This window comes from Vulpes lagopus, chromosome 7 (genome assembly GCF_018345385.1).
Source record: "Vulpes lagopus strain Blue_001 chromosome 7, ASM1834538v1, whole genome shotgun sequence".
NCBI lineage: Eukaryota > Metazoa > Chordata > Mammalia > Carnivora > Canidae > Vulpes > Vulpes lagopus.
Window position 1 is genome coordinate 111968650 of NC_054830.1, and position 71108 is coordinate 112039757.

Here is a 71108-nt window from a genome sequence, read left to right on the forward strand (position 1 = left end):
CACAGGTCACTGAGCCAGACCCATAAGTGTAAGCTGTAGGCAACTTCTCCAAAATCCATTTCTTCCCTCTGGATGATATTTCCTTGGTACTCCCCATTGGTTGGACCCAATTAGAAGTCACAGAAGCAGGAGAATCTATTGATGTAATCCACACAGGTTAGCCGCCAAGGGCACAGAGCAGGTGCAAAGTGGGGAGAGAAAGATGGATCCAAAGGGACAAGGAGAAATTGTCCAAGTCTGCCAAGTGTTATTTATACTTGGTACAGGGAAAGGGCTCCATATGTTAACTGCCCAATCCCAGAAGCAACTGAGAGCATCAGAGAAACCCAGATAAGGACTGCCTGTTCCTGTTCTCCTAGCCCCTCTCTTCCAGGGTCTCACTTTAACAGGAGCCAGAATATTCTAGATATGTCCAGAATCCTGTCAATTGCCTCCCCCAGCCCCTTCCCTAACTTCACTGCGCTACTAGCCTTTATTTGTTCTTTAGGCCTGCTGGCTCTTATGCCCTGAGCCTCCTGTAAAGCTGTAAGTTAGCTTAACTGGCTCTGAAGAGCCCTGATCACCCGAGGCTGAGTAAGGGGTTTGGGATCCTGCGAACATCCTCCCTGCTTTCTCCACCACTAGGGGTCGCTGCATTGGTCATTGTCTATGAAAATATCTCTATCTGCCCCAGTTGCTCACGCCTATGTAGCTGTAAACAAAGGATCTGGCTAAACCTTCCCAGGTTGGAGAGATATGGCATTGGGTCAGGCCCTGCGGGGCTTTTTCCAACGAGACTGGGACTGCTCCTTTAACTGGGTGTCCCATTGTGGGCGCCAGGCACCCTCTGCTGGCCAACCTCATTTTTGCAGCTGCAGCTCTCTGGGCACGACCAAAATTCCCCCCCAAAAGGATTCTGAGGCCCTGATGCATCTTTGCCTGTGGACACAGATAACTGCTAGTGTCCTGGGATGGAGCACAGAGAAAAATCCCAGATCTTGCATAGGGCAGGCAACAGCCTGGCCTGGAGCTGTTGGGATGGGAGAGCACTCTTTGCCCCTAGGACTGCAGAAAAGCGAGAGTGTCTAATAGCACAGCCATTGTGGGAAAGCCATCTCTCCACCTTCACCACCTAGATTACCTACTCCTCAGCCAGGGAGACTCCTTGTCCAAGCCATTCCTGCTCTTCTTTGGGCTCTGTTTCCTGCAAATGATAGAGGTGGAAATCTTCCTGATTCCAAGCCTTTTCAGGCTGGTTTGTGATCAGGGATAATGTTAGATTCTGGTTCAAAGTCAACATCAGATTCTGAGTCAGAGTCAAGGTTAGGGGCAGAGCCAGAGTACAGAACAGAGGAGTTCTTCCTCCTTGTTTGAGAGGCCAAGTTCCATAAGCTTGTGCATGCATGCATGTTCCTCTGTACATGTGTATCTAGTGGGTAAGGACACTCCCACCAAAAGCTGTGGCCAAGTTGTTGTGTCTTTCAGGTACCAGAGGTATAGGGATCATCAGGCTTCTCAGGTTCACACAAATGTTGGAGACAGGAAAAAAAAAAAAAGGAGAACTATCTAAAGAAAGTATAAATACTCAATGCTAGCAAATGTAACATTATGTCATGGAAACTGGTCAAAGGTGCCTCAGCCAGGTGTTTGCTGGATAAGTATAAAACACAATTTTGTGGGATGTGGGTGCATTAAAATATGTTTGATGTGGTGTCAGGTAGTTAGGACCTCTAAAGGAATGTGTGCTCTGGCCTTTCAGTAGTAAGTAGGTTGGAGTCCCAGGCAGTGTTCCATACGGGCAGCAGACAGGGTTCATCAGCAAGCTTAGATGATAGTGTCTACTCAAGGGACAGGGGGAGAGTTGGAGCCACAACCAGACCTGATGCAGGTAGGCAAGTTGAGGGCAGGAGAGAGCCCACAGGCGAGGGTGGGATATTTTTTTTTTTTTAAGATTCTATTTATTTATTCATGAGAGACATACACAGAGAAGCAGAGATGTAGAGGGAGAAGCAGAGGGAGAAGCGGCTCCCTGCGGGAAGCCCTATGTGGGACTCAATCCCAGGACGCCAGGATCCACCTGAGTGAAAGGCGGAGGCTCAACCACCGAGTGACCCAGGTGCCCTGAGGGTGAGGTCTTTGAGACAGGTGTAAGCAGACCTCAGTCACATGGGTGACACAGGCTCCTGTGGAGTTAGATCTACAAAAGCTTATGGTGATTTTGTACAAATTAGCAGAGGATACCCGCTTCTCAACTCATTTTATTTTATTTTATTTTATTTTATATTTTATTTATTTATTCATGAGAAACACAAAGAGAGAGAGAGAGAGAGAGAGAGAGAGGCAGAGGGAGAAGCAGGCTCCATGCAGAGAGCCTGATGTGGGACTCGATCCTGGTTCTCCAGGATCAGGCCCTGGGCCAAAGGCGGCGCTAAACCGTTGAGCCACCGGGCTGCCCTCAACTCATTTTATTTTTTATCTACTGGAAGGTTGTTGTAACAAATATGTAAATCTGTAATGTCTGTGATGTGAATGGAGCTCCCTGGTTTACACAGTACAGAATTTGCACAATTAGACTCACAGGGTGACTCACAGATGCATTGACTGACACCCATCTCACTGCAAAAAGGATATGAGGTGCCTTGCAAACATGTATCACTATAGCAAGATGGGATACATTCACTGAAACATAAGAGGGCATATGAAGCACAGGGAGAGGAAGGGTAGCATTAGTGAGTGAGTGTCAAAACCATCATTAAATGGATGGTTACCTTATGGTGAGAGGTGTCTGGTGATTAAGGAAACCAGACATTGTGATTAAGATTCTGAAGGTTTCAAGTCTGAAACCTTGAAGGGTGCCGATGTGTTCTCTGTGGGTAGCCAACTCGCTCCCCACTCTTGTGTTGTCTGGGGGTTGCCACTGATTCCCTGCAGCAGGTCCTGCTCTAAGAGCAGAGTAGAGGAAGCCAAGGGTGAAAAGTCCTCATTCTGGACAGGAGGTAGGTCCTTATCCCCAAAACAGAGCTCAAAATAGGGAGCAGAACATTTAATAACTGTTTGTTGAATAAAAAAAATGAGTGAATAAAAGCCCTCCCTATTTAGCACTTTATAATTCTCAAGTCTACCCATTTCTCCTCCCTGTATGCCTTGCCATTTCTCAGTTCAGGCCACCATCAGCTGCCATCTAGACTCTGTGCCACCTCCCTCCCTATCACCTCTGGGCTCTGCTCCTCCCCTCTCCTCAGTGGTAGACATCCAGGGTGCTTTCCCTAAACCCAAATGCTCCTTCCTCTCAGATGATCTTCCTCTGGGACTTCTGCAGCCTTACCACTCATTTCTCCCTTTCCTTCTCTGCTGGCTTTCTGACATTTTGACAGGCCTGAGAATATACTAAAACCACTGTACTTTCAGCCTTTTAGAAAGTAGCTAAGTCAGATGTCTAATAGCTATCCCAACATTCATCCCATCCTCACTCACCAATCCCCACCCAGTCTCAATTTGGGTTCAAGGTTCAGGGCAGGGAGAGGGGAGGAATGAGGGGCTTCTGTGTTACAATCATAATAACTTTTAAAAGTGTGATTTGGGCAGCCCAGGTGGCTCAGAGGTGTAGCGCCGTCTTCAGCCCAGGACATGATCCTGGAGACATGGGGTGGAGTCCCACATCGGGCTCCCTGCATGGAGCCTGCTTCTCCCTCTGCCTGTGCTTCTTTCTCTCTCTGTGTCTCTCATGAATAAATAAATAAAATATTCAAAACAAATAAACAAAAGTGTGATTTATCTGTATATATCAAAAGATCAGGATTGGTAAGCACCATACCTAGTTGACTCCTGGCCCTCTGGGCATTTGCACTAGCTGAAGTTTCTTGCCAAAGATGGAAGGGAGGAGGGCACCGTGAGGGAGGAAGCCAAAGTCTAAGCCTGCTATCTTTATCACTAGGGCCTGCCCTGGAACTGCTGGGTAATTACAGCTCCGAAGGCCCTGGGACTCCTCTCTCCACCCCGTAATGACAGCCTAGCTTGTGCTGGCTCTGCTGTTTTGGGCCAGGTCCACAGGGGAGGCAGCTTGGGAGGGACATTCTATGGGGCCTGTCTTATTTTTTGTATGCACCACAATGGACTTAAGGATTTTCAGGGCACTTTCTGGGGACCTACTTGGCTTTGTTAAAGGATGGCCCCTCAGAGTCCTGGGGGATTTTGCCAGATTCTCTTTCCCTTCTCCAGGGTCATGCACCAAGCTGGTCCTGGACCAGACTATCTGGGAGGCCCTATTTCTGAAGCAGTAGGGCCACCACTAGGTGGCCCCACTCAAACTTCGCCTTCTACTCTGTTGCTGGCCTCCAAGCAAGTACTGGTCAATTGGGACATCTAATCTTTCCTTAATCCCTAAAGGGAAGAAACTGGAATGGGAAAGGTGGTGGCCCCAGGGCCCAGTGGACAGCTGTATGCTGAATGTGTTGCAGTGTACAGATGTGTGTCAACATATACAAGGCCTTCTGTGCAGCATTGGTTGACCCGGGGAGGGGGTGGGGTGGGCGCTGCTCTGGGGAATTTCATGGTGGGACCAGGTGCTTATAAATCCAGACCATGCCACCGCAGCTGCTGTGTGGTTTCCAGGGTCTGCAAGAGTCATTAGCAGCCAGGCAGATCTCGGTGCCAAATTATGTATCCTGCCCCACACCCGCTTTCCCCAGAGATCACAGGTAAGCCGGGGGAAATCAGGGTCAGTCTGAGGAAGCCTCTGTTTAGAAGGAAGCACTGTACCCACACAGTCTCATCCAGTTACCTATCCACCAAGTAGGTGGTATCCAAGTGTTTTTGCCATCCCTTCTGGAGACACACCAGGTCCTTCCCTTGGGATGGTGGTGGTGGGCAGACAAGTCTAGTCTACCAAGTAACATCTATGATGGGGAAATGTGTTGGGGAAGAAAATAGAAATGACTGGGAGATGTTAATTTCATTTGCCAAGACACAGAAAATGCTAGAGCAGAAACAGTTCTGGGGTGTGGGTAAGGAGGGGGATGATAATTCACTCATCAAGTGGCTGCAAATAAAAGGCTATGTGGGTCTAAGTGGGCCTGGGCTAGAGATTCAGACCTGAGAGTCATGGATGTACCCAGGCCCAGTAGTTCCTGGAAGGTATGACGGAATGTCACGGGTAGTGGGTTGAATGGTGGCCCCTAAAAGGATATGACCATGTCCTAATACCTGGCCCCTATGCATGTGAATTTATTTGGAAGGAGAGACTTTACAGATGTAATTAAGTTAAGGATCATGAGATGAGATTGTCTCAATTACTGAGGTGGCCCTAAATTCAATGGCAAGTATCCTATAAGAGACAGGAGAGAAGATTCAGGCACTAAGGAATGAGTGGGGTCCAGGACTCTGAGGGCCTGTGGAGGATTTGGCCAGGTCTTTGGGTACTGCAGTGCAGTGGAGCATTAAAGAGACATCTATCCTTTCACATAGTCGGCCAGTGTTTATTGAGCTCAGTTCTGTGATTGGAGCCAAGGATACTATCATGGGTGAAAATACACAGGTAATGTACTCCTGGAGGTCCTGGGCCAGTGGAGGAGGCACACATTAATCCAACAATCATTCAACTATATTAACTGTGGCAAGTGTTACAAAGCACACAGGGCACGAGAGGCTGTTAATAAAGGAGGCTTTGACCTGGCCAGGGACATGAGAAAAATCCTTCTAAAGGGATGTTAAGGATTTAAATGGGGAGAAGGATGAATTTTCTAGACAAAAAGAAAAGCACGTGCAATGGCCTGGCAGTACAGTGGGAGAGAGGATGGTCAGTTAGAGGGATGAGAAGAAGGTCAGCGTGACTAGAGAAGTGAACAGGGCCCAAACCATGTGGGGCCTTACGGGCTACCTTCAGGATTTTTCCTAAGAGTCATGCAATTTACTAAGCTGTTTGTGGTGAGTTCAGACCTGAACTTTGAGGAGACTACCAGAGCTGCAGTGTGTACAGATTGGTGAGAGATTTAGGCGGTAAAAGTGAATGGACATGGTGGGATCTTTGCCCCCAGAGCAAAAACAGGCTCTGGGGGCAAGGCAGAGAGGGAGATGCTGGTGTGGTTGCCAGGCTTCTGGTTAGGTGCCTGATGGGGATGGGAGGTGGCTCCTTTACTGAAGCAGGGAGTTGAAATGTGTGGAGAGGAGAAGGAGAGAGCCCATGAATTCACTGTTGAGCATGTTGTGGATGGAGTACCTGTGGACACTGAATTGGAGACGTAGACCCAGCAGGTAGTTATGAGTCTGGAGCTTAGGAGTCAGGGTAAATGTCGAGAAATACGTGAATCATTGATGTAAAGGAAGAAATCAGAGAAGAGGAAAGAAAGTAGGATGCTCAGGCCTGAGCTTTGAGGAATCCCCAAACCTTACTGACTAATGAGGAGAGGGGGAGGCGAGAATGTCCTAGGAGGGAAGAGGCTGGGGGAAGTGGTGGCCAGAGTGATGGGTGGAAACCAGGAAAATGAGCATTCCAGGGAGGTGGTGGTCAGATACTGCTGGAGAGTCAAATTCTGGCCCGGGTTTCAGCAGATGAGAACTAAAGAGAGGCTATTGAATTTTGACACTTGGAAGTTACAGAAAGTTTATTGAGACCTGGTTTGGTGTTGTGAGGACACCAGAAAGTCCATCGTAGGAGCCTGAGGGGTGGGAGAAATGAGGACAAGGATTGGCAGACTATTCTTTCCGGGGATTTGCTGGGATTGAGGAGAGAGACACTGCAGTCGTTGGTGGAGTTGAATGAGGGTTTCATTTCCACACTAGAGTCTTAAATGTATTTATAGGTCAAGGGAAGAATCCAGTTCAGGGGAGGGGGCAGTTGAATATTCAAGAGAGAGAAGGGATGATCCACAGGGCAAGCTCCTGAGAAGGGGGTAGGGTTCAGAAATCTGGGCAGGCAGAGGGAGGCTCCTCCGCATAACAGGATGTAGCAGACACAGTTAGCTTTCTGTTTGGTTTTAGTTGAGCTCTGGCTGGTGGCTGACGCAGGCCGGAACAGTGGCTGGTTCCCTATTTTATGTGCTGTGTGTAGTTCCATGCCTATGCTCGTGCCTTCGCCCAGGTCTGGGCCGCCAGCCTGGACAGAGTGCCATAGGGAATCTCCCCACACAGCCTGGGCGGAGGCCGGGCACCTCCCACTCTGGGCTAGCTCGCTGATGAGATTCTCAGACCGTGTTTCCCCTCATTCATGATCAGGAAGGTTCACAGAGCAGGCGTGGGAACCTGCTTGGCCGCCAGGGCCTCCCTCCAACTCAGGCTGAGATTTGCGGCATCCCAGCCTCCATTCCCTCACACACCGGGCTAGGTAAATGAGGTGTCCACTCTCCTTGGCCCCTGTTGAATGAAGGGGTTTGGGCAAACCAAGAGTTGGCCCCAATATGCTACCCCCCACCTCAGCCTTCGGTTGGTCCTTCTCATCAACCCATCACCCATAAGTACGTCACCAGGAGGAGTGCCTGACACGGGAGCTGGGGGCGGACAGAACCCCTTGGGGGAGCTTGGTCCTGTGGGGAGGACCCCAGGGCCCCGTATTTTTCGAGGTCTTCTCCACTGGTCTGTCCATTCCACGGATGCCCGGGCCCGGCCCCCGGGGGGCCCCACCCCACCCCGCCCCGTAACTCGGGAGTGGTGACGGTGGGGAGGGGCTGCAGGAGCCAGGGCCCGGCGGGACCCCCGAGAAGATGCGCAGGAGCCCCGGCCGGGGAGTCCCCACCGCACCGGCGCGGGGGCGGGTCGCGCGCGGGCGCTTCTGCAGCAGCGGGGAGGCGGGAGGCGGGAGGCGGGGGGCGGGGGGCGCCGAGGCCCGCAGGTGGAGCGGGGCGCGGGGAGGCGGGCGCCGAGTACGTGCGGCGAGCTGCCGGCGGCATGACGGGCGGGGAGCGGCTCCCGCCGGCCGCAGCCCGCTCCCGGCCCCGACCCCGGCCCCGGCCCCGACGCGCGCGGCTGTTCCCCCCCGGCGGCTGGCGGGGACGACCCCCGGCCGGGGCTGCCTGGGCGCGGAGCCGGGGCAGGGGCCGCCCGGCGCGCTGGGGGGGGGGGGGGCGGGGGCGGGAGGTGGGGACGTGGCGACGGCTCAAGCGGGCGGGGCCGGGCCGCGGCGGGAGGCGGAGCCGCCGGGGAGGAGGCGCCGAGCGGGCCGGGCGCCGCCGCGGGAGGTTCTGGAGCCGCTGGAGCCGCTGGAGCCGCGCGTGTCCAGGTGAGCGCCCCCCGCGCGGCCGCCGGGCCCGGCGGGGCTGGAGCGCTGGCGGGGCGGCGGGGAGCCGGGGGCCGGGGGCGGGGGCCGGGGCCGGGGCCGGGGGGCGTGCAGTCCGGCCGCAGCCCGGGGCCCGCCGCCCTGTTTCTCCTCCCGCCTGGGTTCCTGCCCCGCCGCCTGCGTGCCCTCCGCGAGCTCGGGGCGGTGAGGTCAGCGGCGCCCTTCCTGCCGGTCCCTCCTGCCGGTCCCTCCTGCCGGGCGTGCGGGGCGGGGCGGGCGGGGCACTCGGCCGCCCGGCCTCGGCAGGCTCCCCGGGAACGGGGACGGGGACGGGCGGCCGGGCCCCGGGGGCGGCCAGAGGTTGGGGGCGGAGGCGGAGGCGGGGCCGTCGGCCGGGCCCCCGGGGACCCTTAGCGAGCGCGGGCCGCCTCGCTCCCTCCCGAGGGCTGCAGTCCCTGGCCCCGCGGGGTCGGCTTGGTGCTCAGGAAACGGGCTGTCGGTTGAGAAACTTTTTTTCCTCCCCTCTAGACGTCTCTCTCCAACGTGCGTTGTTTTTCCTTAGCAGCTGCGCAGACCCGTGGTAACAAGTTAACGAATTCAGATAAGGACGCCTTGTGTGTGTCGCGCAGCGAGGAGTTGGTAGCCCACGGGCGGACGGATTGAAGACTGCGAAAGTCCAGATCCAGAACAGTGTGGTGAGTGCTGTGCTGGGAGGGAGTACCAGGCTGGGGCTCTTTGGTAGAGGACAGGATGCTTCGGGCCAGAGGGCTTCCTGGAGGAGGTGGAATGGTCAGAGGAAGGCTAAAGAAAGGGTAACCTGGACAGAGCAACAGTGTGTGTGAGTGGGAGCAGACCGGGGCACTCCAGCAGAGGTAAGGCGTTGAGGAAGGGACATTTAAGGGGGTAGCTGCCAGGTGGACCCTATGCACCACAGTTTCAAGTGAGAGGGCAGTGCCTAGTACTGTGCTGTGCATGTGAGTGCTGCTCAGCAGGAGCACAGATCAGGGCACTTCCTACTTCGGGATAGTTGGGCCCCTGGCCTTGTATTCTAATGTGACATCTTTAAGATGGTGTAGCACATTAGTGTGCCTCCCAAGACTGAGACTGGTGTTTCTGCTGGAGAGTGCCCATTAAAGCTTGTACTGCCACCGCGGCCTCCTCCTCCTCCTCCTCTTCTTCAAGATTTTATTTATTTATTCATGAGAAACACACAGAGAGAGGCAGAGACATAGAGGGAGAAGGAGGCTCCCCCACAGGGAGCTGATGTGGGACTCCATCCCAGGACTCCAGGATCATGACCTGAGCCAAAGGCAGATACTCAACCACTGAGCCACCCAGGTGCCCCAAACTTGTGCTTCTTACTATAAACCCTTTGAAGCCTGAGAGCCTTAGCCTTCTTGCAGGAGATGCTGGTTCTGAGAGCAAGGGTTGGGGGGAAATCATTTTGTAGCTGAGAGCATTCTCACCTGTCCCAGATTTTGCCAAAATCCGCTGTCCACCTAAGAATTTGTAGAATGTTTTTGCAAGCTGCTGCTGCAAAAACACATATGGAACAACAGGTTCCATGATTTACTCCTCTGTTCAATGAACCACGATTTCCTTTGGCTGATGTTTAAACTGCCCCTGAAGTGTCCAGGGTACAGCCTCTCATTGTGATTCTGGAACTCAGAGCCCAGCTTCTTCTGTTCATTTCAACATACTCACAGGAGCATGCTTTGAATCCTTTTTTCTTCTAGGTTTTTTTTTCTTATTCTCAGATGGCCAAGTTATGTCCACTGTGCATCCCCAGCCAAGGAGGCCACGTAGCAAGGATGGAGTGAGTTGGCTGGCGGCCTCATCCCAGAGATGATGTCTTATTGGGCCAGCTTCATTCTCCAAGAGCTCAGTAGACAGACATGATGACAACTAGGCATTGCCTGTGACTTGTGAAAGACCCTTTTACCCAGTAGGAGGTTCAGAAATGGGCTGCCTGGGAGAATGCTTACTTAGCCACTGCTATAACCCATACACAGCTGATCTCTCTTCATTCCTTGAGTACCTACCCTGTGCCTGGCTTCTACTTGGAGCGTGCCTAGGGGTGGAATTAGGAGGGAGAGGAGAAGGAGGTGGTATTGACGCTATCCTTGCTGGTGGGTAGCTCATAATCTGCCTGAGATTGCTGCTTCAAGTTGGCAGCTGGCCATGTGGCAGAGGAAGAGCTCAGAGCGTGAATATTCATCAGAAGGAGAGACTGTGTGGGTGCAGCCCTGAGGAATGACTAGGATGAGGGAATCTGGGATCTACTCATTTCCTGACAGAGCCTCATTTACTCTGCCCTCCCACATCCATGGGAGGTTCTGAGGCTGGATGCAGACCTTGGCTGATTTGTGGCCACGCTGGCTGATAGTACATTGGGTTGGTGGGTGTGTCCCTGGCTCTTGGGATCTGTCAAGAGTTTAATTTTATGCAGATGGTGATTGTCAGGAAATGCTGTGATGCAGGCACGTGCAAGCCTAGACAGAATGCTAGAGCGAGAGTTAAACTTCGATTGCTTGAATCTGGCAGTTTGGACTTTCGAAGTGTCCCAGAGTGGGACATCAGCCTGTCTTAGAGGGAGAGGGCTAGTGGCGCCTGTGGTCTCTGGGGTTTTTGCTGGGGATATGGAATGAAGGATATAGTTTTTATTCTCAGAAGGGGTGAAGGGAAATGAAAAATCTGGGCTGGACTTCTTGAAGCCTTAGAAGAGAGTTTTTGTTCAAATGGTGTCATTGCCAGCCAGAGGATTAAGTATTTGGGTAGTGAATTCTCCAGCTCAGATTGGATCTGTCTGAGCTTGTTCACAGTCCAGTACCTGCTTTAGCCCTTTTAGGAAGTGCTTGCTGGAGTATAGTTTGCTTTGTACCTGGCACTTCTGAGGACCAGGGTGTGGCTGAGATCCTGAGCTGAGGCTTGGTACTTGTAGGAACTTGGAACCAATACGTCAGAGGCATAGAAATACAAGAGATCCTAGAGTATTAGTCCAATCCCTTGCCTTTTACTGGAGAACTTTCTTTCCTTGATGAGCTATAGAGCCAGTGATTGACCTGTTCCAGAGTTATTTTCCTGATGATCAATGTGCTGCATTATACCTGACTCTGCTCTCTCCTAAAGTAATAGTTCATTTCTTTTGGTCCTTGTGGGATGTGGAGATTGCCCAATATCTGCCTTGTTTTCATCTTCACTGTCCCCTAGACTGGACTGTATTCATTTCCAGGGATTAGCCAGGCAGCTGGCCACTTAAGGTCTACTGGTGTTCCTCTAGTACCCTTGGTGCTGATATGTGGTATAAGCTTGATGGTAGGCTGCACACTGATAATTGTCATCTCATTCAGTCCTCACTGTGAGGTATAGGTCCTAATGTTATCACCATTATATAGATGGGAAACAGGCTCAGAGAGATCTGGAACTTGTGTAAAGTCACAAAGCTAGGAAGTGATGGTAGAGCTGAGATTGAAGTTGGGATTGTCTGACACCTGACTAGACAGGACTATCTTGCCCTGAGCTGGGCTGATTGGTCATTTCTGAGTGCTGTGATGTCTGAGGCTGGAGTGACTGCTCTCACCCGAACTCGAGGCTCCATGTTGCTGTTGACTTTTTGGTGGGGATCCAGCCTGGTATGTTATGGAGCTGATTTGTGAACCATGATAAAGTCCTTGACCTGGGCAGGCCTGCTCGTCGTTTTGGGAGACCCTTCTGCTGTAAGACAGTAGATGTTACTGAGTAGGATTGAATGTTTGCGATACCTAGTGGAAAGTGTGTTTTGGGTTTGAGTCTCAGCTCTGACACTGATTTGTGGTAGCATGTCAGGTATGCAGGAAACTCTTGCTCAGCCTTATTTATCTAGTTTTTATATCTGAAATGGAGATGATTATCTAGTTTACAAGGTTTTGGTGAGGATTAGATGATAGAATTGAAAGATTTTTGGAAATATAAATAGTGGTTAGCTTAGTGGCCAAAAAAGCAGAACCTGGGGCAGTGCTTAATGCTTTATTGGAGGGTGGAGTACAGCAAGGGTAAGGAAAAAGAAACCTGAAAGAAGGATGGAAAGCACAAGGTAGTGCTTTAGCAAGCTGGTCAGTTTGCACAGAGATGTAGTAGTTGTTTAGCCATGTGGGTTATCTCTGGATGAGCTCTGCAGAAATTCCATGCCACAGAACAGTTCAGCAGTGGAGGCCTGGTGAAGGAATTTATCTGCCGGCCTCCTCCTGTCTTCTGTCTTCATTGGTCAAAGTTGCCTCCTCGGAGCTAGCTCCCTCTTGCTCCTTGGTTGCACTAGCAGGGTCCTCCAGTAGCCACAGGGAAGGCCAGTGTGATACTTCTGTAGAGTCTGAAAGTAGCAGGAGGAGCCAGAGATATGGGGCTTGCCCACATGCTTCCACTGAATCTGAAGCCCAGCAAGAAACCCAGGGCCCAGAAGACCGGCCTCTTGGTGAGGCCAAGAGACTGTGAAGTGGTACATGGGAGGCATTCTGTAGATGGCTTTGTGGATTTTGTCCTCATGTGTAGTCCCTTCTAATGAGTTACTCTCACTTAGATTGCCAAACCTCTGCCAAGACCCTGAGTGAAAGTTCAGTTTGGTCTTTACATGTTGATTTTGCCTGGCCACTGAAGCAGGAGACTTTGTGGTTTTGATGGTACCCAAGTGGGAAGTACAAATCAATGTGTTCCTGTACCTGATAGAGAAGTATAAGGATGGATGCAGATGAACATCTAGGTTTCTGTGAAGAAAGTCCTCAGTTAAGAATATTTTCCAGGGAAGGTAAGCATTTGAAGCTAGGAAATGCAGACTCATGAGATAGAGCTAGAGAGGGCTGGAGGGCCATGTCTTACAGAGTCAAGAAGGCCTTTGGGGGCTAAGGAGTTTAAACTTTATTGCAGGGACAGTGGAGAGAGAGACCAAACGAGGAGCTGCAGTAAGCCATGCTGGCAGCTTTGTAGAGCAGAGCTGGCGGGGGGGCGGGGAGGGCTGCTGAATGAGAGGAGAGAGCAATGCAGGCAGGGGCCAGGATGGCTGTTGGGGGGGAATTGGTGGTGGCTCACACCAGGGTGATGACTGAGGCCTGACATCAGGTGAGGAGGGGTAGCTCCCATCCTCTCCAGAGGGTCAGCTTCTAAGACTGAATGGACATCCACGTGCCTAAGTTCTGGGGCCTCCAGAGCCTCTCCACAACACACAGGTCCTCTGGGCTATCATTCCAGAGTTGGCTACACCACTTGGAGGCAGGGCCACAGGGGGGCGCCCTTTTTAGAGAGCTTTTGCTCCTTCACAGAAGGCAGGCAACTTCTTGATGAGGGCCAGGCAAGACCTGCTTGTACTTAGCAAACCCATGTTCTGTTTCTAGGCTGTTAAATACATTGTTAAAAGTCAAGCTGTTGCGTTTGGGTTGCAGCTGGGAGCTTGGCAGGGATCCGTGCCTGATGAGGTAAGGGGAGAAGCTAAGGACGCTGCTGTTTTGCAGCTGGAAACTTTTTATGGCCATTTGGCCAGATTGTAAATGTCCTTTCCAAAGAGCAGGCTTGTTGGGCTCTGATTGTATGTCTTGGAATTTGCCTGTGCTTAGAAACAGTGCTGGTCACCTGGTGAGTGAATCACTGTCATTGGGGTGTTTGTGGGCTTTGGAGGACCTCTCTGTTGGACCTCTCTGTTGGGGTCCAAACTTGGGACTTGATATGCATACAGTATCCATTCTTAACAATCCATAACAATCCATTGAGTGGAAAAAATGTAAAATCTTCTGTTGTTGTTTCTAATTTGAACAAGTCTGTGGTGAAGCATTGTTTGTTGGGTACATGATAATGGGCCAGACATTGTTCTAAACCTGGGATGCATCGCAGATAAAAGTATTGGTTTTTCTCCTCAGGGTTGGTGCCACTTTGTGTTTTGTTTTTCATAAAAGGTGATTTGACGTTGCCCATTTCCTGGCCTATTCTGGAAATCCAGAAGGATTTCTGAGGGGTCCTGGAAGGGCTTTTAAAGGCAGCACTGGACACTTAGTGGGGGTGTTGGGTATGCACACACATTCCCACCTGCTCTGTTCTAGGTAAGCTCTGGGTACAGGTATGAGTTTGGATTGGGGGAAGGCAAGTAGGTGCTTGGCCTTTCCCACACTGTGGCACAGTCCTTCTTGAATGCTGCCTCTTCCCAACCTGTCTTTGATTAAGTAACTTTTTATACAAAGTCTTTAGTGTTCAGGGTCAGGATCAGGAGAAATGTTGGGACTCTAGGGCATCCCTGCCTGAGGTGGTGTTCTAAGGGCTGCTTGGGGGTACCTAGCTCTCTGACCAGTGAGTTGTCTTCCCCTCCTCCCAGCAGAGCAGGACTTTGCAGGCTCTTGACAAGCCATTTCCCAGAACCCCATCTGTGATTCTTCGGGGCTCTGCCTCTGGGGCTGGTATTCGTGGATGGGCTTAGTCTAAGCCAGATAGTGCATTCCAGAGAAATGACAGCTGGTATTCATGTAATGAAGGAACCTGGCTGCTTTTTCTTGAATGCTATAAGGCCTGAACCATGGTCAGTATCACCAGGAGGATTTGAAAGGAACAGAGAGGCATCTCCCTGCCTTGAATCTGTTACCTGATCTCTGAAGAGGTATACCACTGAAGCTGGTGACACAACAGGGGAGAAGCGCTGGTCTCCCCTTCTTCCAACCGTGTCTGGTCTGGTCTCTTGCCTGGGCCCTGCTCTCCCACCATCCCAGCCTGACAGGCAGTTGGCTGGCCCCTCAGTTTCCACAGATACCCCTTGCCCCTGGATTTTACTCTTCCTTCTTTTCACATATAGAAGATGCTTTCCTGAGTTAGTTAAACCTCTTGAGATATGAGGAACAGCATTACTTCCTATAGAAGGGGCTTATGTAAGCAAGAAGAGAGGCCTTCAGGAATCCTGGGCTGGAGATGCAGAGGTTGTAAGGCCTGGGAGCAGACCTGTGGCTGGGACAAGGAGGACCTGTACTCCACCTCAGGGCTGATGGTCTGCTCACCTTCTCTTGGTGACTTGCTTTCCTCTGCTGCCCTAACTCCATAATCCATCCCTTAGCCTGATACTCTGTGCCCTGTAGCAGGTTCAGGCCCAAAAGATCTTGCTTTGTGTATCTTGGCCCCCAACCGCTAGGGCAGTGATGGGCATGCTGATGGCTTTGCAGGCATTTGGCAGGGATATGAACAAATGTGGCCATTCGCTTATTCTCTCCTCTTTCTGATAGAGGAATCTGTTTGGGGTTGGGCCTTGTGGTTGGGCTTTTCTGAGCCTAACATGGAACCACAGTGGATTGAAATTTCTTCAGAGGCAAGGGGTCGTAGACCTGACTGTATGATCACCCATAGTAGGTGAAACCCTGATGAACTGGCATTACCTCAGATTTGAAATTTTGTCAGGTTAGGCTTACATTTTGGGGAGAAGCATTTGTATTTTTTTTTGTTTGTTTGTTTTCCTTGTTTTCTCTTCATATATTTCTGGTGAGGCTTGGGTGAAGTAGAACAGGAAGAGAAGGGACTGGGAGAGCTCAGGCTGAGGTGCTTGCTAGGCCACATGGCTGAGCTGGGGCTCCAGCATGCTCTGCGCTGCGTGGCTGAGCTGGGAGACCATGTCCAAAGCTTCCGTTACGTGCTTAGGTCCGCTGCCAGTGGGGCTTGTCCCAAGTCGTGCCTGCTGCCTTCACGGCTGAGTCTGGCTATTTCTAGGCTGACAAGAAGACAGAAACTGGTCTTGCATCCCTGTCGACAGGCCAGCCTGTCCCAGGGTTTTGGCTTTGTGTGGCCAATTCATTTTTGAATCCCAGGTGCCTAGCTCAGTGAGTAGCCTGTGTGGATCTTCAGTAAATATTTTTGAATGGTGCCTTGCCAGTGAGGATGGTGTCTGCTGTGGTGGCAGACAGGAAGAGCAGTGTCTGCCCAGGGTGCCTGCTCCCCAGCCTGCCTTTGCTGTGGCCAGGTGCAGACTGGCGGGGGGCAGTTTTATTCCCCTTCTGGCCAACCATCTGCCATACACCTCATTTGGGGTGTGGGTTCCCTGGAGCCTATTGTGTCACGTTCTCTTTCTGTCATTGTCTCTCCTACACTTTCAGACTTCTTGCAGGCACGAGTTACATGTTACCTGTAGGTCTCCAGCACCTGGCCCCATCCTGACATGTGTGTTGGAAAGAAAGACAAATAAGACAGGCAGTCTGGGAAATGAGAAGGGGTGGGGCAGTCTTGGACTGACTCTTGGAATCAGAGGTGACAGTCTCCCACACCATTCAGCCTTTCCATGGTTGCTGGCAGTTACTGGGAATCTGGAGGGTGCGAGCTCTCCCACTGGGCTGGAATTGAGCACATCACTGGTTGCACACCCTGGCCTCTTTGCACTGCCGATGCAGGATATTCTTAGTTTCTGTGTCCTAGTCAGAGTTTTGGCACGTTTGGCCGTATGTGTCTGTGTGTACCTGTGTATGTATCTCCTCACCTAAGTTGCTTTTTTCACCCGTTGATCCAGTGGCTGTCACTGAATGCCTTGCGGACACTGCTCTCTGTGACCATGAAACGCTGGGTGTCCACATTGCTGGTGGCCTGGTTTGGTGTCCTGGGCTGTGTGCAGGCTGAATTCTTCACTTCTATTGGTATGTGCCAACAGGACTGTCATCTACCTGAGCAATCCTTGGCTCAAGTGCCAGGGAATGTCACCACCTGAAGCCTGTTCTCACTCAAGGTGGGATGGCTCATCCACTGGTTTTGACCAGTTCTGGGGAAAGTGGGGCTCACAGAGCTGCTCTTTCCCCTTCTGAGGCCCCGATGACCTGAATGTCCTTCTTGGGAGCCACCTGTCTCAACTGGGTCTCCTCCCTGAGAAGTGCAGGTTGCTCCTGGGCTTCCTGGCCTCTCTGACCATCTCTGTTCAGGGCCAGAGAGTGGTTCTGAGCAAAGAAGCCCTTATGATGTCCATGCCTTGGTGCCATGACCCACCTGGGTGCCAGTAGGTGAATGAGAATTAGGGCTTCTTCCTTCAGGTACTCCTAGTGCACTCATCTCACCATCCCCTTGAAGCCTCCATCTCTGTCTTATTGAAGCTGCGGTCCAGGACCGTGGGAGTTCCTAGGTCCCCTTAAACTCCCAAATCCTCAAGGTCCCAAGAGAAGTGATATGCCAGTGGCCCAGAGGACTTGTGCTGTTGTGCCTCAAGGAAGGGGGATGGACGTTCCTCATCCACTTCTTACTGCCCTTTTTTCTTTCCCTACAGGGCACATGACTGACCTAATTTATGCAGAGAAGGACCTGGTGCAGTCTTTGAAGGGGTACATCCTTGTGGAGGAAGCCAAACTCTCTAAGATTAAGAGGTATCTGATGTCCTAAGTCCCCCACCCTCACCCCTGAACCCATCCAGGGTGCCCATAAGAGGAAGCCCTTTAGAGAGCAGTGAGGGGTTGCTGTGGAGGTTACTTCATGCCAGTCCCCCAGAGTGGCTCAGGGCATGGGCTGAGGGCACCTTAGTTTCCCTATTTATAAGCCTTTTTATGTACATTGGGATTCTCACCTCTTCTCTAGATTAAGGAACTGCAAGTGTCAGTGAGGAGTTGCTGTGTTCATTTTTTATTGCCTCTCCACAGAAAAGAGTCCTGAATCTCACCAGCAAAATTACTGGTCAAGACTGGTATGTGTGGGGGGGCGTGTTAGTCTTCCTTTTCCTCTGTTTCCACAGCTGGGCCAACAAGATGGAAGCCTTGACCAGCAAGTCAGCTGCTGACCCTGAAGGTTACCTGGCTCACCCAGTGAATGCCTATAAACTTGTGAAGCGGCTCAACACAGACTGGCCTGCACTGGAGGATCTGGTCCTGCAGAACTCGGCTGCAGGTGAGGACTGGTGAGCAGGTGCTTGGGAGCCAGAATGTCCCTGTGCCTGTGTCTGGGGAGTGTGTGTCTGAGTTTGTCCTGGGTGTGGGGGTGTTGGTGGGCACGGGCAGTGTGGGAATATGCACACTGCCACTCCTGTACCCATCTCCCTTCTCTGTAGGGACAGCATTTGGCTGTCTTTGTTTTTAATATGTGAGAATAATCAGTTCTGGCCTTTTCCTAGTGTTTTCATTTCCTTTTAAAAAAATATTCATTTATTTATTTTAAAAAGATTTTATTCATTTGACAGAGAGAGAACATGCACACAAGCAAGGGGAACTTCGGGCGGGAGAGAGAGAGAAGTTGCCCCCCTCCCGCAGAGCAGGGAGCCCAGTATGGGATCAGGGATCAGGACCTGAGCCCAAGGCAGACTCCCCTGACTGAGCTACCCAGGCCACCCAGGCACCCCTTAAATACTTCTTTAAATAATGCTTTACTAATGTGTCCTTGTAGAAAAGTTAGAAAACAAAATAATGTAAGAAAGTTAGAATTCTTTTTTTTTTTTTTTTTTTAAAGATTTTATTTATTTTAGAGAGAGCATGAGCAGGCGAGAAGGGCAGAGGGAGAAGAGGAGAAGCAGACTCCTTGCTGAGCAGGGAGTCTGATATAGGGCCCAATGCCAGGACCCTGGGATCATGACCTGAGCTTAAGGCAGATGCTTAACCAACTGAGTTACCCAGGCACCTTGAAAATTAGAATTCTTAACCACTTGTCTAGTGATCAGCGCTATTAAAATTCCAGTCTTCCTACACTTGAATTTACATTAAAAGAAGAAATGGACCCATTCATATTTTGCAGGAAATGCAGACTCACTTGCTTTGAGGGACCAAATGAATTAACAAAAAGTGAGTCAGGCTGGGTGATGGGACCATTGTAAGCCAGGGATTATGGGTCTCATCTAAATCCATTCCCATTCATAACTTTTAGAGAAAACCTATCTGTAGGCAGATTTGTGCCATAAGCATACAGTGTTTTCCTGAAATTTTCAGCTTCTTTATATGTCCATTAATGTTATACGATATGACTTTAATGGCTGTACGGTAAGGTCATACAGATATAGTATAAAACTGGTCAAGTTAGTGGATGTGGGGTTTGTAAATTATCAGCAATTGTGCATATACATCTTTATGCCTTGTCTTTGATTATTTTTCTTAGTTTAAATCCCTAGAAGTGGTATTTGGAAGTCAGAGTATGAAATTTTTCAAAGTTTTAACTGTGCTTAATGTCTTTGACTATGCTGGTATTTTTCTATGCTCTAACATTTTCCTCTCAGCAGGAGATGGTCGGGCAGGCATGTTTGCGGGCCCTCCTGACTCCAGCCTGGGGCTCAGCCTCCTGAACTCAGTGACTCTTCTCCCGGAGTTGGGAGTTCTGATTAACTTCAGACTAGTTGTCTCTGGCTGAGGCAGTTCAGCCCATGTGGCCAGACTGGGCTGGGCTTGGCTGGGGGCAGGGTGGCCTCTGGGGAGGGATTGGTGAGTTCAGCCAGGCTGGAACTGTGCCCAGTGAGCTCACCGCCTCCAGAAGCCATGGCTGCCTTTCCCAGCCCCCTGTCTTCCAGCCTGGGGCTGTAGCTCAGAACTGGCTGTTCTGCGGGCAGGCACTGCACTGCAGTAGAATAAGCCTGCCTTCCGGGATGACCTTCCGCTCCCTGGTCTTGCTTTCCACCACCAGCTCCCCCACCCCTCCCCTCAGCCCCCATCAACATCTGGTTCTTTTAGAAAACCTTATAATTAACAGAAGGCAGACAGGACTGGCCCAGAGAGCAATAGGTTGTTTTTACCTCTGACTTGAGATGAGGGGGACTTGCTGACGGTGTGGCTTTTTCTGGGGGCATGTTTTCTTTTTCCTGAATTCCAGACTCTTTAGAATCCCTGACTGTGCAGCCAGGAGAAAAGCAGGATTACAGCTTCTTGGTGCCTGGGTTTGGCATGGTTTGAAGTGGGTGTTTGAGCCTGAGGTCCTGAGAGTAGGTGGCTGTGGGTGCTGCTGCCCTGAGGAAGAGGCCAGGAAAGCAGGGGCCATGGCATTCCTCTCCCAATTCTTAGTTCACAGTCAGAATTAAAACCCCTGAATCAGTTTGAGAGGGCCTGGCCTCCACCTGGAGTCCGGAGATTGTAAGAGTGCATGTCTTGCTTCAGAGCCAGGGCTTGGAGTCCTCGAACAGCCTCCTTGGATATTTCTTTGGTCAGGGACTAGCCTAGGTTCCAGGCTATGGTCTTGAGCACTACATTCAGAGAGCTCATGCCTTTTGAATTCATTGCAGATTTGAGTAGTAGGAGTCCTCTTGAGAGCAAGAACAAGAGCCAGTGTGATCTCTCAGGGTACCATGCTGGGCTTGAGCAGCCCACCTCAGTGCTTGTTCTGGCCAGATGGTCCCCTAGTCCTTAATCTGGGGGGTGGAGACAGCACCAGATCCCCTCTGAGACTGTCATCATTACCTTTCTGGATGGTAAGTGCCAGTGGTCAATAATGAGTGTCTAGCTAGGTTCCCTGAGTTAATCACCTCTGTCACTTGGGCTTCTTGACCTGGAATGTGGGCCGGAGGTCTGTTTTTCTGGCCCCCTGCCCCCTGCAATGATCCTGGATCAAGGTTTTCCATGTGATTCATTTTCCATGAAGTGATCAACAGATCCTCCCTGAGTCCTTTTCAATTACCATTTCTGTCCTCTGTCCCTTCTATCTCCTCCAATTCTGACTGAGCACTTTGGAGCCAAGACTCAGACCTGCTAACCAGTTTGTGGGGCCATCTTTGTTCAATTCCAAATGAGTAGTACAGGCATTCTGTACAGTGAGGAGGAAGAAAGAGATCTCCATGAACTGGAGTCATCAGGGAGGGCTTCTTGGAGGAAGGGGACACAGCCTTTGAGGGAAGGGGCAGGGAGAAACTGTCCCGTGGATACCTTTCTGATCCCAGGTGGAATTGTGCCCTTGGATCAAGGGTAACTTCCTGTTCTCACTCTCATTTGGAAGGTTTTATTGCCAACCTCTCTGTGCAGCGGCAGTTCTTCCCCACGGACGAGGATGAAATGGGAGCTGCCAAGGCCCTGATGAGACTTCAGGACACATACAAGCTGGATCCAGACACAATTTCCAAAGGGCAACTTCCAGGTACCTTAACCACCTCAGGCTTTGCCCATCCAGTGCATGTGTGTCTCCTATGGCGTCTGGACAGGGCTGGAGCCACTGCCGTCTTGTGGTCTCTACCCTCAGGCACACCATCACTGTTGGCAGTGATGCTCTTTTGGGTTTCCAGTTGGTGCCAGGTCTGTCTTCCCCCACCCCCTACCGCCCCATGACAGCCATCTCCCCTCAGCTCCTTCCTCTTCCTCTCACACCTTCTCCTTTCTCTTCTAAGAGAAGCCCAAGGCTGCTGCTCAGGACGCCCTGGCCTCTGCCCCCAGAGCACCACTTAGATCTGCTTCTAGACCTGCTTCTGTCCCCACACCCTCTGACTTCTTTTTGACAAAGGCTGATCTCTGGATTTAGCCCTGTGTCCTGTGTGTCCTCAGTTATAAGCCTCTATCCATTTCATTCTTGGCCTACCCCACTTGGCTCTTCCCCCTGAGCTCACACACACCTTGGGTTCTTATTCATCTTACAAACCCCTCCCTCAGGATCCAAGGCCCTTTGAGTCTCTGCTGTTCAATGATCTCTTGCTTAGCCTAACCTGGCTAGGCTGCTGGATAGTCATCCACACGCTCTTCACTTCCTTGCTTCCTGGGTCCTCCTGAATACGCAGAGTCTGGCCTCTTTGCCCACTTTCCAATGATCCTGCCTCTGCCAAGTCATCAGTGTCCACTCAGCTGCTAAGCCAGTGGATGAGTTTCAGGGATAATGTTCTTTAATTTTTCAGTAGTATTTGGCACCTTCATTGTCCCAGTCTTCCTGATGTTCTCTCTCCTTTGAATTCTGGGGCACTGATCTCTATTGCTTCTCTTTTCGGCTTTCTACTATCTTTTTTTAATTTATTTTTATTTTTTTTTTAAACAGGCCCCTTTCTCCTCATTGCCTCAGTATGCTTACAAGAAGATATATTGGGATTGGGGGACTGTTAGAGGCCACTAAACCCAGTGGTTCAGTTAGACCCTATTAGACTTTGGATGCTACTTGCCCATGGGGACCCCGGAGGAGGCACAAACCAGGAATCACAAAATGTGGGAGAAAGAGGCATTGTCTGTCAGCTCGTCAAGGCCTGGAGTTCTAGTGCTGAGGAGTATGGTGAGCCAGTGGGAAGGGAAAGAGTTTATACTTCTGCCTCAGTCATGTTTGATCAAGCCAGGTCTTGGAGCCAGTGAGAGAAGGCCCCTCAGGGCACCTGCAGGGTATGTTCACCTTGTAGCTGTAGAGTGATAGGATGAGGGAGACACACTCAAGCATTGACCTTGTACATTCAGTTAACAGACCCTTGCATGTCCTGGAGAGGCAGGGAGGGGTGGAAGGGAGTTAATCCCCAGGATTCCCTTACATAGAATTTTCCCTAAGCACCTTCTCCAGGTGAGCCCAGCCATTTCCATCACATGTATATGGATGACATCCACATCTGTGTTTCCTCTCAAGGCTTATCGCCAAAGCTTCCAACCAGTAAGGGCAAATGCCTGTGGGGCATCTCTACTTGGGTGTTCTCTGGGCTCCTCAAAGGTCACATGTTCCAAACTGAAATCCTCCATTGCCTTTTGAAATGTCTACTCCCCCCTTGCCTGAGCAAAAGTACTTCAATCCGTTGGCAGCCCAAGTCAGAATCCTGAGGCCTATGAATTCTACCTCCACAAGGGGCCTGCTTTTTCATTGTTCCCTGAGGAATACACTCATGGTCCCGCTCATCTTACCGCTACCCTAAATTCTACATTTTTCCTATAGGTAGCATATTATATTTCATCCTTCTTGACTTAAGACTATCTTCAAGGTCACTTTCCAGTGTTGAGCTCATGGCAAATAACCTGTGGTCACAGGACCTGCAGAATTGATACTCAGCAATGTCCCCGCCACCTAGTGGTCAAAGCTGGCACTACAGGCTTGGCTCTGACCTCTCTTGGCATCTGTCCCACCATTCTTGCTCTGTTTGTGCTACCTCTTAGGTCCTTCTCATTGTTACTCTGTCCTATTTCTCTAGGTGGTCTGTAAGGTTCTGGCTTTAGCCACTTTCTCTACTGTTTCCTCACACTCTTGCTGGAACTGCTTGTACTCATCCATGCCTTTAGCTGCCACTTAAGTTCTGTTTTTTTTTTTTTTAAGATTTTATTTATTTATTCATGAGAAACACAAAGAGAGGGTGGCAGAGACATAGGCAGAGGGAGAAGCAGGCTCCATGCAGGGAGCCCGATGTGGGACTCAATCCTGGGACTCCAGGATCACACCCTGAGCCAAAGGCAGATGTTTCACCGCTGAGCCACCCAGGCGTCCCATTCTGTTTTTTATATTCAACTGATTTTTCTACCTTCCAGACTCATATGGCCAGCTGCCCAGCAGACATCTCCTCTGTGGCTCACAGGACCTTCATATTCTCTTGTATACTACTATTTCTTGGGCTTCTTCACAACATGGGAGAAGGGGAGTCTGTGGCCAGGACGTTGGCTGCAAACCCCAGTCCAAGGCAGGCCCAGCCTGGTTGTGCTCACTTTGTTTTTTTGTTTTGTTTTGTTTTGTTTTATGATAGTCATACAGAGAGAGAGAGAGAGGCAGAGACACAGGCAGAGGGAGAAGCAGGCTCCATGCACCGGGAGCCTGATGTGGGATTCGATCCCGGGTCTCCAGGATCGCGCCCTGGGCCAAAGGCAGGCACCAAACCGCTGCGCCACCCAGGGATCCCTGTGCTCACTTTGAAGTGCATGGTGTAAAGCCCTGACTCTGCTGGGATCATGCCCCCCTCCCCATGACCCAGGCTTCCTCAGTATGGGAATCATTCTCCCTAGCCCAGAGGCTCTTTAGAGCCTGACTGTTTGCTTCTCCTGCTGCAGGAACCAAGTACCAGGCCGTGCTGAGTGTGGATGACTGCTTTGGGATGGGCCGCTCAGCCTATAATGAAGGCGACTATTACCACACAGTCTTGTGGATGGAGCAGGTACTGAAGCAGCTCGATGCTGGAGAGGAGGCCACCACATCCAAGGCCCAGGTGCTAGACTACCTGAGCTATGCTGTCTTCCAGTTGGGTGACCTGCACCGTGCCCTGGAGCTTACCCGCCGCCTGCTCTCTCTTGGTAAGGAAGTTCTAGGGAAGGTCAGAGCCAATGCGGGGCTGGACAGAGAACTGGTCATTCTATCAGCCACTACTTGGCCCCTCTCCTGGGTTGGAGCCTGGCCAGTGACTAATGCCTTACTGCTTTCAGGCCCATTCTAGCTGCCAGTTAGCTCTTTATTTGCCTCATTTCTGGCCTTAACCCTTGCCCAGTTGCTTATGGATACACTCTGACCTGTGGCTCTGCACACTCCCTTTTAAAATAGGAATCCAGTGCTGCAGTGCATCTGCCGCTCTGCAGGGTGAGCCTTCACATTGTCAGAAGGAGCTCAGGAGGCAAGTTGTGCTACAGAATGACTGCAGTGACCCTGGCCCTACCCCTTAGAGGTCTGAGGTCTTCCTGGGAACTTGCTATAGCATTAGTATTTTAAGTGTCTTGTGGTGTTGGACTGAAGTAGATTAAAAGCACTGTGTCTTTATTCAATTTTTTAAAAAAGATTTTATTTATTAATGAGAGACAGAGAGAGAGACAGAAAGGCAGAGGGAGAGCAGGCTTCATGCAGGGAGCCTGACGTGGGACTCGATCCCAGGTCTCCAGGATTGCACCCTGGGCTGCAGGCGGCGCTAAACCACCGAGCCACCCAGGCTGCCCAGCACTGTGTCTTTAAAACCTATCTGTCCTATCCACCTCTTACTAATATATGGGATTGTCATAATCTGGAATTTCACAGATTAGCAAAGACTTTCTTTTGATGTTGCTTTTCATGGGACTTGAGTCTGATATGATGCCAGCTACCATAAACGTGTCCTGTAAGACTGATATGGAAAGAGAGCTTTGTAGATGCTGTCATGTTAGTAAGAGCCATGTCCTGGGAATCAGGACGCCTAGCTTCCTGTTCAGTATAACCTTAACCTAAATCTATTAATATCTTTGAACCTTGGTTTCCTCATCTATGGAGTGGCACAGTAATCCTGCCAAGCTTGCTCCTTTGTGTTGGGAGGCCCACACAATGAAGCTATGGCATTGTCACGTGGCTGTTCTTTTTGCCAGAATTTCAGCCTGCCTTCTCATTGTGGCCAGCATGTGATGTGGTCACCAGTAATGGATGTACTCTTGGGGATGGGTGAACTGACTCACAGCCAAGTGTGGAGGAGGAGGCAGGAGTCTGGGTGCTTTTCTCAACCTGTGCCCTTGGGCCCTACAGGGAGGTCTGAGAGGAGAGCCCCCTGTGCGGCTGGCTAAGCAACCCCCTCTGTTGTTCCCTTCCCATCTCTGACAGAGTGGGGAGACCCATATTGGCTTTTCTGCTCTGACCGGTGAGCCCTGGTTAGGTGCCGTGGAAAGCAAAATGCTGTGTGCAAATGAGCTGCTGGGAGGGAAAACCACTTACAGAGTAATGTCTTTAAATGACCTAACAGATGTTTGTGGTTTCCTTTCCCTTCTTGTTCTCTGCTCTTTCTAAGACCCAAGCCATGAACGAGCTGGAGGGAATCTGCGGTACTTTGAACGGTTGCTGGAGGAAGAAAGAGAAAAAATGTTATTAAATCAGACAGAAGCCGGACTGGCCACTCAGGAAAGCATCTATGAGAGGCCTGTGGACTACTTGCCTGAGAGGGATGTTTATGAGAGCCTCTGTCGTGGGGAGGGTGTCAAACTGGTGAGACACATGGCCAGGTCCCACATATGGACCTAGACTTTGGCTCTGGATGGACAGATTTGGGGAGGATGTTTCTCTGTATATAGGCTGTTTCCTCAGTATCTTGTCCAGTTCTTTGAAATGTCTGGTGAGACTGATGGGTGGGTGTTTTCTGAGGTTAGGATGGGATATTGTCTCCCCTGATGTCCCAGGCAGAGTTCAGATCCTCTAAGTTATTTCTGAGTTCCTCTCCCTACCCTAACATGCCTGCCTTCTGCTCAACTCCTGCTGTGAGGAAAACCATGGGTGTGGATGTGCCCCATGGGAAACTGTGGTCTCTGGTTAAGACACAGCAGTACCTAACGGCTTAGTCTTAGTCTCTGGTGTCACTGATTTTTGAAAGTCCTGGGATCCTAGTGCTTCCTCAGGAGGCTCAGGTATGGGATGATTTCTGGGCCTTGTCCCTGCATATCTACATTCCTCCCAGTGGCTTCTCCACCTAGAATGGCCTCTCTCATGCCTCAGCCCTTCTGACTTACTCATATCTCTGTGAGAAGGATCAGGGATTATCCTGTGCCACAGGACCTTGCAAGAGAGAAAACATGACATGATTTATAGGGTATCATTTCTCTCATTCAAGCTGAAAGGCTTTTTCCATCTGTGGTGGGGCAGGAGGGACAGCTGCTGGACATGGGGTGTGAGACCTATACCTGCAGCCAGCCAGCCAGCCAGCCAGCCTGGGACCCAGGATTAGGACTCACTATGCTCAGAGCCTATTGCTGTGTATGCTCCCTAGACTCCCCGGAGGCAGAAGAGGCTTTTCTGTAGGTACCACCATGGCAACAGGACGCCACAGCTGCTCATCGCCCCCTTCAAAGAGGAGGATGAGTGGGACAGCCCGCATATCGTCAGGTATTATGATGTCATGTCTGATGAGGAAATCGAGAGGATCAAGGAGATTGCGAAACCCAAAGTAGGTATCTCTGCAGTTCCTTCCTGGGTGCCTAATCCCTTGTATCATGGGGTGTATCATGGGGTGGTTTGTTTGCTTACTCTTCTGGCCTTTGCTGATACCTAGCACAAGTCTGCTGTCTAGGTGCTCTGGTACTGCAGACTCAGTATGACTTTCTGGGTTCATGGTCCAGTGGCAAAGAAAACTGAAGAAACCAATGTGGACAGCCAAGTGCTATGACAGAAGGACTCCTTGGGAGCAGGGCCTGTCCACAGCAGGAAGTGTCAGCTCACCTGGTGGGGACTGGTGTGTGAGTGAGTTTTGGGGGAACTTCCATAGATGCTGCCAGCCTGGGTCATATGGAGGTCCCAGTTAGTACTGTGAAGAAGTGATTGACTTGGAGGAAGAACAGTATGCAGTCTTCTCATTCACAAGCACTCCAGGTCTCTCCATTTATTTATATCTTGTAAACTTTTTCATAAATGCCTAGTACATTTCTTGTTAAGTTTATTCCTAGGTATGTTTTTTTTATTACCATATTTTTACTGGTTATGTTGTATTAGTTTACTATTATATATTGAAGTATTAATTATAAAATATATTTTATAGTCACAGCTAATGTTTTTTTTTTTTTTTAATTTTATTTATTTATTCATGAGAGACACAGAGAGACAGAGAAAGGCAGAGACACAGGCAGAAGGAGGAGCAGGCTCCATGCAGGGAGCCTGACGTGGGACTCGATCCAGGGACTCCAGGATCACACCCTGGGCCAAAGGCAGTGCTAAACCACTGAGCCACCTAGGGATCCCCCACAGCTAATGTTTATTGAGTTTGTTTTTTTTTTAATTAATTTTTTTGAGAGCACATGTGATTGAATGTGGTGGGGGGAGGTTAGAGGGAAAGAATTTCAAACTCCCGCTGAGCGCGGAGCCTTCTCAGGGCTCCTTCTCACAACCCTGAGATCATGACCTGAGCTGAAATCAAGAGTTGGATGCTTAACCGACGGAGCCACCCTGCTGCCCCTGTGTTCCTGAATTCTTAGGTGTGACAGGCCCTATTCTAAGTGCTTAACATATATTACATATATTAAATATCATGTCTGTTAAGCACACTGTGTTGTGTCACTGTCTTCATTTTACCCACAAGCAAACAGACCTGTGCAGATTGCTGCCACTTGTTCAACTCACTTTTCCTCTTTTGATTTTTAGCTGATTCTCTTGGGTTGTTCAGACATGATCATCAGCTACAAATAAGGAAAAATTTGTTTTCTCCTTCCTAATCATTATAGTTCCATTGTTTTTATCATCTTGTTGAACTGCTCAGAACTCCTTGAGCATTGTTAACTGTTGGCATCCTGGTCTTGTTTCTGAATTTCCTGGGGATTCCTCTGTTATTTCACTGCTAAGTATGCAGTTGGCTGTTGGTTTTGTACGTACGTCATCAGGCTATAAAATTATTTTTGTATTTCTGGTTCATGGAATATTTGTTCACATTTGACGTCATTTAAAGAGAACCAGTTCCTGCCATGTGCACACCCTTTTCCTATCTCTGGTGATTACAGGGTGGCGGCGGGGTGGGGGGCGGGGGGGAGATTTAGCTGGATCCCCTATTACTCTGCTTCTAATAGACTTGTAGTGGCAAGAGGTCCTACACTCGTGGGGAGATGGAAAATAGGTTCCTATCCTGGCCTCTGCACCTCATCCTGAAGTGACCTTGGCTTGAGGTACAAGGACATCTAGTGCCCAGAATCAATCATTGAGGTTGCTGAGGGATGGTCTAGCCAAAGTGTGTGGAGAATGGGTACTCGGACCCACCCTTTCCACTCCCTGAGTCAGCTGCAAAGTCCTCCAAGGAAGAAAACTGTTTCCCTGGTTGTCAGGTGAGAGAGCTTTGTTATGCCAGGACCTTTTGAGAGATTCCTGACTTGTCCCTCAGGCCAAGGCACTGAAACATTTCTGTGTATATTCATGTGGGGTGTGTGTGTGTGTGCATATGTGTGTGGCAGGGGCAGTGTGGGGAGAGTGTTGGGAGAACTTGTCTTTGAATTGAAGCCATGACATGAGCCACTACAAGCTGACCTCTCCTTTCCGGAGCCTGTGAGGGACACATGCTATTCTGGCTTTGAAGTAGGGCCCATGAGCTTACCTTAGTCTGCAGGGAATGCCTGGCAGCTGCTTTTTTAGGTCCTTGGCCTGCTTTCAGAATAGCTCTGCCTGTCTCTGGGAGCAGAACATAGCTTCCCCACAGCCTCCTTGTGGATGTCAAGCCAGTGTTGAGACTCAGATATTTGGAGGGGGTTTGGCTGCAGCTGCACTTGTCATCAGGAGGAATTGTACACAGGAGCTTGGGGAAGCCCTCTGCCCTGGGCACACTGTTGGGTTGCCAGAAATTGCTGCAGTAGTGCAGCATCCTGGTTACGGGATCTCCTGGCCAATATTCTGATCCAGCCACACCTCTCCATCCCTTCTACCTCTCCATCCCTTCTACCATCAACTCTTGCCTTGATCTCTGCTTGAGCTCCTTGCTGGCTGCCTTGTTACCACTTTTGCCCCACGTTACTCAGCTTTCCCAGAGGTGTCCACATTCTGATTGTGAGTGTCCCTTACCTGCCTTCTCTGTTATTTGCCACAAGGTTGCTTCCAGGCCCAGTCCCCACGTGCCTCTTTGGCCTATTCTCATCTCTTTCCTCTGACATCTAATCCAGTCATGGTATCACACACCCACTTTCATCCCTGGACCTCAGCATTGCTGTTCCTTCCCTGTTCCTGTCATGTTCCCCTACTTGGCGAACTCCTGCTTACCTGGCACGTATTTCAGCTAGGTGATCTCCCCCTGACCATTCCTGAGTATAGTATAGACTGAGCTCCTGCAGACATTAAACTGACTCCATTTGCCGCTCTCCTCATGTTGGGCTGCAGTTGGGCAGCTAGTTTTCTGCCTTCCCCACTTGATGGAATTGCATGAGGACAGGGGCCATGTCTTGGTCACCCAGGGTAGTGCCGGCCACGTAGTAGGTGCTCATTAAATATTTATGGAAATTAAGGGGAAGTGCTGTAGGGGTGGGGGTATCTGGGTCTTTGGTTCCATCCATGTGAGGTCATTAGGACAGTACACAGCTGAATCATGGCAGAGATGGCTTTGAGTATCAGGTGCTTCCTGGGAGCATCATTGTACCTGTCTGTGGAGATTCAAAGCCTATGAGGTAGGTTAGGGGTGTTGGTGGATGTGTGTACATTAGCATACATGTGAGATAAGTGGCTTCCAGGCAGCAGGTCACATATTTCAGCCTGTATGATCCTTTCTAGATTCTACCATCTGATCTTGTGAGGCTGCTGAGTAGAAAGTGTGCCTCCCTTCTTTGCTCTTCACAGTGGTGGAAGCCCAGTGGGAGGTGCTGCAGCAGGATGATAGTTTATTGGCAGAGAAGGTCGCTGTGGTTCAAAAGGACCAGGTCAAGCAAAGGTGGTGCTCAGGCAGGGGCTGTATGTATGCCTGGTGAGAAGGCAATCTGTCCAGGCAGATGGGTGAATGGACAAAGGAGACTCCATAGGCATAATTCTGCGGACAGCACAGACCTGGGTGGGAGCAGGGCTCGGCAGTGACTGAGCATGGCAGTGGCCAGGGTCTCACAGCAGAACAGGAATGTGGAGGCCTCAGACTACTGCTTTTCCCTGGCTTGCAGGATCATGGTGCCTTGTCTAGGGCCACTGCCTCAAAAACTTGTTTTCCCAGTTGGTCTGAATGGCAGATCTGGTCCCAGTCTCTCTAGGAAAACACTCAAGGCAAAGAAAGATAAGTCTGCCTTCTCTTCCTGCCTTCCAGCTTGCACGAGCCACTGTCCGTGATCCCAAGACAGGCGTCCTCACTGTTGCCAGCTACAGAGTTTCCAAAAGGTTAGCAGAGGTGATGGTGGGGGTGGGGGGTGGGGGGGGGTGGGGAATGATGGCTGCTCAAACCCTATCTACAGGGCTTCCTAGTTTCTACTGAAGGGAGCTCGGCTTGGCTTGTTCTACTTGCCGGTATTTCCCTACTTAGAATACACACCCTGTGTTGCCTGGTAGTCCTGGCCCTGACTCTAGGGGGAGAGTTTAAGACCTCATCTAAGCTACCTTCTCCACTTTCCTTTTCTTGGCTTAGCTCGTGGCTGGAGGAAGATGATGACCCTGTTGTGGCTCGAGTGAATCTTCGGATGCAGCACATCACAGGACTGACAGTAAAGACTGCAGAACTGCTGCAGGTACGCCTGGCCCCTATAGTTGGGAAGTGGGAACATTTCTGGGCAGATGGTCTCCCAGGGTGCCCCAAGCCAGGCGTTGGGAAGCTTTCCTAGTGAACTGTGTGACTGCACAGTGCTGTGAATATGGAGTGACCTCACACAGGGAAGCCAGAATTAAGCATGCCTACTGTCAGTCCAACAGTTATCATTCAACAGATATTGGTTGTCTTCTGTGTGCTGAGTATCATACTAGGAGCTAGGGTTCAGTGGTGGGCATGGCAGACCCATTTGTCTCTCTTGACTATGGAAGCTGAAATCCTGAGTTATTTTAGAGACACTGCTAAGAGAGCTATAAATATCTGCAAAGGTCATAGTTCTGATGCCTATGGTTCATACGCACTTAGAGGTAAATAAAGGGTTCTGTGATCCATTGGTAGAAAAAGTGAGGTCTGAAGAGGCTGATGAGAGTGAGGAGCTTTTTTCAAAGTAGCCCCTTTGGAACCCTGGCTTTCTGCCTTTATTTCAAAGGTGATTGTGAAGACATGGCAGCTGGGTAGAGCTCCTAATAATGTATCCTCTGGTATATATTGAGTTCAAATCAGTTTTGGGGGCAGCCCCCGTGGCCCAGCGATTTAGCGCCGCCTTCGGCCCAGGGTGTGATCCTGGAGACCCGGGATTGAGTCCCATGTCAGGCTCCCTGCATGGAGCCTGCTTCTCTCTCTGCCTGTGTCTCTGCCTCTCTCTCTCTCTCTTTCATGAATAAATAAATCTTAAAAAAAAAAGTCAGTTTTGGCCATGCTCCCTTCTGAACATTGGAACATCTGGGTTCTATTGTAAAGTGTTGACCTGAGACACCTCCAGAGAAGTTTCACTGGCATTTCTTTTTTTCTTTCTTTCTTTCCTTTCTTTTCTTTCTTTCGCATTTCTTTTAAAAGATTTCATTTATTTATTGAGAGAGACTGTGCAGGTATGTGTACAAGCAGGGGGAGGGGCAGAGGCAGAGGCAGAGGGAGAGAGAATCTCAAGCAGACTCCGTGCTAAGCACAGAGCCTGACATGGGGCTTGATCTCATGACCCTGAGATCGTGACCTGAGCCAAAATCGAGAATCGGGTGCTTAATTGACTGAGCCACACAGGCACCACAAACTTAATTTAATTTTAAAGTAGTTCTATAAACAAGTACATCGAAGGGAGCTTTTGCCACATCTCCCACTTGCACCATTTCAAGAGCAGTAGAGATTCTCATTGCACTAAGTTCATTTCTGTTGGCATTGTTGTGATTCATATCTTCATGGAGCATATCTGTTGTTGTTAACACATCTGCCACTCTCAGAGCCAGTGTTAGAACTCTCATGGCCATCATGGAGGACAGCATTCTGCTTGATTGGCTGATTCCATACCCTGGACCAATGGGCTGAGAAGACTAGATGGGATCTATGCCCCTGTTGCTATCTTGGCTGGCTCCCGGGCTACACCCTCTGTACCCTATCTCACATGCAGCTGAGAAGGCAGTATAAAACTTGGACTAGCTTCTCTGCCACAACCCTGGCTCCATCTTGTTTGGCTCATCATGTTGTAGGTCAGTAATGAGTGGGATCTGAATGCCAGGACTCCCTGTGGAGGGACTCTTAAAATCAAGGCTCTTCTGGAAGACCCAGACTATAGCTGTCTAGGGGCTGAAGCCCTATTTTTGTTTGCCTTCTTCTGCAAACTATTTTGGCATTTCCTTTGCCAGCCAACAGTGTTGAAAGCTTTGACCTGACCCTACATGGTCTGGGGGACAGGAACCTGGGTGTCAGCACCTTCTTCTAAGTGCTTATTTGTTGTGGATTGGTTGAAGTATAGTCAGTGCCTAGGCACTAGCAAGAGCCTGTACTCCATGGTCCCTCAGAATGTTAGGAATCTGGAAAGGAGTTGGTTCTTCTGCTCCCTGTTGACGCTCTTTCATCTGTAGTTGATGTGTTTGCACTAGATCATTTGGAAGAAAAAGAGCAATTGAGGCTTTCTTATGAATTGGATGAAGGCTTGTCTGATGCTACACTGAAGGAATTCTCTAAGATTGAGGGCACTTCTGATTGGATGTCTCAGCCTTTCTAAAAGAGTAATTTCTGACCATTGTTTTTGGTCTTCACTCTGATCTCAGTATCATAAATTACCCATTTTTCAAATGACTGGCTCTTCTACTTTCATAACAACACATCTAAAGATTCAAATGCATGCTTCCTCACAGGAATCAGTTTTCTTGGCGGGGGGAGGAGGTGGGGGATTTATTTATTTATAAATTTAAATTCAGTTAATTAGCATATAGTATATTACTAGTTTCAGAGGCAGAGTTCAGTGATTCATCAGTTGTGTAAAACATCCAGCGCTCATTACATTACATGCCCTCCTTAATGCCTATCACCCAGTTTTCCTATTCCCCCCAACTCCTTTCCAGCCACCCTCAGTTTGTTTCCTAGAGGTAAGAGTCTCTTATGGTTTGTCTCCCTCTCTGGTTTCGTTTTATGTTTCTCTTCCCTTACCCTATGCTCCTCTGTCTTGTTTCTTAAATTCTGCATATGAATGAAATCATATGATAATTGTTTTTCTCTGGATAGACTTATTTTGGTTAACATAATATCCACTAGTTCCATCCATGTCATTGCAAATGGCAAGATTTCTTTTTTTAAAATGGCTGAGTAATATTTCATTGTGTGTGTGTGTGTGTATATATATATGTATATATAGGTACATATATACCATATCTTCCTTATCCATTCATCTGTCAATGGACGTCTGGGTTCTTTGCATAGTTTGGGTTTTGTGGACATTGCTGCTAGAAACATTGGTGCAAGTGCCCCTTCAGATCACTACATTTGTGTCTTTGGGGTAAATACTAGTAGTGCCATTGCTGGGTTGTAGGGTAGCTCTATTTTCAACTTTTTGAGGAACTTCCATATGGTTTTCCAGCATGGCTATACCACCTTGCATTGTCAGCAGGAGTATAAGAGGGTTCCCCTTTCTCTGCATCTTCTCCAACACCTATCATTTCCTGACTTGTTCATTTTAGCCAAGGAATCAGGTTTGATGGATAGTTGCTTGTTATTAAAGTTCTGAGTTTGCCCAGATGGTGAAGCTGATTGCAAATCCAGAAGCTCCTAAGACACTTGCATTCTTTGCGGACAATAAATAGTATAGACACAATAGTATCAGCAGACGATCAAATGTGATTCCCAAAACTAAAAAGATGAACCTGCTATAGTAGTGCAGCTTCTTTCTCTCCGAGGGATCTACAAGTTTAAAGCATCCGATCCCACAAATGGGAATATTAGAAAGTACAGCCATACCCTGTAGTTCCATCAGTAAGCGGTGATCAAATTTTGCATAGTGCATTGGCATGATAATTCCAGTCATGTTTAAAATTTTCTTCCAAGTTTTCAACAACGGGACCCAAAGAAAGTGTTTGCAATATCACTTTATCAACTGCTGTAGCACTTCCCTCCTTAGATATACGTTCAGCCTTAGGGCCACCTGTTGAACCTGGCCACTTCACACTGTTGATAGAATTTCCAGGTATTTCTGGTGCAGGAATCTTGAAGGCTAAAGCAGCCTATGATAGTATATTTTCATCCACTGATTCTTCATATCAAAATTTTAAATTATGTGGACACTGAAAATCATGCTTTCCAAATTCTGCACTACATCACATTTGATGCATATTGCTTTCTTTTTAAATAGGGGATTTTCTTTCTTGTAAAGTACCCCCTCCCTCTCTCTCCCTCATGTCTATAGGTATAGGTCTTCATTATTGCCAGTTTTACAAAATCTCACATCTGATTCTTGGAATCGCCAAAAAGAATATGCAAAACATACTAACTTCCTGAAGACTAATAGCTGAGCCCCAGAGGTTTTTAGGGCTTCAGTAAGAAACAGTAGCCAGATGTTCCCAGATGGACATTGGTGGTACCACTTTATCTGTCAGCTTCCATGTCAAATTCTGTACTTCATCTTGAATTTTGTCTCATTCTGACCACTGCGGCTAGAATAACCATTTGTGACTTAAGACTTAGATTGTGCTGATAAACTGCTCAGTCAGGTGTTTATAGTTTATAATCTAATCAATGACAATCTGGTAGTTGCTTAAGCTAAGATGGCTCAGGTGCTGCTTCAGGTCCAGGCTCCCACTGGGACCACTGTTGGCTGCCTGTCCTGCTGTTTCACTTGGATGCAGAACTGCTCTATGCGGTGAGCCACTGTGAAAGGGAGTGGGATACATTTTCCCTGCTCAGTTTCACCAGGAACAGTAACCAGGGCACAGTGACACAGGTGGCAGGAGCAGTGTCAGGTACTGAGGTACCCAAGTTTGGGTACTGAGGTACTGAGTTACCCAAACTAGCATAAGAAAAAAGTTCCTGTCTTGGGTTTGTTGGTTTTCCTCTGGATTACCTTCCTATTGTCTTGCAAACACATAGGCCACGCCCTGCCTTAAGGAAAGCTCTCTCTGCTGCCATCTGAGTGTCCCTAAAGGGCTGGAGTTTCTCCACAGTGGCTGTCTGCAGGTTCCCCATCTTGTGTTTGGGAAACCCCATTTATGCTGTAGCCTTACTCTTGGACATGGCCGAGGTACATTTGAACCGTTTGGTCTGCCTGTGCTGGCAGGGCATAGTTACCATCCACCTTAGAGAAGATGCACTTGGGGGTTCTGGTTATTAAGGGGTACAGGTGTTTTCTGTTGTTGTGGGGAGAAAGTCTTCCTGGAGAGATGGGCTGCTTCAGGACTGTTCATCCTGCTGACAAGGTCTGATGCTGTTCTTTCCCACCAGGTTGCTAATTATGGAATGGGAGGACAATATGAGCCACATTTTGACTTCTCTAGGGTAAGGCCCAAACCATGGCTACTTCTAGAGGGCGCTGCTCCAGCTGTTTTGAGAATGCTGGAGCTTCTCTGAGCACTTCAGTCTCTATATTAGGCAACCCCCCCCCCCCCCCCCCCCCCCCCCCCCGCAAACCTTACCAGGACCAACTCTTTGTTACTGGAAAAGTCTAAATCAGGAAGTCTGGGGCCTGTGGAACCCAGTGTACCCTGGCTATTTCCCTGTAAAGCATAGGACCTCATTAGATCTTTGTGAAAGCTGTTCCTGGTTCCTGCCCCCCCCCCCCCCCCTTTCCCTGTGCCCTGGCCAGGGTTTCCTTTGCAGCCATGGCCCATGGTCCAGGCTGATGTATGGAATACATGCTTATAGCCTTCCCTTGACCCTTTTGGCCCCAGTCTTGTGAGTTGGGGGGTGGAATTATCTGCAAATGTGGGTGAAAGTTGTTATTTGTTGCAGCGACCTTTTGACAGCGGCCTCAAAACGGAAGGGAATAGGTTAGCGACGTTTCTTAACTATGTAAGTACTGGGGCCAGGTCCACCTGTTCATTCTCACTTAATTTTATAGAAAAATGAGCAAGATGCTTTCAAGCGTTTAGGGACGGGGAATCGTGTGGCCACGTTCTTAAACTACGTGAGTATGATGCATGCAATAATAAATGGGCCTTCGGGGAACCTGGGCCAGTGTGCTATATTAGATCCACTCCTGTCAGGGCTGACACCATCAGCTGTTGCTCCGTGGCTGGGCCCCTCTGGCCCTCAGCACTCTTCTTGGCTGGAGTAGGGAGTTGACACAGATGTTCCCATCTCTGTGCTCACCTACATCCCTGACTTTCATATCCCTGGCTCCTTTTGATGGGCCCAGTGCTAGTCAGGATTTTTGGGGTGAGTGCCCTGGAGAGTCCCCTCCTTGGAGGAAGAGTGAGGAGGCTGCCATGAGGCCCTTTTAAATGAAAGCTCCCTGTGTTTTCCCAGAGCTTGGTGGCCTGCCTCTCATCTGCTGCCTATCCTCCAGCCACAGGCCATTGGGTTTACATCCTATGTGAGGAGCAATTTGCTTTCCCCTCTGCTTAGCCCATTCTAAAGAGGCATACAAACTGTCAGGTAACTTAGAGACAGCAGCCCATGGCCATCTCTTCCTTTGGTGTCTTGTTTGAGTTAAGATTTATGTTCTGGGGCTGGCTGTGAACATGCTAGTGAGCAGGACATGTGGGGTCTTTCGTGGGGTTTACAGCCTAACATGAGGGACTTGCTTTAACCATAGGGCCAGTAATTCATTTAGTTAGCATAGTGACAAATGCCTGGAAAAAGTGGCTCAGGGTTGAGATTCAGAGAAGGCCTCCCTGGGGAGTAATATGTTGGTGGAGACTTGAAGGTTGAGTGGAAATTAGTTGGTGGAACATGCTTTCTGGCAGAGAGGAGAATGTGTGGAGACCTGGAAAAGGGAAGGAGATGGGGATGTTGGAAAAATGGAAGAAGACTGGTGTGACTCAGAGGTAGTAATTGAGACGAGAGCGGGTGGAGAGAGAGAGGCTGCTGAGACAGACGGGGGCTTTGGGTTCTAGAAAAGAGCCTGGATTTGATCCCCAGGGCTGTGAGAAGCCATCAAAGGTTTTCATCTTATTCGTTTACCATATGTCTGTTGAGTGCTCTTTAGTTTGTCTGGTATGCAACCTGTGGAAATATTTTTAAAACTCCACGTTTTATTACATTATAGACAAAAAACTTGAAGACAGCCAGCTGAGACAGAAGTGGTGCCTGGGGCATGAGTCGAGGCACGCTTTGTGGGCATAAATGTAGCCTCCCTTCCATGGAACTTGTGTTCCACTTAGTTTGAGGCCTCACTGGGAGAAAGCAGGACCTGTGGAGCCTTCTCTGTCTGCTCACCTGGCTGGCCCCGGGGAGGACTGCTGTTCTGGGAAGGTGAGGGTGGCACTAGAACCAGAGAAACAAAGCCCACAGTGGGGGCTACAGATGGTGTTGGGAGCAGCAGGGAGCTTTAGGGTAGAGCTGCTCAAAGGGCAGAGTGCCTTAGGTATGGCGCAGGCTGGATGGGGATTCAAGAGCAGGCATCAGCCTGGCATTTTCCGTGTACAGTCTCAGATTGTTCCCATCTGAGGATGGCCAGGATATGGGTATTCCCCAGGGCTACGGCTCTCAAGCACCCCTGGCATGGGACTATCCCAATAAAACTGCATAGATTAAGCAGGGTTTAGGAGGGTTAGGGTATGGGATAAGCTTTTCTTGGGGGGAGGGCCAGCTGTGGACCAGAGCCTTCAAGTGGTGTCACTCCTGCTCAGAGAAAGGTAATCTGCATACTTGGGTCCTTTGTGGCTCACTTGCTCTGAGAACTTTGAGTACAAGGGCCAAGCTCTCTGCCTTGTATTCTCAGATGAGTGATGTAGAAGCTGGTGGTGCCACTGTTTTTCCTGATCTGGGGGCTGCAATTTGGCCTAAGAAGGTAAGTTCTAGTTTTTGTGGGTCACAGGTTGGAGCATAGCTCAGACCTTGTTCATGTCTCTCAGTTCCATTCCCTGGCCTGCTTGATTCTTACTGTGAGGGACTTTATCCCCTTCCTGCTTGAGCTCTGACTTTTTGGCTTTAGTGTCCATCTGGGGAGATGGTGTGGGAAGGGAAGTCCTTTGGGAGAAGCTTGGTTATTAAATATCCTCCCCACCATGAAGGGTGGATACTTCTGTATTGTTGGAATCCCAGAGTCCTGTCCCTTTGTACATGGGAAAGTGAGAGTGTTTCTGCTTAGGGAGGTATTATCTGACGGGCTGTCTTTTTTTCCTAGGGTACAGCTGTATTCTGGTACAACCTTCTGAGGAGTGGGGAAGGTGACTACCGTACAAGACACGCTGCCTGTCCCGTGCTTGTGGGCTGCAAGTGGGGTAAGTGGATTAGCCTGGGCACTTTTGGTCAGACTCTGATTTGGGAGATACCTGCTGCTGTATTTTCACAGTGCCAAGGTGTCTTCCTTTTTGAGTTTTTTGTTTTTTTCCTGCTAACTGGTTGTTTCATCCAGCCATGTAGCTGTCCACAAAACTGATTCTGTTGACAGCTAGTTGGAAGTATTCTCAGAGATGCCCACAAGAGCTGAGGAGGCTACAAGGAGGAGAATAGCTACATAAGCGTTGCTTATGCCCCAGGATGGCTCCCAGAAGAGTAGACTCTGGTAGGGGTTCTGAGGGAGCAGTGGGAGAGAAATGGAGTCAGAATGGGGAAGAGGTCTCCTAGGCAAGCAAGGCCCACATGGAACCAGCATGTTGGGTTCGGGGACCAGCCTTTGTCATTTACGTAAGGGGAGGACTATGGTACAGGGGCCTGGAGATGAGGCTCGAGGCTGGGACCAGACCATGGAGGCTGAAATTAGAGCTTTGAGCTTTGTCCTGAGAGCAGCTGTGGTGAGTGAGGGGGAGGCTTGAACTAGGATGATAGGAAGTGATTGCAGAGAGGAGTTTATACCCTCATGGCGAGTTTTGGGGATAATAGTGGTAGGTTCACAGAAAATTAAGCATTTAGAATCTAAATGAAGCAAATGCTGACTTTAGGGAAAAGAAAGAATTGTACAAGAAATGTCTGTACACTATTAGGTGGCTCAGGCATGAGCAACATTTATGTGATATGATAATGTAAGCAGTTAATGATTGTTTATTTATTTATTTTTTAAAGTTATTTATTTATTTATTCATGAGAGAGAGAGAGATAGGCAGGTACAGAGACATAGGCAGAGGAAGAAGCAGGCTCCATGCAGGGAGCCCGACATGGGACTGGATCCCGGGTCTCCAGGATCACGCCCTGGGCTGAAGGTGGCGCTAAACTGCTGAGCCACCCGGGCTGCCCAATTAATGATAATGTAATTAAAATTTGTGATTTAATTCTGTTGGGGAGATAGAAGATGTAATGTGTCTTAGGGGTAGTATAGAAGAATTCCAAAATTGAAAGTCAAGAGATAGCAGTATCAGCATGTTATTTAGAAATATGTGGTTGAATGTCAAAAGAAACAACTAAAGGAGTTGAGTGTCCTCTAGAAGTGGGGTTTGGCAGCGGGAAGGGGTGGGGGGGAAGGAGATTGCTGTTTATCACTATTAGCTTTGTAGACAGTTTAATTTTTTTCAACTAAATACATTTATATTTTAAAAGCTCTATGGCTTCAGTAGTGCATTATTTATCATGCTAAGAGTCTGTGTTAAGGAATGAACTAATGGTTCTTGTGGATTTGAGGCACAGCTTTAGATGACTGACAGTGCTAGCACTGGCTCTGCTGCTCTCTTACCCACAGCACACAGACCAGATCTGCTGACCACAGGTCTTAATGTTGACATCCAGGCCCTCCACAGTCCTGACAGACTTCCTCATCCTTAGCTTCTAAATCTTAGTTCTTTATCAATAATATCAAGCTGCTTGGGGTCCTTGATACACATCACGGTTATTCATGTCTTGATGTCTTTCTCATCCTCTTCCCACTTCCTGGACCCCCTTGATACATGAATCATCTGGTAATCCATCTTCTTCCCTGGATAACTCCTATTCAGCACCATGTCCCAGCCTGGAGTCTCCTCTTCCCTCACATGGTTAGGTGTCCTTTGGTTCAGTTTCCATGGCAATGTACACATATTTATCTTTTTTCATGGGCAGACCTTTGAACAGTTATCTATTTATACATAGGTTTTCCTTACCAGCTCATGAGCAACTTGAGGTTTGAGACCATATCTTACTCAAGTTTGAGTCCCAGGGCCCAGTGCAGGATTCATCACGGAGGAGTCATTCATTTTGGCTGCTAAACTAACCAACAGGATTGTAACATACTTTCTTTCTGTTCACAGTCTCCAATAAGTGGTTCCATGAACGAGGACAGGAATTCTTGAGGCCATGTGGATCAACAGAAGTTGACTGACTTCCTTTTCTGCCCTTCCCGGCCCCACAGCCCATGTCGTCCTCAAGTTCCACATGACAGACACCCTTGTATGTTCCAGGCCCTGTCACTCAGGTCTTTGTTGGAGTGAATGTTTGTCTGGAGCAAAGGGAGAGCCGACTGGGGAGGGTCCTGGGTGACCTGGGTCCCGACCTCTCTGGTCAGCCTGTGCCACCTCTGGCCACCTTGGGTCAGAGTGGCTGCAGCAGAGTAAGGCTGTCTAGCACCTAGCAAGGTGCCTTTGTACCTCAGATGTTTTAGGTGTGAGGTGTTTCAGTGAACCAAAGTTCTGATACCTTGTTTACATGTTTGTTTTTATGGCATTTCTATCAATGTGGCTTTAACCAAAAAATAAAATGTCCCTGCCGGAAGCCTTAAAGAGCCTTATTCGGAGTATTTTTTAAATATGGGGGAACTTATACCAAGTTCGCTATTTCTTTCCTATGCATCTCCTCTGTAGAGGCAGAATCTGGGTAGTGAATACTTTAGTAGCAAAACCTTGACCTTGGGTTCTAGATGTGGTTTCAACACTTATATTTCTAAGCCTCAGTATCCTTTCTGGAAAGTGAGGGAAATAGTCTCACCTTGCCTTTTAGAGAATATAGTGATCGTGTATGTTCATGACTATTTTGCTGTTAGAATTTGAAATATTTTTTTTGAAATTTCTTAAAAATTTTAAGATACACACAGAACTGTTTATGAAACGTAAATATACAATGTAAAGAATATGAAGGTGAACATGAGCAATGATGTGACCAGGTTAGAGAAGAGATCGTTTTCAAATCTGTACCTCAGGGGACCCTTGTAATCCTTTCTTGGATCATATCTCCTATCCTGCTTCCAGTACCTTGGTGGTAACCATTGTCTAGTGGTTTTTGGGAGTTATTCCTTTGTTTGTTTGTAATTTTATTACCTGTGTCTACATCCTTAAATTAAGGATTATTTTGTTTTCCCTGATTTTGAATGTTTTGTAAATAGAATCATCTATTTTTGCAGGTGTTGGGCTTCTTTTGTTTGACAGTTGTTTTTAAGATTCATTTATGTTATATAGCTCTAGTTTGTTTTAATTTGTAGAGTTGCTTCAGTTTTGTTAATGTATATGGTAGGACAGTACTTAATATAGCCCATATACTGTTGATAAGATATTTGAATTGGTTTCATTCTTTGTATGTTATGAGTAATGCTGCCATTTGCATTTTTATACATGATTCCTGGTACGCATAAACACATTTCTGAAGAATATATATCTAGCAGTAGAAATGTGGAGTCTTAGTAGTTTTCAGATTTACCATATAACAAACATATTCCAGGGTGGTTATTCATATCTCACCAGGAGTGAATGAGAGTTGTTATCCCAATTTTCTCTAATCTCTGGTACTGTCCTGCTTCTCCATTTTAGCTAACTTGTTACATGCATAGTATTGTCTATTTTATCTTTATTTTATTTTTTAAAGATTTTATTTATTCATGAGAGACCCACAGAGAGAGGCAGAGACTTAATGGGACTTGTCCCACGACCCCAGGATCACGTCCTGAGCCAAAGGCATACACTTAACTGCTGAGCCACCCAGGTACCCATGTTATGTTATCTATTTTAACATAATTACTGATAACATCGAATACCTTTTTATTAGTCATTAGTTTTCTTTAAATGTCTTTTCAAGTCTTTTTCTTACTGATTGACTGGAATTTTTTAGTATCTTATAGACATAAACTCTGATGGTTATAGACATATACTCTCCTTTTTTTTTTTTAAGATTTTATTTATTTATTTATTTGAGAGAAAGCAAGTGAGAAAGCACAGGCAGTGGAAGGGGCAGAGAAAGAGGGAGAAACAGACTCCCCACCGAGCAGGGAGCCCAATGTGGGGCTCCATCCCAGAACCCCAAGATCACGACCTGAGCTGAAGGCCGATGCCCAACCACTGAGCCAGGCATCCGTATTTTCCTTTTTCTAGTTTGTCTTTTCAGTCTTAGTTTTGTCTTCTGATGAACACAAGTTCTTGATTTTTATGTCAGATTTATCAGGCTTTTCCTCTTTGATTTATGCTTTTTATATCTTAAGAAATTATTCTGTTCTCCAAAATGATCATGGTATTTCCTATGTTTTCCAAAAGCATTATAATCTTGTCTTTCATATACCTGGGTTTTATTTTTGTTGGTACAAGGGTCTACTTAAATTCCTACGTATTTTGTTAGAATAGAATAAGCTTATGCTACATTAATAATAAAACCTCTAAACCTGGGGATCCTGGTGGCTCAGCAGTTTGGCGCCTGCCTTTGGCCCAGGGCGTGATCCTGGAGTCCCGGGATCGAGTCCCACTTCGGGCTCCCAGCATGGAGCCTGCTTCTCCCTCCTCCTGTGTCTCTGCCTCTCTCTCTCTCTCTCTCTCTCTCTCTCTCTCTCTGTCATAAATAAATAAATAAATGAATGAATGAATGAATGAATAAATAAATAAATAAATCTTTACCAAAAAAAAAAAAAAAAAACCTCTAAACCTCAGTGGTTTTTAATATATAAAGCTATCTCTCTTCCAAAAAGAAAAAAATCCTTGGATTTGGGCACCTCCTACTTACCTAATACCATGTAATCTTCTTCTAGTATCTTCCATTGGCAGAACCTAACAGGATGCCAGCTGGTAAGGGAATATGGGAAACACAGTTTATAGAGTTGCAACTCCAATATAACAGCAGACTATAGAAAGATTTGCTTAGAGTTGAGAAACAACAACAAAATTATTGGCATGATTGGTGGGTTTTTTCCTCCCCTGTTTGATAGTCTTCAAGTTTCTTGAAAGTGTACAGTAGTATCTTTACTCAGTTTTGGAAAACTATTAAATCATTTTATTTTAATATTTTCTTTTTTTTAATTTATTTTATTTTATTTTTTAATTTTATTTTATTTATTTTATTTTTATTCTTTTATTTCAATATTTTCTGTGTTCCTTCTGGAACTTGGATTAAATGTAAATTAGATTATATCATACTGTTCTTAGTTCTTAACCTGTTTTCATATTTTTTATAACTGCTATATTTTGGGTAATTTTTAAATTGTTTTCTAGTTTATTCTCTTCTCTATTAAATTCACCTACGTTTTTCTTTAACCAGCTTAAAGATGTAATTCTATTATTTCCAGGCTTGCACCATTTCTGTTAAAAATTCATCTATCTTGTCCTTTTGTTGCTCTTTGAAAGTAAATTCCCCACAATCCCGTCCTCTCCCTGATGTCTGCTTAAGATTTTTCAGTGGTTTTACTATAATGTGCCTAGTGTGGGTTTCTTTTTGTTATTTTCTGGCTTGGGGTTTACAGAGTTTCTTGAATTTGTGGGTTGTCTTTAATCAATTTTGGAAATTTCTTAGACATAATTCAAATATTGTTGCGGTCTCATTTTTTGTGTCTCTTCTGAGACTCCAATAAGCTGGATGTTGGAACTTTTCACTCTTTCAGGTTTGATACTGTCTTCTGTTTCCCATTCTTTTTTTCCCCACTTGTTTTCAGACTAAATATTTTCATCTGTCTTCCAGTTAATTTGTCAGTTATACTAAGTAAACCCATCTGCTGAATTCATAATTTCAATTCTTATATTTTTCAGTTCTAGAGTATCTTTCCACTCAATTATTTTTAATAGATTCTAATTCTTTGGGGAACTGAGCTTTTTGCTTTATTCCATGTTTTTCTTCAACTAATGAAGCCGTTATTTAAAAGTTATTGTCTGGGGCAGCCCTGGTGGCCCAGTGGATTAGTGCCCGCCTTTGGCCCAGGGCATGATCCTGGAGATCCAGGATCGAGTCCCACATCAGGCTCCCTGCATGGAGCCTGCTTCTCCCTCTGCCTGTGTCTCTGCCTCTCTCTCTCTCTCTGCCTCTCATGAATAAATAAAGTCTTAAAAAAAAAGTTTTTGTTTGATAACTCCATGATAAAAATTTTCTGTGGATCTTTTTTTTTTTTTTTTTGCTTCTTGGTTGATGATGATTTAGGCCATTCTAGACTAGTGTTTGACCAAACAACTGGTCACAACAGTCTATGCAAGTTGACATTAAATAATTGACTATTACATGCCCTTTTACTTCACAACTTCTGTCGGTTCTACTTTAGACATTGTTTTAGTTTCCAGGATAAATAGATCGGTACTAAAAGTTGAAACCAATTACTATCTTCTTTATTTAATTAAACTTATTATAATGTTGATGTAGCTATCATAATACAGTACACATTCCTTTTTATTTTTTAAAGGAATCTGTACTGTATTTGTCTAATAAAATTCAAAACAAATTTACAACTTGTATGTTTGCTAGGGCTGTCATAATAAAATACCACAGACTAAGTGGCTTAAACAATAGACATTTATTTTCTACCAGTCTGGAAGCTTAAAAGTCCAAGATCAGGGTGTGGGAAAGTTTGGTTACTGAGATTGAGGTCTCTCTCTGGCTTGCAGATGGCCACTTGCCACAGTATGTCCTTACTCTGGATACCCCTCAGTCTGTGTGTTATGTATGGCCTAAATTCCTCTTAAAATAATACCAGTTGTATTAATTAGAACTCACGGATAATGACCTCATTTTACCTTAATTACCTCTTAGGTAATCTCCTCTCTCCAAATAGAGTTGCACTGCATTCCAAGGTACTGGGGTGGGGTGGGAATTAGAACTTCAACATACGAATTTTAGGGGAACATACAATGCTAATTGGACACCCTGTAAATTTGAAACACTACTGGGACTAAAAGAAGCAACACACTTTTCCTTATTCTTTGCAAATGAAATGTACTCATCTTGAACAAATGTGTCAATTATGTTTGCATTAAGAATGTCTTCACAACCAAAAGTTTTACTGATATTATTGAAGAGATAAAAGGATATGGCCTAACTAATAAAATTCTTAAATTGGAAAAAGTATTGACAAAAAATCTTGGAGGCAGGATCATGATAATGGAACAAATACAGCAGGATATATAAGCCATTATTTCCCCCCAAAATGATATGCCAAATTTGTGCCTTATTCAGCTCATAATCTAATGTGTAAAAAATCCTGCTTTCAAGGAATTAAAATATAACCCTTTTTAGTACTGAACAAAGGATATTTATATATTTTGTGAATTCAATGAACAGATAGGATATTAAGCCTGTCCTAAAAACTACACTAAAATAGGGCAGCACAGGTGGCTCAGCGGTTTGGCGCCACCTTCGGCCCAGGGTGTGATCCTGGAGACCCGGGATCCAGTCCCACGTCGGGCTCTCTGCATGGAGTCTGCTTCTCTCTCTCTCTCTCTCTCTCTCTCTCTCTCTCTCTCTCTCTCTCTCATGAGTGAATAATTAAAATCTTAAAAAAAAAAAAACCTACACTAAAATACACATGAATCCTCAAGGGAATCAAGATAGAAATGCAGTCAAAGCACTTCACACAAAGATGTCTGTTAAAACATCAAATGACAAAATACAGTATGCTGAAATAGCAAGTGTCTTGGTGCAAAGACATTATAAATTTTTATCTGTCTTAAATAAATGGGATGATAGTTTGAACTAAGAAAAAGTTAAAGATTGTTACAATTTAAAAAACCCATGACTATATACAAAGTGTGTTGCATGCTTAATAGAAGGCCTGTCCCTTGTAACAAATGAGAGCAAGTAACTCTGAAAGTATGTTTGATTAATGTAAAACATTAGCAAGAGATGAATATACCTCCTGAACTTGAAAAGAACCTGGAAATGTACAAATCATTGATGAGTGTATCAGCTATTAGAGGAAATGTGTTTATCAGATAGAAGTTAAAGAGATTATAGAGGTTCAATAAATGGAGATGTCTTCAAATATTTTAGAGAACTGTTATTTTCTATGGAGAAAGGTTATTTTGTACAAATTCCATCTGATTTATAAAAAAGCAACTTTGTAAAAAAAGTTTATGAGAGACACAGAGAGAGAGGCAGAGACATAGGCAGAGGGAGAAGCAGGCTCCCTGTAGGGAGCCTGATATGGAACTTGATCCCAGGACCCTGGGATCACAACCTGAGCCAAAGGCAGATATGCTCAACTACTGAGCCACCCGGGTGCACCCAGAAAGCAGCCTCTTAAATAGTATCCTGATGATTTAAATCCTGTGGATATTTTTAAAAATGATTTTATTTATTTATTTGAGAGAGAGAGCACACAAGCAAGGGTAGTGTCAGAAAGAGAGAAACAGGTTCCCCCCCTGAGCTGGGAGCCTGATGTGGGGCTCAGTCCCAGGACCCCAGGATCATGACCTGAGCTGAAGCTGTAGACGCTTAACTGGCTGAGCCACCTAGGTGCCTTCCCTAGAAATTTCATCTGAGGAAGTTTTAGGCAGCAATTTTGTAATTAAAAAATCAGGGGGACCTGGGTGGCTCAGGTGACAATCTTGGAGTCCTGGAATCCAGCCCTATATTGGGCTCCCTGCTCAGTGGGGAGTCTGCTACTCCTTTTCCTTCTGCCCTCTGCCCCACATGCTTGTGCTTGCTCTCGCTCTCCCTCTCAAATAAATGTCTTTTAAAAAAAATCAGCACTGTGTTTGGGTCTTTCAAAACATTCCTGTATTTTTCTTAGTGGAATCCTATCCAAATATTGAAGTGGTCTCTGGAAACTTAAAAAAAACACCACCAGTTACAGTGGTGGCATCCTATAAAATAAGTCTCAATAAACTAATATTAATTACGAGTCACTTACAATTGAGGCACCTGGTTGGTGGCTCAGAGGTTAAACATCCACCTTCAGCTTAGGTCATGGTCTCAGGGTCCTGGGATCAAGCTCCCCATCCGGCTCCCTGCTTAGCTGGGAGGCTGCTTCTCCCTCTCTCTCCACTCTCCCCCATGGCCTCTCTCCCTCTCTCTCTCACTTGCTTGCTCTCTCTCTCCCTTTCTCATTAAGTAAACAAAATCTTAAAAAGTTAGGATTAAACAAAAATTATCTAAGATCGCACTCAATCAAGAGAAATCTTGAAAAATTTTTTTTATGGGTGTCCATTAAATCCAAGAAAATAAAATTGATATTTTTTACTTTGAGTATAAATAAAATACTTAAACTTCATTATGTGAATTTCAAAATAACTTCTCAGTTTTTCGGTATTTAAAACTATTTGGGGAATATTAACAAAACACAGAAGCACATGCAAAAACATATGAGAGGCACATGTTTCCTTTGCCTCAGGCTTGGCACAGCGCTGTTCTTGTTTCCAAACTTGGTGTCTTAAAACTCCAGCGTTACAGTTGCCAGATTCAGCAAATAAAAATGCCGGACACCCCACTTAAACTGCAGTTTCAGATAAACAATGAATAATTTCCCATGAGCTTTACCAAAAAATTAGTTACTGCCTCTCGGAACTTCACATTTAAGTGAGCATCCTGCATATTATCTCGCAACCGTAAACGTAATTATGTTACATGGTTGAGGAAGCTGTTTCCTTCCCGGCCCAGCTCTACTGCCCCAACAACTCGTCCCTAGGGCTGCTGGTTTTGCAGGGGTGACTCGGGCTCCCACGTGGGCAGTCACGTGGCTTCTGCGCCTCGCTGAGTGGCCAGTGGCCACCTGGCATCTCTAGTGGGTCTGGGAAACCCCGCGTCGGCACCCATCACCGTTCCTGCTGCCTGTCCCCGAGCCCTCGCTTCCTCAGGGCCATTGTGCTTGCAGGTCCCTCTCCCCGGAATGTTCTCCAAGGTCGTCACAGTTACCGCCCTCATTCGCTTCAGGCTGATCAAATACCACCTTATCAGATAGGTGACTGATGACTACGAGGAAGGAACGGGTCTTCATTCCCCTCCCCGTTACCCTTCGGTTTTCTTTATAGCACTTACTGCCATCCATTAAGTAATGTATTTATTTGCATATTAGCTTATGGAATAGAGGCTCCTTGAGGGAAGCAGCTCCGTCTCCCACTTCTATAGCCACAGAGCCTGAAGTCGGGTTTGCCACGCGACTTAAAGGGAATTTTGGCACGGAGCTTAGTACCCGGATGAGGACTGGTGGGAGGGAATAGAGGGAGGCACCCGGAAGGGGCGGGGCTTGTTGTGGGAGCCTCCGGAAGGGGAGGTGCCAGAGGCTTCTAAAGGCTTTGGTCCTGTGGTGGTGTTTCCAGGGCTGAGGTAGAGAGATGGTCAAGGGCAGCAGGCTGTGGGTGACGCTGTGCGTGCAGCGGCTTAGGCTTGGAGCTTGTGGCCCACTCTCCGTTGAGGCCTGTCCAGCCGGAGCAGCTGGGCAGGACCCGCTTCTGTGAGCCCTAATGGGCTCTGTTCCCGTTAGAGGCTTGCTCGTCAACAGGTGGAATAGAAGGTGTGCCCTGAGGAGGTGGGTACAGTTCCCCAGTGACTAGGACATCATTTGCAAGGCTGAGGCTGCTCTGTGGAGGTTTATTTAACTATTGTGCTGATTCCTTAGTCACTAATACGGGGAATATAAGAAATAGTGAAAGGGAATAAAGGGGAAAGGAGAGAAAATGAGTGGGAAATATCAGAAAGGGAGACAGAACATGAGAGACTCCTACCTCTGGGAAACGAACTAGGGGTGGTGGAAAGGGTGGGGGGTGGGGGTGACTGGGTGACGGGCACTGAGCGGGCCACCTGGCAGGATGAGCACTGGGGGTTATGCTATATGTTGGCAAATCAGACTCCAATAAAAAATACATATATAAAAATTTATTTTCAATGTAATATATAATATGTATATATAATTGCTTAAAATATATAATTATATAATATGTGTGTGTGTGTGTGTGTGTGTGTATATATATATATATATTTTTTTTTTTTTAAAGTAGGTTCCATGCCCAGGGTGGAGCCCAGCGTGGGGCTTGACCTCATAACTGTGAGGTCAAGACCTGAGCTGAGATCAAGAGTTGGATGTTCAACTGACTGAACCACCCAGGTGGCCCAAAAATAATTTGTTTTTAGAGTGTTTGAGGGTTTACAGAAGTGGAAGGAAAAGGCTATAGCTATTTGGCAAAACCAGAATTTTATGTTTTCAGGGAGCTTTTCAGTGCCTTTCTGAAAATGCTTTTGTAATGTGGAGGATGAGCAAGCCCCTCCTGGAGGTCTCCCCTCTCTGATATTACTGTCTTCTTTGAAAAGTCTTTCTTTCCTTACCTTGTGAATTTGCTGCCATGGAAACCTCACTAAAGTATTAACCAAACCCTCTCTTGTACATTAGAGGCTCTTGGCTGTCCTCTTGTCTGTTTCCTTGATTTCAGTTGTACGCTACTTAAAACTATGTGCTGTATTTACTGCCTTCTCACTCCCCTGTCTTCATTTTTGACATAGTGAGTCTATCCCAGGGAATTCCCTGAAATTGTTTGGTTAAATGGTCAGAGCCCTCCTAGTGGCCAAATTCAGGTATTTTTGACCTTTTTTCCCCCATTAACTGAAGTACACTTCATCATTCTTGTTTTTCCCTTTTTCCCCAGCCTTCCTCATCAGCCCACCTTTCTCCTGTATGTGTTCCCTAGTCTAGTTCCCTAGTCTAGTTCCCTAGTCTAGTTCCCTAGTCTCCTAGTATGTGTTCCCTAGTCTAGTTCCCTGGAATAATCTAATTCCAGTTTCCTTTTCACAATGCTATCCTGTAGGAGGAAGGATCTTACCCACTCCTGTTATTTTAACAACTGTCTATATGCTTATGATTTGTTAAACTGTGTTTTTTTTTTTATTATTCACATCTTTTTCTTAAGTTCTAGGCACTTATATCCAGGTTCTTAGTGGATATATCTATCTGTTCTTTCCACATGAATCTAAAGAATGGATGCAAATTATTAAATGATCATAAATAGAACCCAAGGTAGGAAAATAGGCACTTACAGTTGCCTCTTAACCCTTGAGGTAACATCCTCTTGAGAATCTTAGGAAAATCAAGGACTTTCTCCCTAAAAAAGTCCTCTCACTCTTATTTTTGCCTCTAGTTTTGGAACTTCCCAGAGATAGTGTAGTTCAAGAACACAGATTTGGAGTAGGGCTTTCTGAAATAATGGTAATATGCATGGTGTGTTTTCGTAGATCAAGAAGATAGATTTCATAGATTTAGATGCTTACAACGAGACTGCATTGTATTCTAGCTTTGTTGAGCCACTAACCCAAAGTAATATATCAGCCTTACTTATGGAAGCTTGATCTTTAGAAGCAACTTTAAGAAAGAAAATTCTGAAGCCCAAGCATGATAGTTTCTGATTAACTGTGGATTGCATGTTTCATAGTCCAAATGGGATCTACTTTACTTTGGTCAGAGGCCAGAGTGCTGCAGATCTTTCTGAAAGTGTTTGCTACTGAGAATGTAGCCTGCTCTCCTGGGGACCAGAGTACACCCGAGGTTCTGAGGCTTGCTGATGGTCTGAGCATGCAAGAATGATAGAGGTACAAGAGATTTCAGGGGTTTTCTTCTAATAGAACCTTCCTTCTTCAGTGACTTGTAGGGCTAGTGATTTCTCAGTTCCAGAGTTATTCTTTTAATGGTGAGTGCTACTTTGATAGTCACCTTACTCTTTCCTGAGTTGAATCTCTTTCATCTCTTCTTTTGCCAATAGGCTACTTAATATTTATTTTTTATAATGATGAAATCTAAGGAGATTTTGGACATTCTTTTTTTTAAACCCTTCTCTTGGCTTCTGTGTCTTCTGGTTTTTTGTTTTTGTTTTTTTTTTTTTGTGATTTTTTTCCCCCATATCTCCTGGTACAACTTCTCAACTCCCCTCGTCCTCCTTTCTCACTCCTCAGTTATAGTCAGTTTCTTTGTGGCCTTGTTGCTTTCTTTGAAGGCTCATGATTGCAAATACTACCTATGAATTGATAATTCTTGAATCTTTAATTCTCATTTTTACTGCTTTCCAGCTACTAAAATGGCCCTCTGGTTCTTCCATCTTAATATATCCCAAAACAGGCTCACTTTATTTCCCTTAAATGGTTCTTACTGCTGTTTTACCTATCTTTGTGAATAGCAAACATAGCTTTCTCCTAGTCACAAATTTTTGTGTTATTTCAGATTCCATTTTCTCTCTTCACTGCTATTAATAACTATTCTTGTGAATTTCTTTCATTTTTTAACTGTACCAAGAAATTTATTTGTTTCTATTTTATTTTTATTTTATTTTTATTTTTTTATTTTTATTTTTAATATTGGTAGTTGAGGAGTTTAGGTATATACTTCCCATATCTATTTTATTTTTAATATTGATAGTTGAGGAGTTTAGTATATACCAAGTTTAGGTATAAGCCTTTCCATGAGGAAATAGGCTTTCTTTGTAAATTCTTAATTACATAAGGAACATTTATGTATATGCTCCCTCTAAACAATTTAGGCAAAACAGAAACAGCAAGATGTTACAATGCCTTCTTCCTCCATTTTCCTCCTATCTCTAGAGCAGTGGTTTTCAACTGGGCATGATTTCACCCCCACCCTCTCTGCTTCCCCAGGAATATTTAGCAAGGTCTGAAGATAATTTTGACTGACTAAAGATAATTTGGTTATGACTGAGAGGGTTGAGGCTAGGGATAATGCTAAATGTCTACAGTATACAGAACAGACCCATGACAAAGTATTATTGGTCCCAGGTGTCAGTAGGGCCAAGGTTGGGAAACCCTGCTCTAGAGGAAATCACTGTATCTATAACTGTACTGTCTAATACTATAGACACTAGCCACATGAGGCTGTTTAAATTGAAATGAATTCAAATTAAATTAAAGATGCAGTTCCTCAGTTATATTAACTACATTTTAAGTGTTCAGTAGCTATACGTGACTCCTGAATTGAATGGTAGATTATTATTATTATTCCACTATTAACAGGTTTTATTGAACAATATCTTAAACATATTTTATAAAGAATGTATTTTACATAAATAGAATCACATCATACATGTCCTTCTACAGTTTATTTTTGTTAATATGTCTTGAAGATTTTTCTGTTCTTAGTATATATAACTAAATGTTGAAATTTAGTGGTCTTGTGAAATAATTCAATTTCATAATTCAACAATATATTATTTTACTTTAAAAAATATTTTATTTACTTATTCATGAGAGACAGAGAGAGAGAAGCAGAGACATAGACAGAGGGAGAAGCAGGCTCTCTATAGGGGAGTCTGATGGTGGGACTTGATCCCAGGACCCTGGGTTCATGACCTGAGTCAAAGGTAGGCACTGAACTACTGAACCACCCAGGTGCCCCTGTAATTTTACTTTTTAGAAAGTTTGTGTTTCAATATCATGTATTTTTTTTCATCTAGCTTATTTTACTTGGTGTTATGTGGGGGCTTTTTTGCACTTCAATTTTTAATTTTTTAAAAAGATTTTATTTATTTATTTATTTGACAGAAAAAGAGCACAAGCAGGGGGAGTGGCAAGCAGAGGGAGAGGGAAAAGCAGGCTCCCTGCTGAGCAAGGAACCCAGTGCAAGGCTTGATCCCTAGGATCCTAGGATCATGACCTGAGCTGAAGGCAGATGCTTCACTGGCTAAACTACCCAGGTGCCCCTTCAATTTTTAAATTTTAAACATTTACTTGTTTTTTAAATTCCAGTTTAATTAATGTACAGTGTTAGTCATTTCAGTGTACAATATTGTGGTTCAGCAATTCTGTACAGTATTCTGTGCTCATCACAGTAAGTGTACTCTTCATCTACTACTTCACCTATTTCACCCATTCCCTCACCCCACTTCCTGTCTAGTAACCACAAGTTTGTTCTCTGCAGTTAAGAGTCTTTTGGTTTGTTTCCTTTTTTCTTTGATTGTTTGTTTTTGTTTCTTAAATTCCACATATAAGTGAGATCATATGGTATTCTTTTCTTTGACTTATTTCACTTAGTACTATACCCTCTAGATCCATCCATGTTGTTGCAAATTTATTTTATGGCTTATTAATATCCTTTCATTGTAAATATATACACCACATCTTTTTTTTTTTTCGAGATTTTATTTATTTATTCATGAGAGAGAGAGAGGCAGAGGGAGAAGCAGGCTCCATGCAGGGAGCCTGATGTGGGACTTGATCCCGGGACTCCAGGATCACGCCCTGGGCTGAAGGCAGGTACTAAACCGCTGAGCCACCCAGGGATCCCCCACACCACATCTTCTTTATCCATTCCTGTATCACTGGACACTTGGGTTGCCTCCCTATTTTGGCTATGGTAAATAACACTTCAATAAACATAGGGCTCACATATCTTTTTGAATTTGTGTCTTTGTTTTCTTTGGTAAATGCAAAATAGAGGTTTTTTTTTTTTTAATTTGTAACTTCCATGCTAGTTTTTGCAGTAGCTGCACTGATTTGTATTCCCACCAAGAGGCAAGAAGTTTTCTTGTCCTCTTCGTTGTCATCCTTACTTATTGTTCCTTGTGTTTTTGAGTTTAGCCATTCCGACAGGTGTGAGGTGATATCTCATTGGGGTTTTTATTTGCATTTCTCTGGTAATGAGTGATATTGAGCATCTGTTCATGTGTCTTTTGGTCACCTGTATGTCTTCTTTGGAGAAATGTCTGTCTTGTTCATGTCTGTTCTCTGGCCCATTTTTAATTGGATTATTTGTGTGTGTGTGTGTGTGTGTGTGTGTGTGTGTGTGTGTGTGTTTAAAGATTTTATTTATTTATTTGACAGAACACAAAGAGGGTGAGTGGCAGGGAGAGGGAGAAGCAGGCTTCCTACTGAGTAGGGAGCCTGATGCAGGGCTTGACCCCAGGATCCCAGGATCATGACCTGAGCTGAAGGCAGACACTTAAGCTACTGAGGCCACCAAGGTGCCACTGGATTATTTGTTTCTTTGTGTGTGTTGTATAAGTTCTTTATATATAGATACTAACAATTTATTGGATACATATCTACAAATATCTTCTCTCATTCACTAGGTTTTCTTTTTGTTTTGTTGATTGTTTCCTTCACTGTGCAGAAGCTTTTTATTTTGATGTAGTCCCAGTAGTTTATTTTTGCTTTTGTTTCCCTTGCCTCTGGAGACACATCCAGAAAAATGTAACTATGGCCGATGTAAAAAAAATTACTGCTTATGTTCTTTTCTAGGATTTTTATGGTTTCAAGCCTCATGTTTAAATCTGTATTATATATTCTTTTTGATGCTATTTTAATGGATTTGCTTTATTAGTTTTAATTTTATTTTATTTTATTTATTTTTTTTTTTAGTTTTAATTTTATAATGTTCATTGTTAGTATATATAAATACAATTGATTTTTGTGTATTGGTCTCATATTCTGTGACTTTGCTAAACTTTTTGATCAGTTCTAGTAGTTTTCTTGTGAATTTCTTAGATTCTTCTGTTTGTAGTCTGCAAATCACAGTTTTACGTTTTCCTTTTTAAGTTTTAAAAATGATCTTATTGCTTTGGCTACAATTTCCAGTACAGTGTTGAACAAAAGTGGCAAGTGTAGACATCCTTATATTGTCCCTGATCTTAGCAGGAAAGCATTCGGTACTTCACTATTAAATATGATACTAAGCTGTGAGATATTCATACATATTGCTAAAGAGAAAATCACAGGCCCATGATGGAGTTACTTAGGTTAAGGCCCCATGTCAACAAAACAAGACTTAGTATCTAACTGCACTAGTTTCAGGCTTCCGAAGTGTAATCTTTAATCACTCAAGATGAAATATCCTGGGCACTACTAGGAAATTTACTGATAGACCTCGTTCCATTCCTCTTAGGAGGGTGACCTTGAGTAAACAATGCATTCCTGCTCATAAATTCCTCTTTATGTTCCCGATCTTTGTCTTTAGAAACCTACCTTTTGTTTAACTTGGGTGGAATTCCCCTCCACTTGCCAGATGGAATGCTGCCTGATTCATGAATCATTTTAAGAAGCCAATTAGATTTTTTTTTAAAGATTTTATTTATTTATTCATGAGAGACAGAGACGCAGAGACACAGGCAGAGAGAGAAGCAGGCTCCATGCTGGGAACCTGACGAGGAACTTGATCCACGATCAAGTCGTGGGCCAAAGGCAGGTGCCAAACTGCTGAGCCACCCGGGCTGCCCCAGTTAGATCTTCAAATTTCTTGGTTAAAAAAAAATTTTTTTTTAATAGATTTGGTGACATCAGGATCCCAGGTAAACTTCTGATGGCATTTAGATACAAGGAGAAATGGGTGGCACTCCAAGAACTCCTTTGAGTTTATAGTCTGTCTTGCTACTCCTGAGGGCTATTGATAAGTCCCTCTCAGTTTCAGCCCCATTCTATTTTTTGTTTGAGCTTTCCAGTCCAGCATTAATGATTCACTCTAGCTTGACAGGCAGCTCTAATGGAACACTAATCCTCACTAGTCCTTAGCCCTTGGTTTAGTCCTCATTCCACATTGGAGTCCTTTCCCCATTCCCCATTTGCAGTCCTCATTTCCTGGGGTTTGCTGATTTAGTCCATGTAGGGAATTGCTGGTGGTGCACGTGGGGTCTTCTGTTGACTAATCTACAGTGATATATTTTGGTCATTCCTGATGTGTTGAAGTGCACATTTGTCTGTCTTGTTTTGTGCCAATAAAGGCTATTGTTATCTGGGATCTTGGAAGGCAAAAAACCCTAAAACTTGGTGGGCATAGGTCAAGCATTTAAGAACTATTAGAATGCTTGCTTCCTAACTCAAAGACTTCTATGTTAAGATACTTGCTTACAGAACCACTGAGATTGATGATAAATCACCTACCGACCTCCAGAAAACATCAGGCACACTATAATTATAAACATGCATAAACCCGCATTCAGCACCACATCCCTTTTAGGAATTAGTTCAGCTCCAAGAGACCCAAAGGCTTAGCTATTGGGATCCTTAAATTCCAGAGTCAAATCTACCACTTTCTAGCATACATGCTTATTTTGTGTCTAAAAACTATGGTACCAAGAACTGTGAATATCTTTGGAAATGGCAACATTTTACTAAAAACAGCCTAGTACTACAGTGGCCATAATGGGGAATATTCCAGTTTATACAAGATGGTTCATTGAGAAGTGCACTTGAAAGTAAATTCCTGAATTAAATGAACAGAATGGAATACCTCTTTTAATTGGAATGTAGAAACTTCCAAAAGGCTTCAAGATTCTAAAAAAGCTTCATGGAGAGATTCATTACAGAAGGCTAGTGACTGATGTGACTGCTACTGCTCTTCTCTATTTTTCTTTACCTGAGTACTCAAATTTCACTAATTCTCTCAACTGAATTTCTACTCTGAGACACTGTTAAACAGTTACCTTTTAAAATTAAGTTACCTAAGGGTGTGTGTAAACCCCTTCAGATATCTTTCATCTCTTGGTCAAAGACAGTTAAGGAATTTTCTAAACCTCCAGAGGAAGCATAAAAGTTTTTTGAAGAATTTAGAGTCTTCATTGGGACTCATAGAAGTGCTGACAATACTGACTCATTTTTTTTTTCAGTGAGAATAATGTTTATTGAGAATGGCTCATTAAAACAAAAGATACATATGTAAAGGATCTCTGCAATGCGAAAAATACCTCTTATCCCTGGGTGGCTGGAATGAACAAAACCAAATATCCAGTGTGGCTTTGCTGGGCCCCCAGGGGTTATGGATGCCATGCACTATGGGCAGAAGTTCCTGAAGTCTGGGTTTTCTCCAGCCTTGTTTTTGGCCCTCCATCTTGTTTGTGACCTTTCTTGCACCTGTGGGTTTTGGGCCCCTTATAAGTTAATATACACACCTTAGAAATGCCCACTGAAGCTGGGATATAGGGAGACTTATTTTGACCTCCCATAAATCTGTTAGAGATTTAGAGTCTTTCCCCTTCCTGACTGAGAGGTGGTGCCACAAGATCTAATTAAAGGTTAACTGTCAGGTTCATGCAAACTCTTTAAGGTGCATATAGATGTTTTAATCTCACTACAGTGTTCTTCTGTGCATCCCCTTTCTCTATAAAATCTGTGGACTAAGGTTAAGATACTGCTGAGAATAACTGCACAAATGGATTGTCATCTGTCCAACTCCCCCTGTCAATGTTACCCTGTCTAAAACTCTTGTGTGAACTGTATGGAGTGGCTTGCTTTGTAGACCAGTCTCAAAGTACCTTCTCACTTTTGGGGGAGGTCCCTCTCTCACCTTCTAACAGGGCCTTTGACCCCTCCCTCACCTTCTAACAGGGCCTATGACCCCCAAGCTGCCAGATCTTTATCAGCTTGTGTACATATTGGCCAAACGTGGGGAAGCCCGAAAATGGATGCAGGAAGCAAGATAGCAAAACATCAGTGATATTTGAGATTCTCAACCAGAAAGGGCTCACAAAATAGCAAATGAACTTTTATAATTCATTCCCATAGTTTTCCCTGCCCATACTGATTAACTGATTATTCAAGAATGCAAACAAAAGACCAATCTTTTGCATACTTTAGGCCCATCTGAAAGCACTCTTCCTACAGCATTTTCTTTCACACAGTATATAAGGCCCCTTAACCTGCTCTAGCTGCTTTATTTGTGAATGGATTATCCCTGACATTAGTGGATAAATAAAAAGACAAAATAGGATGGGAGGCCATCAGCCTAACTGAATTCATGACTATTCTGAACACTTTGAAAGGCTGTGGCCTGAAATCATAAACTAATGGCTTTATAGCTATACCACCTCCAAGGCCAGAGACTTCAGTTAACACTTAGGCCACCCGTGTTTTATCTCCCTGGGAGTCCATTATCAATAAACTGGCCTAGGAGCTGATGTTTCACTTGTAATCAATTAGGACACTTGGTGAGAAAATTGTCCTATAAGGTCCAATGCAAATTCCTTAGTAGTCAAATACCCATATGGGCCCCTTTCAAAATTGTCAGGGACTTTCTGGTAAACTACTACCAGTAATAACCTTAAACAGCCAAGGAGAAGCAAAAATTAAAATTAATGGAAAAGCTTGACCAATTCTGGTAGATACCAGAGCTATTCTTTCTACTTTAATCCCTACTCTTGTAGGACAACAGATCCCTTGGAGTAAGAAAGAAGTTTCCATAGGGAGGGTACTAAGAAAGTTCAGAGAGAATTTATATCTCAACCAGTACAAATGACTCTGGGACCTTTCAATGAAAACCATTCGTTTTTGCTTTATGATACAGCCCCAATCTATAGAGATCTCCTTTCTAAATGCAAAAGGCTAATACGGTTTGCCTCCTTTGGAAACCTCACCTTAGAGTTCCCTTACCAACGTCAATCTGAACTATAATGTTCTTTGTATCTGTCCTTGATACAGAGGATGAATTTCAATAGAAGTTCTGTAATTTAGTTGAGGTGCCTGGAATTCTTTGGGTTACTTTGATTATTGACATTGGGAGAATAAAAAGTGCAGAGTGTATAAAAATTCAACTGAACCTCTTTCTAAGTTACCCCAATAGATGTTAAAAGCCTGAGGCCATGCTAGGTATCATACTACTAATATCCAGGAGTTAATCATTCCGTACTAGCCCCTATAGAACTTCTTTCTTGCTGCTTCAGAAATTTCCATTCAGAAATGGGAGGGGATAGTAATCTGTCTAGGATTTGAGAGCTATAAACAAGGTAGTTAATCCCTGTTTTCTAGTTGTTCCAAACCTGAACACTCTATTGTCACAAATTCCACCAGGGTCAAAATGGTTTACTCTTGCAGACCTTTTTCAGCATTTCTGTAGATCCCAACACCCAGTATCTTTTTGTTTTTACTTGCAACAGTCAACAGTATACTTAGACAGTTAGGCCTTTGAGGGTTCATGGAGGCAACTTCTTATTTCTCCCAAGTGCTCTATGAAAATTTAAGTACCCTCCAATCCACTGGGAATTGACTCTTTTACAATATGTGGATGACCTCTTGCTGTGCTCAGTTACCAAAGAGGCATCCATAAAAGATTCCATTTAATTGCTTTAACGGCTGAAAAGACATGTTTTCTAAAAAAATTATAAATTTCTCTGAGCACTCTTCATTACTTAATTCATAATTTAAGTGCTGAAGGAACCTATGTCCAAAAAAGAATTAAGCTAAACCAGGAGTTTCCTAGATCCACAACTTTGTGATTTCTAGGTCTAGCTGGTAATTAGAGGCCTAATTTTTATTTGCTTCCCTGTGTTGTGAGCTTACTAAAATAACAATCCTGGAGCTCTTTTCTTGTGAAGATAGACATGAATAGACCTTTATAAAACTAAAACAAGCCCGGCAAGAGCCACCTGCCCTAGGGCTATCTAAGTATTCAAAACCTTTCACCGTATTTGTACATGGAAGATAACCAAGACCTGGGCTCTCGCAAAAACTTGATAATAAACGTGGGCCTACTGCCTATTGTAGCATAAAACTTGATTTAATTGCTTGAGCCTATCCAAACTGCCTCAAGGCAGCTGCAAAATTGTGAGAAGCCTGGACTGATCTAGTCTTAGGAAATTACATTTATTTACAAACTCTACCAGCTGTCAAAAGCCTGTTAACTCTTGAATTAACTCAACATTTCTATTCAAGCCCATTAACCTTTTATGAGATCTTTCTGCATTCATCACCTAATCTACATGTAAAAGGTTGTAACTTTCTCAGTCCTGCTACATTACCACCCCTGCCTGATGAAAGTAAGCCCCATGACTGTCAAGTAGTAACATACCATTTCTTGACACCATGTCCTGATTTATAAGACACTTCTTTAATCCTGATCTAATTTTGTGCATTGATGGGCCATATCATAAAAGTTAGAATATGTGCTGCCGAAGCGAGCACATATCATAAAAATTAGAAAGGGAATTTCAGACTGCCATGTGTTACCACCCAATACGAGGTATTTGAAAAGAAATTTCCCATGAGCTAAATTATCCAAACAAGCAGAGCTCCATACCCTTACCAAAGTATGCCAGATATCAGAAGGGCAAATTGTTAAATTTATAGTCATAGCTGATGTGCCTTTAGGGTCATCCATGATTTGGGGATGTTATGGAAACAAAGGGGTTTATTCCCATTCCCTGGGACCCCAATCAAAAATATTCAAGTAAAACAGCTTTCTTACAGCCATTCTTCTTTCTGAAGTTAATGTCATCAAAATTGAGGTTCACACTAAAAGGCCTGAACCAGAATATCAGGGAAATGTCCTAGGTAAATTTCATGCAAAGGCAGTAGCAACAGAATCTAAAGGTTATGGCATATTTGGATGAAGTTCATTCTGATCCTGCAACGAATGACCTCTTGTTGCCAGACTTTTACCATCCTGATATTCTTGTGACATGGCCAATAGTCTGTTCTCGAATTAGAAAGATTGAAATGGGCTGCAAATTCAATGAACAGTCAGGGCTATGGGAAACCCAAGATGGCCAGTTGGTTCTTCCCAGCTCCCAGGCAAATCCCATTTTTTAATTTTTGCATTTCTTTATCCACCACGTGCATTTGACATGAGTCAAATTGTAAACATTGATCTAAGGTATTGCCTCTGGCTCTGCTGACTTTTCACAGTACCGTCTTTCGGAAACATAAACTCGCTCTTTATGAGATAGTTACCAGGATACTATTGTGTGTTAGCATACAACCTTCTGTGGATTCTCTATTATCCCCTACTAATGTAACTAGCTATTATAAATCTTTAATGCATTATGCTCAAGCCTATCACCACCAAGTTAAAGCTTTACCTGACCACAGTTCAAAAGATCATGTTAGACATAGTCTAGAGCCCAGTGACTAGTATTTTGGGACATCATCAAAGACAAACAGTCCTTGAGCCCCAATGGAAAATGATAAGATAACAAAAGGCAAGCTGAGGGAAAAAGACAAGCTCACGTCACATATACCTCCCCCCGAAAGTGGGAGTGGGATTCATGTAACACTTCTCAGGTATTCATGATTGCCCAAGAACAACGGAAGGAAAGAGCCAATGGTCACCTGATAAAGATCACAGTCATGAAGGACATGAGCCCGCTCCCCCACCCACCCCAGTTTGTCCTGTCTTAATGCTTTACAAGAAAAGCACAATCTTGAGAATAGCCAGACCTCCAGAAACCTATAGACTCAATTTCCTGGAGCCCTAAGATCACCTTTCCCCTGTCATAAGATAGAAAACCCTATGCAGTCAGTAACTGCTCACACTTAAAAAGAAGATCTTTCTGCCCATGAGTCCTATACCTCTGCTATAATAAAAATACCTTTTTTTGGTAACATAAAATATCTCAGTTCTTTCTTGACTATTGAGCTCAACAATCCTGCATCAGAAAGGACCTTACCAAGTGCTCCTGACTGCTAACACTGATGCAAAATTAGAGAGCACTGAACCTCGATATACATCTCACAGCTGAGGAAGTCTCCACCTGATGTCTGCTCTGTAGAGATGCTGGAGACCTCCAAGTCATATTGATAGGAGAGAAGAAGCTGACATTGAAGTAGACTGCTTCTGCCCAAGATGCCAGAACAAGACTTCATATTTCAATTAAGGAAAATCTCACCTGGGATCCCTGGGTGGTGCAGCAGTTTAGCGCCTGCCTTTGGCCCAGGGCGCGATCCTGGAGACCAGGGATCGAATCCCACGTCGGGCTCCCGGTGCATGGAGCCTGCTTCTCCCTCTGCCTGTGTCTCTGCCTCTCTCGCTCTCTGTGTGACTATCATAAATAAATAAAAAAAAAAAAAAAAAAGGAAAATCTCACCTGATCTCCCTTTGGCTAAGGTCATCATCTCAGGGCCCTGGGATTGAGCCCCACATTGGGCTTTTTGCTCAGTTGGGAGTCTGTTTCTCCCTCTCCTTCTGTGCTTGCTCTCTCTCTCTCTCAAATAAATAAGTAAAATCTTTTTTTTAAAAAAATCTTTTTTTGTTTTCCTTTTCTTTACTCTGGCATTAGCCTGAAAAGAAGCCTTCCTCATTTGTATCTCCCAGGTCATTGGTAAGGGGGGGGCGGTAACTTTCAGCTTGTTGGATTTGCCATGAAAAATTTCGATCTGTCCATGATGCTAGAGACCCTCTGGTCCTCCCTGTGATCAATTTCTTTTTTTTTCCTAATGTCACCAAAAACTATAGTTGAACCCCAATAGAAGACTTTTACCAAAGTCAACTTATCCCTACTCCCTAAGAGAGCTCACTAGCCCCACTTATCTTTGTAAAATACTTAGAATGACTCATTCTTTTAGGCTAGGAGATTTTCTCCCCATAGTGCACTGGAAAACTGATCCCTGGCTTGAGCAGATCAACAAAGAAATCCTACCGCACTAATAGAAATGATTTATGCTCCAACAGAGTTCATTTTTGTCTGTATTACTCTTCTTGGGAAATGAATGCCTAGGTAGGGGGCACATAGCTGAGCAATTTCTCTTAATTTTCAAAAGGAAACTAGGGCATCTCATTAACCAACTCCCCTGGATTTACATTGTCAGATTAGGACCTACCAGTGCTCTCCTCTAGGATTTTGATGAACTCTTGTCTCAGTTTTAGGTCTTTTATCCATTTTGAGTTTATTTTTGTGTACAGTGTAAGAAAATGGTCCAGTTTCATTCTTCTGCATATGGCTGCCCAATATTCCCCCAATATTCCCGACATCTTTTTTTCCTTTGGGTACTCTTTCGTGCTTTGTAAAAGATTAGTTGACCATAATGTTGAGTATCCATTTTCTGGGTTCTCTATTCTGTTCCATTAATCTGTGAGTCTGTTTTTGTGCCAGTACCATACTGTCTTGATGACTACAGCTTTGTAATAGAGCTTGAAGTCTGGAATTGTGATGCCATCAGCTTTGGTTTTCTTTTTTAGCATTCCTTTTGCTATTCAGCATCTTTTCTGGTTCCATACAAATTTTAGGATTACTTGTTCCAGCTCTGTGAAAAATATAGTTGTCATAATGATAGATATTGCATCGAATGTGTACATTGTTCTGGGTAGCATAGACATTTTAACAATATTTGTTCTTCCAATCTATGAGCATGGAATATTTTTCCATTTCTTTATGTATATGTGTAATGAAAGATTACTCAGCCATCAAAAAAGAAAAAAGAAAAAAGAAAAAAGAGATGACTCTTTCAATGGAGTCTTTGATTTTGATTTTTTTGGGGGGCCTTGGGAGCCTTAGTTCCAATGTACACTCCAAACATTGGGAATTACCCTGAATTTAGTAATTATAACAATCTTCCTGGTGTAGTATAGTCTCTCAAAAGCTTTATTTTTATTCATTTTTTAAAAAGATTTTATTTATTCATTCATGAGAGACACAGAGAGGAGAGAGAGAGAGAGAGGCAGAGACATAGGCAGAGGAAAGAAGCAGGCTCCATGAAGGGAGCCCGACATAGGACTCAATGCCGGGTCTCCAGGATCACACCTTGGGCCAAAGGTGGTGCTAAACCGCTGAGCCACCTGGGCTGCCCTTTAAAAGCTTTAAACGAATATTTGCAGCTGTTGACAACCAAGGAAATGATCTCTCTGAGATTGAAATGTCAGAAAAGGTATGAAGAGGATGACTGACTTAAAAATTGTGAAGCTGAAGTTATAACCTGTGAATTTCACGGAGATTAAACAAAAACAACATGGCCTACGAATACTACAGAGAAGAAAAACAAAAGCTTTGAGGACTGCAAAGCAGTAGGTGAGAGTGACACTAATTTAAATTTTGTTTTTTGTTTTCTTTAAAGATTTTATTTATTTATTCATGAGAACACACAGAAAGGATTGAGAGAGAGAGAGGCAGAGACACAGGCAGAGGGAGAAGCAGGCTCCACACAGGGAGCCAACGTGAGACTTGATCCCGGGTCCCCAGGATCACGACCTGGGCTGAAGGCGGCACTAAACCGCTGAGCCACCTGGGCTGCCCTAATTTAAATTTTGATTACATCTCTCAATTAAGCTGAGCATCTAATCAACATGGAGACATTATTAAAAACAAAACCATAAGTCCACAATGGAGTTACTTAGGTTAAGGCCCTGTGTTAACAAACCAAGACTTAATATCTGAATTAACTGTAGTTTCAACCCTCTGGAAATGTAACCTTTAATCACTCAACATGGAATTTCCTGGGCAGTAATAGGTGATATATTGATAGATCCCCTTTCTGTTCCCTTTAGAAGGTTGACCTTACTTAAATAGTGCATTCCTTTTTATATGTCCTGTCTTTGCCTTTTAAAACCTTCCTTTTGTTTAATTCAGGTGGAATTCCCCTCTACTTGGTAGATGGAATGCTGCTTGATTCATGAATCATTTAATAGAGCCAATTATGTAGTCTCTACTCATTTATTTTTGCTCCAGTCTTTATTATTTCCTTTTTTCTCTTTGCTCTGTACTTTGTTTTTCTTTATCCAGTTTGTTTAGGTATAAGTTTAGGTTGTTTATTTGGAATTTTTCTTGCTTCTTGAGGCAGATCTGTATTGCTACAAATTTCCCTCTTAGAACAGTATCCCAAAGATATTGGACTGTTATGTTTTAATTTACATTTGTCTCTATTTTTTTAATTTCCTTTTTGATTTCTTGGTTGACCCATTCACTGTAGCTTATATTTGCGTTCTTTCCAGATGTTTTCTTGTGATTGATTTCTAGTGTCCTACTATGGTGGTTAGATAAGATGCTTAATATGATTTGAGTCTTTTAAAATTTATTGAAACATGTTTTGTAACTTGTGATTTTTTCTGGAGAATGTTCCATATGCACTTGAAAAAGAATGTATATTCCACCATTTTAGGATGGAATTTTCTGAATATATATGTTAGATCTGTTAGTGCCATTCAAAGCCACTATTGCCTTGTCAATTTTCTGTGTGGATTATCTATTCATTGATGTTAAGTGTGGTGTTCAAGTCCTCTACTGATACTGTATTACTATTGATTTCTTCCTTTATGTAGAAAGGAAGTTAATAGTTGCTTTACATATTGGGGTGCTCCCATGGTGGGTGCATAAATATTCACAATTGTTATATCTTCTTGTTGAATTGTTTTATGATTATGTAGTATCTTTTTTTTTTTTTGACCCTTATTACAGTCTTTGTTGTTGGTTTTTTAAAAAAGATTTTGTTTATTCATTTGAGAGAGAGTCAGAGAGCATGAGCAGGAAGGGGGGAAGAGGGAGAAGCAGACTCCCCACTCAGCAGAGAGCCTGATGCAGGGCTTGATCCCCAGACCCTGAGATCATGACCTGAGCCGAAGGCAGATGCTTAACCACCTGAGCCATCCAATCTTTGTTTTAAACTGTTTCTTGTCTAAGTATTGTTCCCCCAGGTTTCTTTTCACTTCCATTTACATGATCAGTGTTTTTCATTCCTTTCCTTACAGATTGAAAGGATTGATTGTGTCTTTAGGTGTGGAATAAGTCTCTTGTAGGTAGCATACAGAGGGGTCTTGCATTTTTATCTCTTTTGTCACCCTATGTTTTTTCATTGAAACATTTAGTCCATTTATTCCTGAAGCAATTATTGATAGGTATAGACTTATTGCCATATTGTTACTTGTTTTACAGTTGTTTTTATAGTTCTTCTCTGTTCCCTTCCTGTGTGGTATAATAGCTTTCTTTAATGATATGCTTGGATTCCTTTCTCATTATTTTTTGCATATCTATTACAGGTTTTTGATTTGTAGTTACCATTAGTTTTATATATAACATCCTTTGCTTATAGCAGTCTATATAAGGATGATGGTTGCTAAAATTTGAACCCATTCTAAGAGCACTAATTTTCTAATCCCCTCCTATATTTTATGTACATGATATTATACTTTATTTACATCTTTTTATTTTGTGAATCCTTTGAGTGATTTATGTAGATGTAACTGATTTTTACTGTTGTTATGCTATAACTTCTGGATAGGTTTTTTGTTTTGTTTTGTTTTGTTTTGTTTTGTTTTGTTTTGGATAGGTTTTGTAAGTGATTAACATACACTACTTTGGTTAAGTTTGTATGTACCTATGAAATTTTATTCTTTCCTAATTTCTTTACTGCCTGATTATGGCCTTTTATTTTCACTCAAAAAATTCTTGTAAGACTGATTTAGTGAATAAATTCCTTCAACTTTTGTTTTCCTGGGAAAGTATTTATCTCTCCTTCTAGAGTATTTTTGGCTGCAGGTTTTTTTTTCCTTTTAGTACTTTGAATATATCATGCCACTTTCTTCTGGCCTATAGAGTTTCTGCTGAAAAAATCAGTTAATAGCCTTATACAATGTCCCTTTCTATGTAACTGTCTTCTTTTCTCTTACTGCTTTTAAAATTCTCTTCATATCACTACTTTTTGTTCTATTTTTTATTTATTTTTATTTTTTAAAAGATTATACTTATTTATTCATGAGAGACAGAGAAAGAGAGGCAGAGACACAGGCAGAGGGAGAAGCAGGCTCCATGCAGGGAGTCTGATGCAGGACTCGACCCTGGGACTCCAGGACCACGCCCTGAGACCCTGAGCCAAAGGCAGATGCCAACCGCTGAGCCACCCAGGTGTCCCCACCCTCTCTCTTTTTTAGTTAGTTTGTTTAAGTAATCTCTGTGCCCAGCATGGACCTCAAACTCATGACACTGAGATCAAGAGTCACGTGCTCCTCCACCTGAGCCAACCAGGTACCCCTACTTTTTGTCATTTTAATTACTATGTGTCTGTGGACCTTCTTGGGTGCTCTTTGTGTCTCCTATATCTCAATTTCTGTTTCCTTTCCCAGATTTGGCAAGTTTTCAGCTATTTGTTCTTTAAATAAATTTTCTGCCCCCTTTTCTCTCTCTCTTATCCTTTTGGATCCTTATAATGCTGATGTTATTACATGTCATGATATCTTGAGTTCCCTTAGCTTATTAATGTTTTTATTCTTTTTTCTCTTTGCTCTTTAGTTTGGTTACTTCCATTCTTGTGCTTCATCTGGTCTACTATTTATTCCCTCAAGTGTATTTTAAACTTCAGTTATTGAGTTGTCATCTTGGATTGGTTCTTTTTATATTTTGTACCTTTTTGTCAAATGGGTCACAAAGATCCTCTGCTTTTTCTCAAGTTCAGTAAGTATCTTTACGATCATTACTCTGAATTCTATACCATGCATATTGCTTATTTCCATCTCATTTTGTTGTTTTGCTGTGCCTTATCCTGTTCTTCTACTTAAGACATATTTCTCAGTCTCCTCACAGAGTTTGTTTCTGTGTATTAGGAATGCCAGCTGTATTTCTTCATCTTGAAAGTAGTGGCTTTATGAAGAAGAGGTACTGTAGTGCCCTGCTGTGCATTGTCCCTTGTTCACCAGACCCCTTTGTGTTTTGTGTGCATCCTGTTGTTGCAGTTGAGGTGTGTTTGCTTTTAGTCCAGTTGGCTGCAGTTGACATCTTAACCTTTTGTGGGCAAGGTTCAGTCTCTGTGTGGCTAAAGGGCAATTCTGGGGTCATCTTGGGCTTATGTTTGAGTCAGAGCAGAGGCTTGCCCTTGGTGAGTTTTCTAGAACTGCAGTCACCTGGAATTGTGGAGCAGTCTCGCTACTTTGTAAGGCTTTCATTGGTGGCTTTCATTGGTGGGTGGAGCCTGCAGTCAGACCAGGTGTCTTCTCCCAGTCTGTCTGTTGGGATCTCAGTGACCCTGAACTAAAAAGGGCTTTCTTTTTGTGCTGCCTCCTGTGAGATTTTTGTTGGTGGTGGGCTGGCAGTTAGATAAGGTGTTTGCTTCCAGCCTAATGCTGAGGCTGCATTTGAACTGGTGTATGTGGTTATCTTCCTCACTCCCTAGGGGAAGAGTCACTTTAGAGTGCTGCTGGCCACTGTCAGGTCTGCTTACAAAATGAGATGCTTTCTAGCAACTCTTGCTTAGTGGCATGGGTTGGATGGGGCTAGTCTGTAGGAGAGGGAGCAGGACACAGGGTGTTAGAAAGTAGATGGAGAGTGTGTGTGCTGTTCCCACAGGTGTCTGAATACCTAGGCTGGAGGTTGAGGTTTGGGGAGAGAAAACACCAGCTCTTTTGTTCCTGGAGAAGTCTTCTAAAGATCCCTGCTCCTCCCCCACAGTTCTGAGATTATTAAATCAATCTCCTTCTCATATACCCTAGGTACTTTTTTAACTGCTGTCCTTTGCTATAGCAAGGGGTGTTTGATATGCTGTTTCTTTAAAGGGTGGGGACTGTTTCCTTTTGTCCTCTGGCTTTCACAGGGTGGAGCCTACTGATTTTTAAAGCTTCTGGTGTTAAGCTACTGACGGTAAAAGCTCAAGAAGATAAGCCCTTTTGGTTTTGAAAGCCAAGTGTTATGGGGACTAGTCTTCCCAGTTTCTAGTACAGGTCTCCTATTTCTGGGATGCCTGATGTGGGATTTGTTCCTCTCCGTTTCCTCTCCGTTTTCCTCTCCGTTTTGGTTGTAGTGTCCCTGAGTTTGTGGTTAGTCCCACCCTTCCTACCATTTTTTCTTTTTTTTTTTTTAAGATTTTATTTATTCATTCATGAGAGACACAGAGAGAGAGACAGTGGGGGGTGGGCAGAGAGAGAGAGGCAGAGACACAGGCAGAGGGAGAAGCAGGCTCCATGCAGGGAGCCCAATGTGGGACTCGATCCTGGGACTCCAGGATCACACCCTGGGTGGAAGGCAGGGGCAAAACTGCCGAGCCACCCAGGCATCTCCCATTTTTTTTTTTTTTTCAACATGGTCTCCTCTCTATGATTAAATGGAGAGAGTCTGTTCTGCCAGTCTTAGGTTTGTTATCTGGGTTAGTTATAGTGATGTGGCTGTTTTCTAGGTGTACCTGTAGGAACAGCTTAAGATCCTCCTACTCCACCATCTCAGGTTTTTCTCAGATTTTTTTAATACCTTCTTGAGTTTGGCTTGGTAATTGTACCTTCTCGGATTCTAGAGTTTTAGGATTTTCCCATTTATCTAAGTTGTCTGCTCTGTTGGCATGAAGATGTTTATAATATTTTCTTATAATCCTTTAAATTCTTGCATGGTTGGTAGTGCTATTCATTTTTTTTTTTTAGATTATTTATTTATTTATTCATGAGAGACAGAGAGAAAGGTGGAGACACAGGCTGAGAGAGAAGCAGACTCCTGCAGGGAGCCCGATGTGAGACTTGATCCTGGAACCCCAGGATCTAGCCATGGGCCAAAGGCAGACACTCAACTGCTGAGCCACACAAGTGTCCCAGTAGTGCTATTCTTTCATTCCTCCTGTCTTGTCTGTTTATTTATCCATCTAATCTGTCCTTAACTTTTGGGTTCTTTTATTTCCTGTTTTGTCTTTCATTGCTTTCCACTCTAATGCTTATTTCATTTCTTCTGCTTGCTTAGAATAGTTTAATTTGCCCCTTTTCTAGTTTCTTAAGGTGGAAGCTGAAGTTATTGATTTGAGACTTTTCTGATAGAAACACTTAAAGCTATAAATTTCCTTTTAAATATTGCTTTAAGCTACATTTTACAAATTTTGACATAATTTTTGTTTTTATTAAGTTCAAAATATTTTCTAGTTTCTTTTTTTAATTTATTTTTATTTTTTATTTATTTATTCATGAGAGATACACAGAGAGAGAGAGAGGCAGAGACACGGGCAGAGGGAGAAGCAGGCTCCATGCAGGTAGCCTGATGTGGGACTTGATCCCGAGTCTCTAGGATCACGCCCCGAACTGAAGGTGGTGCTAAACCGTTAAGCTACCCAGGCTGCCCTGTTTTCTAGTTTCGTTGCAAATTCTTGTGTGACCAGTGGGTTTTTTTAGAACTATGTTTTTCAATTTCCAAATATTTGAGGATGTCCAGGAGTTTCTTATGTTTTTTAGTTTTAAATTTAATTTCATATGATTGGGGCACTTGGGGGTCTTGGGATTGAACTCTGCATCAGGCTCTCTGCCCAGTGGGGCATCTGCTTTTCCTTCTTCCGCTGCCCTTCCTGCTGCTCATAATCTCTCAAATAAATAAATAAATAATTTTAAAAAATTATAGTTTCATGTGATTGAAAAACATGATTTAAATGTTCTTTAAATTTTTGTATGATTTAAATGTTCTTTAAATTTTTTGAGACTTATTTTATGATTCAACTTATGAACTATATCCTGGAGAATGCTTTGTGTAATCTTGAAAGGAATGTGTATTCTAGTGGTGTTTGGTGGAATATTTTATAGATGTCAGGTCAAAGTGATTAATACTGCAGGGGAAGCAAAACTTCACTTCTACCCTTTCAGGGTCTCTGACTGGGCCTGAGAATTATATTGATATAAAACAAGTGAACAGGAGAAAAGCATAGAGTTTAACATGTACTTGGGAGCCCCTATGGGGAAATAAAGTTCCAAAAGGTAGATAGGATCAAGTGCTTTTATACCAGGTTGAAAAAAATGTAGTAGTTGTGGAAAAGTAACTAAAGTAAGTAGGAGATTTTACCTTACTTTAACAGGGTCTGTTTGTATAGATTTGTGTAGGCCTCTTCTCATAGTCCTTGGTGATAAGAATTTTTTTTTCTTCCTGGTGTAGGAAGGGCATCTTTCCCATGAGAGTTTTATTTACTGCTTTT

At 44.8% G+C, this 71108-nt stretch overlaps 1 protein-coding gene across 7 annotated transcripts; it reads left to right on the forward strand.

Annotated features, from left to right (window-relative positions):
- The first annotated feature begins 8058 nt into the window (after positions 1-8058).
- Positions 8059-41191, forward strand: P4HA2 (prolyl 4-hydroxylase subunit alpha 2). 7 transcript variants are annotated; one of them, XM_041762812.1, is made up of 16 exons: positions 8059-8188; positions 8714-8880; positions 16674-16797; positions 17415-17511; positions 17874-18025; positions 21038-21175; positions 24022-24261; positions 25704-25897; positions 26673-26849; positions 30651-30721; positions 30966-31065; positions 35847-35900; positions 36463-36528; positions 38287-38355; positions 38692-38788; positions 40724-41191. In XM_041762812.1, exons 3-16 carry the CDS (start codon positions 16716-16718, stop codon positions 40792-40794), a joined length of 1608 nt encoding a protein of 535 aa, XP_041618746.1. In that variant the 5' UTR covers positions 8059-8188; positions 8714-8880; positions 16674-16715; the 3' UTR covers positions 40795-41191. The 7 variants fall into 7 exon arrangements, with proteins under 7 accessions (XP_041618746.1, XP_041618745.1, XP_041618747.1 ...); XM_041762811.1 differs by having other exon boundaries at positions 8074-8188; positions 8748-8880; XM_041762813.1 differs by having other exon boundaries at positions 8080-8188; positions 8751-8880.
- The last annotated feature ends 29917 nt before the right edge of the window (positions 41192-71108 follow it).

What these genes read in the sequence shown, in the direction of transcription:
- P4HA2 (XM_041762818.1), top strand. Translation starts at nt 16,716, where the DNA reads ATGAAACGCTGGGTGTCCACATTGCTGGTGGCCTGGTTTGGTGTCCTG. An exon ending in TGAATTCTTCACTTCTATTG is followed by an intron (nt 16,798 to 17,414) that starts GTATGTGCCAAC and finishes CTTTCCCTACAG; the next exon opens with GGCACATGACTGACCTAATT. An exon ending in CCTGCAGAACTCGGCTGCAG is followed by an intron (nt 18,026 to 21,037) that starts GTGAGGACTGGT and finishes CTCATTTGGAAG; the next exon opens with GTTTTATTGCCAACCTCTCT.